Source organism: Nuphar pumila, chromosome 4, assembly GCF_984573655.1.
Source record: "Nuphar pumila chromosome 4, dmNupPumi1.hap1.1, whole genome shotgun sequence".
NCBI classification, from domain to species: domain Eukaryota; kingdom Viridiplantae; phylum Streptophyta; class Magnoliopsida; order Nymphaeales; family Nymphaeaceae; genus Nuphar; species Nuphar pumila.
This window is the reverse complement of record NC_143252.1, coordinates 128,325,867-128,397,955: the sequence shown is the minus strand read 5'-3', so window position 1 is coordinate 128,397,955 and position 72,089 is coordinate 128,325,867. Positions and strand designations below refer to the sequence as shown.

The 72,089-nt window shown below is 36.4% G+C and overlaps 2 protein-coding genes across 2 annotated transcripts; both read left to right on the top strand.

Annotated features, from left to right (window-relative positions):
• The first annotated feature begins 12,272 nt into the window (after positions 1-12,272).
• Positions 12,273-26,762, top strand: LOC149841005 (transmembrane emp24 domain-containing protein p24delta7-like). The gene is made up of 4 exons (XM_090004624.1): positions 12,273-12,758; positions 12,913-13,122; positions 26,158-26,234; positions 26,384-26,762. The coding sequence occupies exons 1-4, from the start codon at positions 12,540-12,542 to the stop codon at positions 26,526-26,528; spliced, it is 651 nt and encodes a 216-aa protein (XP_089860750.1). The 5' UTR covers positions 12,273-12,539; the 3' UTR covers positions 26,529-26,762.
• A 2,733-nt stretch (positions 26,763-29,495) lies between these two features.
• On the top strand, positions 29,496-53,008 carry PME31 (pectin methylesterase 31). The gene is made up of 6 exons (XM_090003535.1): positions 29,496-30,014; positions 31,607-31,711; positions 40,490-40,567; positions 40,707-40,894; positions 52,214-52,387; positions 52,534-53,008. Exons 1-6 carry the CDS (start codon positions 29,775-29,777, stop codon positions 52,694-52,696), a joined length of 948 nt encoding a protein of 315 aa, XP_089859661.1. The 5' UTR covers positions 29,496-29,774; the 3' UTR covers positions 52,697-53,008.
• The last annotated feature ends 19,081 nt before the right edge of the window (positions 53,009-72,089 follow it).

Below are 72,089 nucleotides of genomic sequence, written 5' to 3'. Positions count from 1 at the left end.
ATAATTCAGAATTTTTCACTAGACCATTTGGGAGAACTCAAATTCTTTTGTCCAACCTATATAGAACTAAACCTAGTTTATCCTGCGTAAGTTATGAAAATTCTAAAATCATAACTCTCTGTTCCGGTGTCCCATGGCCAATAAATTTTTCCCGTACCTTTCTTAAAGTGTTAAGAACCATTCTCTAAAATTTTAAAATTTTCTCATACACAATTGAGAGGAATGATTTTTCCTACCAAACCGTACCCTATAAACCAAGCCGAGTTTGTTTTAAACCTATATTGAATTTTTGTGTAAATTTAAAATTTCATATCTCCCTAACTCCATGGCCTTTTACCCTGAGATTTTGAATCAACCTCTGATAAGATGTCTACAATCATATCCCGAAATTGCATGATTTTATATTGTACCATTCAGGAGAACCAAATTTATTGTCAAAGCCTACCTGAACCAACTTGTCTTTAACTAAACCAGCTTATCCCACGTGTCTGACTTCCTTAACCCAAGTCTATTGAACCTAAGCGCATGTCGATAACCAAAAACTTATGACCCTTACCTGACTCAACTTGTGTCCACTAAGTTGGGTGTGAAGGTGCTAAGTTAATGGGTAGACAGAGATTCATGAGTAATTTGATATGTCTACCCAACTAGGAAGAAGTTGTTGAGATTCAAGTAATTTGAAATTTTAGAAAATGGATTTGGGTACACATTGGGTTTCTGTTTACATAAAACTATTTGGGTCAGGTATAAAATTGATCTGGTCCAATTGAATCAGGATTTATATTTTCCATACTCAATAACTGACCCATTTTTAAAATGGGTCTAGATTTTAGACTCTCACTAAATCGATGAGTTTGTTAAGACTAGGTTGGGTCCTATAGGTTCAAAACAACAATTGAGTTTGGGTAACTCGATCTGATCACATTCCTAGGTTAAACGGTTGGGTTGGCTTCAAGAGAGAGAGAGAGAGTTGGAATGGCCTGTTAAATGACTTTAAGATTCCAAGAAACTATTTTACCAGTTGTAGGGGTAAAATGGTAACTTCAAAACATGAGTTAGTATTAACCCAGCAACTCTATGATTGGGCTAATTTGATTGAACAATGAGAAAACTTTGCTGGGCATTTGCAAACTCTGAAAGGTTTGGTATGCAAATGAATCATATCAAAAGGTTTGGGGGTATTTGAAAAATTCCCCGAAAAAAAGGTGAGGGCGTAACATGCCAATGAGTGATTGAAAACATGGAAAAAATAAAATAAGCTGTTACAGTAACAAAACATGGGAATTAAGGTTGGAAGTTCGTATCCTATGATTTGCAGAGCCAAACTTCTTTTTTCATGAAAATGCCTCACATTTGATGTGCAAAAATATACTGGAATGCTGTCCCACTAATGAAAAAAAGAAAGAAAAACAATCAAACTTCATGAGAAAAGATGAGAAATGGTTCCTGCTGCGTAGCACTTTCTTTCTTGCATCATATTGAATCAGGATGACCAAGGATAGGAATTGGAACAAGGACCGCGGAGGAGAAGTTATTGCATCATATTTTGAAGGTTTAAAGGGGAAAGGAGATGCAATTAGAAGGGTTCCAATACCATCAAGAGAGGACCTTTAAGGGTGTGTCTGATACACCAGACAAACCCCGCATGGGCAGAATGCGCAGTGTTTGTTTGGTACTCACCAGGGGTGTGACTGGTGTGTCCCACACTGACGCATTGTAATGTGTCGCATGATGCTGTTTGTGCTGTCTGAAACAGCTGCGTTGCAGCATATCAAACGCGGGACCGTGCCCGGGCAGGGACCGGCCTGTCCCCACCCAGGCTGTCCCGCGAGTCAAACGAACTTGGACTGGTAGGAGAGCAAGGTGAAATAATCTTCTAGTAGCTAGGTAGAAGAATCTCTCTCTCTCTCTCTCTCTCTCTCTGAGCATGACGGCCAAGACTGAATAACCTGGTGACTCATGTAAACTAGAGATTGGAAAACATTGAAAAGATTCTCAAGAAAATATGGAAATGCAAGGTCGTGTTTAAGGAAGAATGCTCAACGAGCTGAGACTGCTAAGAGAACAAGGTATCCAGTATCCACCACCCTCCCTCTCTCTTACTGATAATTTTTTCTTCTTTAAACACAGGTAAAGTTTTAAGCATCCGTTAGCGTGTGCATGAGTTGAATATTATAATGACTGCAACGAGAATGTAACCCACTTGATTCAGCCGCCATAAGGACTCGACAAAACAGCTTTCTTTTGTACAACTTCAGCACTGAATTCAATTTTAATCATGTATTAGAAAAAAATCTTGATTCGAGTCTACCCTTGAGCAGTCTTATATTTGTTAGCTTTGGAAGCTAAGAAAGACAAAACAGCCTTGGTTTCTATAGAACTTCAAACATTAACAGGCACGGCATGACCTTTGACGGGAGTTCTCGTTCTCAAGTCATTTTCATCTCAAGAACCTGTCTGGTGATTGTATCATTGGATGCTGCAAAGAAACAACTTTTGTTTCCGATATACAAGTAAACGACCTGGAATTGATCATGCTACTCCATAACGTTTCCAGCTCAGATTTTTTTGTTGACCACTAATGAGTATTTAGTGTTGGGATAAGCCACGATGTGTGGCAGATACTCATTTTTTTGGTAACTTTTGCTTTTGGCGTTCCTTCCCATAAACATACATGGAGGGAACTGTTATGCTAACCAATCCCCTATTGCAGCTATAAAGAGGGTATCCATGAGCGACCCTCCATAAGCGAGCATCAAAAGAAAAAGAAATTTACTTATTTTTGAGTTTTTCAACTAAAGAGAGATCCTCTGCTCACTGAATGCTAAAAGAGCCTGCGCTCATTACTGCAGTCCGACTGAAGAGCGAAGCTCATCCCGTTCCAGCCACCAGCGCCAACCAACATCCATCATCGGTTTCCTCAATGGCTTCTTCAGGTAACCCTCTACTCTTATTGTATTATGCGCAGCTACAGGATCCCTACAATGGGTTATGGGCCCACACCGCCCATTTTCGCTGCGCATGTGGCTGCAAGGAGTTTTTTGTCGGCACCGGAGTCGGCCATCATCGGATAACCTCCAGGTGTGCGAGGATCGACATCGCCGGACTCATCTCTGTTGGTCACCGAAAAGGGGTTTAAAAACCCATTTTCTTTTCCCTGTATTTCCTCTGCCACAGGATCAGTAATTTTTTTTTCTCGCCGGTCGCTGGCAGGCGACGTGGGTCGCCGACAAGCGATGAGGGTCACCGGTGGGACGACGCAGGTCGCCGGCATTGGTCGGCAGCTCCAGCGACAAACAAAAATAAAAAGGTAAAAACTGTAAGCCTTACCTATCGTCGGGGGGATGCATCGTCGAAGGCACCGGTGACAGTCGTCGGCTAGGCTTCGGATGCAAGTCTTCATCGCTGATGTTTTTTCCGGCCGGGAGGAACCTGGGCGACGTGAGTTGCCGTCAGACCATGCTGATGCCATCTCCATCAGGATCTGTGGGTGGATTTGTTGGAGCCGAGGTTATCGTCGAAGGTGGGCCGCTGGGGATAGGTGACTGTCGCCGACTAGACACCGACGTCGGTCACCGTACAATGACGTGGGTCGTTGTGGGGGTGACGAAGAGGGAGAAACAATTTGATACTTACAAGAAAATCATGGCATAAATCGAATATTTATAAATTTTATAGATTTCTTTTTTGAGAAACCCTTTTTTGTGAAAAACTCGATTTCAAAAAAGGTTTTCTTTTGGGGAAAACGTTCTTTCTCCATTGATATTCAGATCTTAGTCAAACCTATGGTTAGGAAGGTTTGATCATGGCATAAACTCATGTAAATTTATTAAAATCCATGCCAAGAACTTCATTTTGGTAAGAAAAGTATAAATCACCTACCTCTTGTCAAAAAAACAATTTTATATAAGATCCAAGGTTGTTTTTGTGCGATTTGACCGATCAACACCTTCTACCAGCAAGAGAATGACTTTAGGCACCCTTTGGAATCACGTGAAGGATGATATTGAACCAAAGAAAAAAGAAGAAAAGCTCTAAGAAGCATGGGAAAGAGAGAAAAGAAAAAAGAGAATTAATCTTGTTAATCCTCTTCAGGAGGGCCTCTATTTATAGATGAGCTTAGATAAGAGTCTCATCTCTAATATAAGAAGTTAATATTTATTAATTTATTTTGTTAATAAAATAAAATAATAAATTATAAAACCTAATTCAATAAATTTTGAAATTACTTAAGCTATAAAGGAAAAGTAAGGATTTTCTTGACCTGACTTGGGTTCTAGTGACAAGGTAACCTTCCAGGAGGCCTATAGACCCAACGACTCACTAAAATTGAACATTTAAATAGTCGATTTGATAGCCCTCAAAACGTAGATCATCATGGTGGTCTTAGATTTACTCATATGTATATAAATTAGCAAAAAAATCTAGTCAATATCAAAAAATATTAATTTTTAACCTATAATTAGGCATAAACTCCGATCACTGATAAAATGCTCAAATCAATGCCAATTTGGGCATGTAAATAGTCTATTTCAATACCCTCAAAATGAAAAATGTCATGGTCAACTCTGATTTAATAGATGAGCCACATATTGGCTAAATTTTTTGTCGAAACAATAATAATATTTTTTTTAGCGTTCAACTCTATGGGTCAAATCCAATGATATATGATTCAATATATCCTTTAAATTTGAATTCAAATTCTAAAACCCACAATCTAAAAATATGTACATCATTTACTTTCTTATTTAGTCTAGATAATTTAGCTTTTTCAATTATTCTTGAAATATCTTCATAACTTGAGACAAAGGTTTATAATTAATCGAAATCAAGAAAAACAAGAAAATCAATAATACCAAGAAAATCAAGAATTTATGATTATAGTCGAGAATATACCAATAATTCATCATTTATTTATTTTGATTATAAAAAAAAAAATCCCAGGTTTTATAATGCATGAGTCATTTATTATCTTTAATTAGGTTTTTTTTCTTGTATAATGCATGGTATGCCTATCTAATGCGCAATCACTTAGGTTTCAGTTCTTAGTCCTGTGGATACTAATACAGGCTTAAACCTGGATCAGAGTTATGACACAAACAATATTTTCAAATAAAGGTAGCTTTGGCATGGCCGAATACCTTTCACCAATCCTTCGGGTGAGGGACGAGCGTATCGATAGAGCGCTCCTAACACCATCATCCTGATACATCATTTTTTTACTCATGAGTTTCTTTTCTCTATGCTGCAGTCTAATGTAGATGCTTTTTTTATCTTCGTGGTTGAGGAGGAGCAATCTTCCGTACTCAAAATATTTTTTACAAAGCCAAAAGTACCATATGCCCTCTCCTTGCAAACACCAATATTTAATATTACATGTTTAAACTTCTTAAATTAATTACTTTACATGCAACACCATATAGGGATCCACTAGAAGGATTCAACCACTTTAGGACCTATGAATGGACATTTCAAAATATTGAATTCAGTTTATTGCTCATACTTCATTCATTTCAAACTTACATATATATGCACAAATTAAGCAATGAGTTTTCTGTTACACTAAATGTATTTAAATCATTCACATCATTATCGTGTACATGCAAGTCATATAAAAGCGCATGCTTTGTTTATAAAACATTCGCAAAATGGACTCTTTCATCCCATTCACTAGCGAGAGGCCACAAAGGCAAACTAGTTCTTTAGCATATCAATAAATTTATGCCTTATAATTGGCACTCAGTTCTCTACAACAAACTAGTTTTTAACATTCTATGAACAGGGTGATAGTCATTCACAAAAGCACACACGAAATGGCATAGAGTTTGCAAGTAATCGCTAGTCGGGACTTGAACTGGTTTCAAACTTGTGAAAGCCCAATTATGTCTCACTGTTATAGAGGTTACAACATTTTTTTTATAATCATTAGATAGAGACAAAACATTAATAGTTTGCAGAGAATTTTGCCAGCTTTTCGATGCCACAAACCATTTGTAAAAATGTCTCCAAATGAGAGAGATACAAATGATTTAGTGCATGCTTGTACTTTTTTGTTCTGTCTGTCATAGCTTAATGCACAATCGATAAACAAAGCTCAAAATTTCACATAAAGTTGTGAAATTTTGTTAGCTTTTTAATATAATAAACCGTTTATAAAAAATCCTCTGGACTAGGGAGATACAAATGATTTATCAATTGAGTGTCAAGCTAGAAATACGTGTTAACATAAAATATGCATTCGGGTGGGCCAAAATAGGCCATCCAAATTCATACTTTTACATTTTTTTTACATGAACATATTAAATAAATCCTCTAAAATAACATTGATTCAATTTGAACTAATCTACCAAAGACAAATCTCGTTTTTGCAGCTGTTAGGCCAAAAAGCTGATCTGTCTATGAACCATATTTCCTTGCAAACAGTTTTAATAATTTTTATAACAAGACACATAAAAACACATATTTTTTCATTAAGAAAACAAGAAAAAAAGCACGCTAAGAACCAAAATACATGCACATGAATATTAACTATAACGTCTAACTAAAATTTTGCTAGAAAAAAATAAAAGTACATGTATTTTTCAAAAATTGAAATTTTTATTTTTGACAAAGTTCATATCATGCGATACTTGTTTTCTTTCATTTTAGATTTCAGAAATTCATCCATTAGGGGGATAAACCGATTCTTCTAAGAAAAAATCAAAATCAATCCCTCTTTAATTAAGTCCAATAATGCATTCTTACAAAAGTCTTCTTTTTAGCAATAGTTTGAATCATGTTTAAAAACTCAATTTTACTAAAAACGATTTTGAGAGGGGGTTTTCTTCTGAAAACCCTCTCTACCATGTTTTTCGACAAACCCCATGCCCATCCCAAGCATGGTGTAAGGTTTGTTCTTAGGAAAATCAGAAGAACTTGTGCCTACGAGTTTGATTTATGTGTAAATAATAGAACCCCCTACCTCTTTCGTGAAATTGCTTCCTTAGGTTGCGAAAATGACTTTCGTACACGAATCGACCGACCAGTACGTATGGTGGTTGCACCAAAGTAGTTCCCATGCTCCAACCATATACGTAGAAGCCCTCTTAGTTGAGTCGAGAGGGGAGGCACAAGGAGGATGTAGAGAAGAAGAGAGAGGAAACGAGGAGTATAGGAGGCAACAAGAGGGAAAAGGGGAAAAAGATAGCCAAAAATCTCAAAAGAGAAAATAGGTGGCGAATAGGGGGGCGTGAGCCCCTCCTCCCTTTTTATATCCTAAGTGGATTTGGTCAAGGGTTGGGCTAATCTCTGCCCTTGATCAAATCTCAAACCCTTTCCTTTCTTCTTGTTTCTTATTTTCTGTCCTCTCTTTTATATTCTTTTTTTTATATATCAAATAGACTTAGGTTGATATGATTTTATTTAATATGTATAGTATATAATGTATAATATATATAACATATAACAATATGGGTTGGTCGACAGCCCCATGACGTGTCAAACTTTCCATATTATAATTTGTCAAATTTGCTTGCTTGTCAAGTAAGTTTGACTTGTTAAACTAGTTTTTTTCTATTATTATTATTATTATTATTTTCTTTAATTTATTTTATTTTTTTATTTCACCTTCTTTTCTTCTTAATTGTTTTAGCTTTGCTCTAATTTAAAATGGATGCCCCCCCCCCCACACACACACACACTTGGGAGGCCTTTCCTTATGTAAATAGCAAGTGTTGACTTTGTCTTCCTTATTTGTCTTTTGGTAACTTTTAAATACTTTATGAATTTCAAGTTTTACTTTCATTTTATCTTTTTAAACTTAAAAAAAAGTGCCACATATGATGGGACGACCCACCTATGGACTCTTACAATTTTATTAACTTACATTAAATTATATTTTCCATCCTACTTAATTATTTTCTTAATTAATTAAATTAGGTATTTTAGGTTTTAATTCTTTCGAAACTATAATTTAGATTTAAGTAAAATGACTCTAAATAAAATTTAAATTATTTTTAAATGTATGTGAATGCTTTAAAACCACAATTTTGACTAGTTTAGTTATATATTTTCTAACCGTAATTCTAATTTCTCGAAAATGCATTTTGAAAAAGCGAATTTCCACTAGGGTCGGCAAAACCTGTTATCATTTTGAATATATTTTATTTTATTTTTTTTTGTAAAGTAGATTTCAAACTCATGAAACTAAATTCAAATATATTGAAATTACATTGCATACATATCAAATCATCCTAAATTCGTCTGAAATTATATTCAACTTTATTTTGATGAAATTGATTAATTATTTTTATTAAATTCTATCTCTTTTATAAATTTGATTCTGAATGCAAATTTCACTAAAATCGACTCTAATTTTTTATTAGATATTTTTTCTAATTCATCTTAGTCTATTTTGCATTTTTAGATTTTTTTTCTCATAAATTTTTTTATTAATCATTATTTTATTCATTATAAATACTTTGAAGAATCACATGTAGCAAGTGTTGACTTTGTCTTCCTTATTTGTCTTTTGGTAACTTTTAAATACTTTATGAATTTCAAGTTTTACTTTCATTTTATCTTTTTAAACTTAAAAAAAAGTGCCACATATGATGGGACGACCCACCTATGGACTCTTACAATTTTATTAACTTACATTAAATTATATTTTCCATCCTACTTAATTATTTTCTTAATTAATTAAATTAGGTATTTTAGGTTTTAATTCTTTCGAAACTATAATTTAGATTTAAGTAAAATGACTCTAAATAAAATTTAAATTATTTTTAAATGTATGTGAATGCTTTAAAACCACAATTTTGACTAGTTTAGTTATATATTTTCTAACCGTAATTCTAATTTCTCGAAAATGCATTTTGAAAAAGCGAATTTCCACTAGGGTCGGCAAAACCTGTTATCATTTTGAATATATTTTATTTTATTTTTTTTTGTAAAGTAGATTTCAAACTCATGAAACTAAATTCAAATATATTGAAATTACATTGCATACATATCAAATCATCCTAAATTCGTCTGAAATTATATTCAACTTTATTTTGATGAAATTGATTAATTATTTTTATTAAATTCTATCTCTTTTATAAATTAGATTCTGAATGCGAATTTCACTAAAATCAACTCTAATTTTTTATTAGATATTTTTTCTAATTCATCTTAGTCTATTTTGCATTTTTAGATTTTTTTTCTCATAAATTTTTTTATTAATCATTATTTTATTCATTATAAATACTTTGAAGAATCACATGTATTACGTCCAAATTTATTTTAAATTCTAAACTCAATTCTGGTGAATATTCAAATTATTGTATATTTTTAACTTGAATTGACATTCAACTAAATCTTAATTTAGGTTCAACTCATGCCCAAATCTAATTATAATATTCAAAATATATTTATTAAGTTTGAATTATATCCAAATATGATCTGAATTTGGATTCCCAAGTCAAAAAACCTGATTCAGAATAAATTCTCAGTTTGAAATTTATTATGAATCCTAATTAATGCTCGAATTATAATTTAATTCTCATCTTAATTTTAAATAATATTTTATCCTTAAATTCACTGTTATTTCTCTAAAAAGTATTAAAAATTTACAAGTTTTATAAAATCGACTCTTAGATCATGCATTTAATGGCTTTTGTAGCCTCAAAAGTTTTAAAAAAATTATAGACCGTTGATCTTGGTAACTTATAAAAACCTATCTATGCATCAAAATCAAATGATCTAAGATCCAATTCCCATGAAAACAAGCATGTAGAAGACATCTGGATGGTTAGAATTTTGAAAAAACACCAATTTTTTTGAAAAAAGCCTATATGGTACATGGTCAGGCATAGATAGAGTCGGGTAGATTCCCATTTCCCTATATATATATATATAGATAGAGATAGAGAGAGAGAGAGAGAGAGAGAGAGAGAGAGAGAGAGAGAGAGAGAGAGAGAGAGAGAGAGAGAGAGAGAGAGAGGAATGAAAAATTACCTAATACAAACCTCCCAAAACTATCCAATAAAAAATATTTGTCGATTTTTTGGTGTTTTTTGAAATTTTGACCTTACAGTTGTGATCTATGCACTTGTTTTTTATAGGAATTAGTTCTTGAAGCATTTGATTCCTATGCATGGATATTGTTTTTATAAGGTTTGAAAAATCAACCACATACAATTTCATAACTTTTTGAGGCTTCAAATATCATTTTTTTCATCCAAAATGCATGATCCAAGTGTCGTTTTTTAGTAAATCAATCATGCTGAAAACATCTATGAGGTCAGAATTCAAAAAAAAACATCAAAATATGATAAATGTTTCTTATTGGCTGGGTTTGGGAGGTTTGCTATTGGATAGTTTTTCATTTTCCTATATATATATATATATTGTAACTAGAATAAGAGAATTAGAAATATGGGCATTTCCAACACTTTTTGTTTTGCAAACCCAACCATGTGGATGTGCTTGAGATGGTGAATTTGTTAGGAATCAACCATTGGATCATGTATTTTCGATGAAAACATGTGATTTTTGTATGCTTGAATATTTATGAAGATTACAAGCTATTGATTTTAAAACCTTAAAAAACTCACATTTATGCATCAAAATCGGATGATTCATGAGTGGGTTCTTATAAATCTAAGCATGTAGATCACATATGTACCGTTAGATTCAAAAGAAAAGAACACAAAATCCTTGAAAATAGCTGTTCACACATTGGTTCTTATATTTTCATTTCTCATATTCTAGTGATTGTATATATATGGTGGTTCCTTATTTGACGTCTTTTTTTTAGAGTAAAGGGTCCAAATTGGACATGCTATTCCCAAAGGCAAATCTTCAAAGTAAGATTTAATTTCACATTAGGATGGGATTCAGATTTGCCACAACAAATTATCATTGGGTTCAGATCATATTCAAATCATTGTCTTTAGTGAGATCTAACTTGGATTTGCATAAAATCCAACCTATTTGCATTTCTTTGCACTTTAAGCGGTTTGCTTTTATTTATTTTTCACTGGATCCGTTTTAACTACCTATATTTTACATCCATCTTCAATCTTACCTCCTTGGATGTGCTTTTGAATTCACGTTTTACCTTTTTGGATGTGCCTTTTATTTTATTTTTGTTTTTACTCGAAGGAACCACTCGAGGCGCAGAGACCTAGCATCGCTGCCTCAGCGTGCCATAAGGGTAAGCTCTGTCCATGTCAGCATAAAACTCTGAGGGCTTACCCCTCAACCCCCGGGAGTCGAGTCGCCAAGCTTTGGCGTATGAGAGGGGGGGGGGGGGGAGGGGGTGGTGACGCCCATGAGATTTGAACCTAAACTGCCCGTCAAACGGTCTAGGCCCCCATCCCACTAAGCCAAACCCCTTGGGTGCCTTTTAATTTTCATGGACAATTTGGATCTGATTCATTTTCAACCCTTGATGCTAAAAGATAAATGCATTGTCATAAAGTAACCGTTGAGGGGGAGAGAGATTTCGTCATTTTTTCATTAGGTGCTTTAAATGCCCCCAAAGGGGTTTGGTGTAGTTGGATGAGACCTAGGCTACTAGTCAGGGTCGTCTAGGTTCAAATCCCATGAGCATCAACATGGCAATTCAGTGGGGGCAAGGGCTCAAGGGCTAGGTCTTTGATATTGGGGGTGGTTTCTCCTTGTAAATATAAAAAACTTATGAGAAGTAATTATGCATTCACAATACCCAGTAAGCATCTCAGTTTGAATTTTATTTTAGACGCAACCTCAACTCCGTGGTTCTACTGTACTATAATACTAAGGCCACGTCCGATTCAAGTATAATGGGTTTGGAACATTGGGTTACAAAAGGTGGATTACAACTACGGGTATGAATGGGTTGGGTTTGACCCGGATACGACTGGTACCAAACCTTATAGGGTTAGGGTTTGGTGATAAATAAGAAGACCTGATTAGAATCTGGTTGGGGTCGAAGGGTGTGATTAATATATGAGACCGGGTATGGTTTTTAAAATTTCATACCAGACCTGGCCCGACTTTCAATTAAGGTCCTCAATTTTTCAATTTAAAAATATTAAAAAATATTATTTTACTGGGTCTGGTTCATCTAATCCTTACAGAATTTGGGTATGGTTTCTCTTATAGTGAGTCCGATTAGACTGGGGTCCGGACCCGATACCATCATCTCAAATCAGATTTAAGTATGGTTCTACCTGGATTTAAACCAAACCCGACCCGTTGACAACCCTAATTACAAAGAAATAAAAGGACCTCCCTCCCTCTCATGAAGATATCGTGACAAGTTCCACCACCGTCACCATCGTGTTGTTAAGACTTGCATTTCTCCTGGTCAACGCCTCTTCGTTTTCTTTCTGGACATCGTCACCGTCAGCATCCCCTTTCCCCTCGCTATTCGATCGACCTTGTGATCGGTGTCTCCTTCGACAACCACGACGATTTTTTTCATTCCCGTGATTAATTATTTATTTTTGTCGTCTGTCCCTCTGCCTCCTCTGGTCTGTTTTCCCTCCTCTTCGTGATTCCCATCAAAAGCGTCTTCTGGTCGATTGATCATGAGGTCGATGAGGCTATCCTCCTCCTTCTTCGTCGTGTCAGTGATGGTTCTTCTAGGGCTTCCTTCGATCCAATGTCTCCGCTTCGACCTTCCATCGGGGCATACCAAGTGCATAGCGGAGGACATCAAGATCAACGCCATGACTGTCAGTCAGTACAACGTTGTCAAGCATGATGAAGGAACGCCTCTTCCCGACCACCAGAAGCTCACCGTCAGGGTAAAAGTCATCATCATCATCTTCCTATCTCGCCCGTTCTGTCCTTTTTTATTTGGAGCGTGTCGAATGTTGAATACTATTAGCAGTATTACTGTTATTTTTCTTAATCATTATGATCTTACTGCTTCTTCTTCTTCTTCTTCTTCTTGCTTAGGTTACTTCTCCTTCTGGCAATATCGTTCACTTTGCGGACCTTGTGGAATCGGGCAATTTTGCATTTACTTCGGCTGAGACAGGAGATTACATGGCTTGCTTCTGGGTTCAGGATCATAAGCCACCATCAACTGTTACCGTCGAGTTCGAGTGGAAGACGGGCATCACTGCCAGGGATTGGCCTAACGTCGCCAAGAAGGGGCACATCGATGTGAGCAAGCTGCCCACAACTTTTGTTTGTCTGTCTCTATTTATTTTCCGAGTTGTTGGCTTCTTCAATCGTTTTCGCTCATCCCATTATTCTTTATAATCTACCATTCAACCTTCCCTGATTTTGTATTGTTTGAGATCTCTCGGCATATCTTGAGACCACAGGGGGATTAACTCGAGGTCGTCACCATCATAAGAGCATTACATTGTTTCATGCATGCATAGGATCTCTACATCAAAGGGTTTCAAGTGTAGGTTTATTCAACTATACCCAAGTTCCGATTGATATGGTTCTAATTGTTCTTATTCTTCATTACTTAGCGGATGCAAAAACCAAGGTTGTAAAAACCTATATCGGTTGGGCCCAAAATAGGACGCATAGTGTATTGTGTCATCATAAAAAAATCGTATTTTTTCATAAAAATCTATAAAAGTCCAAAAAATAAGAAAATACAAAAAATTGTAAACAATTCATAATGCAAGAAACAATGATATTTATTTACAAAATAAAATCATAGTATCACATATCAAATAATTATGAATTAGATAATGTCAGTCCTAAAATAGACCTATGGAGGGATGTAAACATTTTAGATTTGGGTTGGATGTAGCCAATATTAGATTTGACTAATCGGATGTTGGCTAAACGAATATAGATTCAAATGGGAAAAGCTCATACCAAAATCAAATTTTTACATGTAATCGGATTCAGATAACCATTAAATCAGACTCTGTAGCAAAAAGTCAAAATCATATCCACATCTGATTATAATTAGATATAGTTTGGCTTACCAAATCCAGCTAAATGGAGTCTAATTTGGTCGGATTTCAGATGAAATCTGATCCATTGACATCCCTAGGTCCGGTCATAGGATGTGACTATCAGGCTGTTCATTTCTGACATCGGGTCCTCATGAATTAAATAAACCTAATAAGCTCTAAAAGACCAGGAATATGAATATTACAAAGCATTTTATACAACTCTGTCTAATAACTTAATTTTTATTTAAATCTCCAATATAGGATAACATGCAACTGTGAGATGATTACAATGCCTTCCAAAAGATCAAACTATAAATAAATAACTTCATTGTAGATTAAAATACTTGACTTGTCTATATCCTCATCAAAGTATCTTGTGAGTGCCTCTCTAAATTCTTGTTTCATCTACTAAAATTCTAAATTTGAAGCATTAATAAATGTTGACGTTATCAGTCCTTGATCGATCTGAGAGAGAGAGAGAGAGAGATCATTAACCCTAATCACCTATTTAAATAGGTGATTAGGTGGAACAAGATTACAAGTAGGCATACATAATTATGCTAAATTACGTATGACCACCCCTAGATTTATGAATATTACTTTTAACACTCCCCCTCAAGCTGGAGCATATATATATATATATATCATGCTCAGCTTGCTGCAACATCTTGAGAAACCTGCACTTGCGAGAGGCTTGGTAAAGACGTCTGCAACTTGGTCTTCAGAAGTCACATGATTAGTAGAAATATGCCCCGCCTGCACTAAGTCACGTATATAGTGACAATCAACTTCAATGTGTTTCGTTCTCTCATGAAAATATGGATTGTTAGCTATATAGGTGGCTGCTCGATTATCACACATCATCAACATTGGGGATGAAATCATCACTTGTAGATCTTTTAGAATGGACCTAACCCACATCATTTCAGCAGTTGTTTGAGTCATAGCTCTATATTCTGATTCAGCACTGGAACAAGCTACCACCGTTTGTTTTTTACTTCTCCAAGTAATTAAGTTTCCTCCGCCAAACACACAGAACCCTGTGGTGGACTTTCTATTATCGATGGCCCCTGCATAGTCTGCATCTGAGTATACAATTATATCAAAGTTGGAGCTTTATTTATATAGCAATCCCTTTCCAGGAGAGGATTTAAAATACCTGAGAATCATCATAGCTGCCTGCCAATGCACTCGAGTAGGTTTGTCCATGAATTGGCTGATCTTGCTCACGGATAAGGAGATATCTGGCCTTGTTACAGTGACATATAAAAGTTTACCAACCAAGGATCTAAAACTTCTACTGTCAATAGGTTCTGTTTTTTCATCATACATTTGCAGTTTAGGATCCATTGGTATATTGGTTGGTTTGGCACCTAACATCCCTGTTTTCTGCAGTAGGTTAAGTACATACTTTCTCTGTGATAGAACTAACCCCTCACTGTTTCTGGCCACCTCTATGCCCAAGAAATATTTAAGAGAACCAAGATCTTTTGTGACAAAGTGCTTCTGAAGATGAATCTTTGTGTCTGAGATGTCCTTTGCACTACTCCCTGTAAAAATAATATCATCTACATATACAACTATAACCACAATACCAACGGAGGTTTTCTTGATAAACAATGAGTGATCTGAAGATGACCTGTTGAAGCTAAATGCAGACATAATTTCAAATAACTTCTGAAACCATGCATGAGGACTTTGTTTAAGACTCTATATAGCCTTCCTTAGTTTGCACACCTTGCTACACTCCCCATGAACCTCAAACTCGGGAGGTTGCTGCATGTACACAGTCTCAGACAGATCCCCATATAAGAAGACATTTTTCATATCTAAGTGACATAAACTCCATCCATAATGAACAACTACAGATATGACCAATCAAATAGTCCCAAGACGGGTTACTGGAGAAAAAGTCTCAAAGAAGTCAACTCCATATGTTTGAGTATACCCTTTAGCGACCAACCGAGCCTTGTACCTTTCGATTGAGCCATCCGAGTTATACTTAATGGTATAGACCCACTTACATCCAACGATATCTGCATCAGTGGGAGGAACAACCAAATCCCATGTGTCGCATGAGAGCAAGACATCCATCTCAACCTGCATCGCTTGCTTCCACTTAGGATCTAATAACGCTTGATGATGATTAAGTGGGACAGAAGTGGCAAATAAAGCAGAGATAAAATTCTTCATGTGAACCCCAAGCCATGCCTCAGTACCAAACTTGGAAATAGGATGTAATGTGCATTGTCTTTTACCTTTTCTGAAAGCAATAGGTCTATCATCATCAACATTAGACATCTTAATATTTTCAGGAGAACTTACTTCTGAAAAAATTAGAGATGTAGGTGCTGATTCAGGTGGTGATCCTCGAGTGTACACTAGAGGAGGATCATGATACCGAGCATTCGTGGGAGACTGAGAGATAGACTGAGAAAATGACTCAAAGGGAAAAAGAGTAATGAGAAGAGGCAAGGTATCACCATGTTCAACATGTAGTCTGGATGCAGTGGTAGAAAAAAAAGGAGCAGATTCAAAGAAAGATACATCTGCACTAACATACTCTTGATGGGAGATGTGATCGTAACACCGGTAGCCTTTTTGATTTTTTGGATATCCAAGGAAGACACACTTGATGACTTGTGCAGATAATTTATCACGGTTAGGTCCAAGTTTATGAACAAAGGAAACACATCCAAATACTTTGGGGAAAATTGGGAACAATGGAGCATTAGAATAGAGAGTTTGAAAAGGGATTTGTTCTTCCAAGGATGAAGACAACATACAATTAATGAGATAACAAGCAGTGAGAATAGCATCCCCCTAGTATGAGGGTGGCATATTTGATTGCAACATAAGAGTACGAGCTACATCTAGAAGATGCCTATGTTTTCTCTCAGCAACGCCATTTTGCTGAGATGTATGACACAAGTAGTTTGAGGACGGATGCCACAATTTCGATAAAATTGTAATAATTCATTGGACTTAAACTCGAGAGCATTATTAGTGCAGATAATCTTAACAAGGGAATGAAATTGAGTCTTTATTTCAATGACAAAAGACATAAGAATGGAGGCAACCTCTGACCTTTCTTTTATTAAGAAAACCTATGACAATTTGGAAAAATCATCAACAATAACTAAGTAATAACGACACTGAGATCGACTAGGTACTCTAATAGGTCCCCATACATCAATATGCAAAATCTCAAACATTGCTTGACTTGATGGACTCTGACGAGAAGGAAAGGAGCTTCTGTGATGTTTGCCCAATTGACATGCATCACACTGAAATGCGAGAGCATTATCAGTGCAGATAATCTTAACAAGGGAATGAAATTGAGTCTTTATTTCAATGACAAAAGACATAAGAATGGAGGCAACCTCTGACCTTTCTTTTATTAAGAAAACCTATGACAATTTGGAAAAATCATCAACAATAACTAAGTAATAACGACACTGAGATCGACTAGGTACTCTAATAGGTCCCCATAAATCAATATGCAAAATCTCAAACATTGCTTGACTTGATGGACTCTGACGAGAAGGAAAGGAGCTTCTGTGATGTTTGCCCAATTGACAGGCATCACACTGAAATGAATTAGACGGAGAAATCTGAGGAATAAGTCTACGAAGCTTTGACAAAGGAACATGACCAAGACGGAGATGCCACTGTTAGGTACTGAAAGATGGTTCAAACACAAAATTCATGGATCCAACCGGCTGATGAAGATAATAGACACCACCCTCCTCATGGCCTCCACCAATCCTCTTTCCCATCAGCAAGTCCTGAAAAATACAATACACAGGATCAAATATCACCCAACAATTATTCTTCTTAGCAATATGACTAACATACAGTAGCTTCTGAGAAAATGAAGGAGCATGAAGGACATTTGTCAATTGAAGTGTGGGGGATATGAAAATGTTTCCTTGGCCTACAACAGGAGAAGACCTCCCATCAACAAGTATAACATTGCGAGGTTCAACAATAGGATTTAACTTTGAAAAATTATATGGAGTCCCACACATGTGTCTAGATGCACCTGAGTCAATAATCCATCTACTACCTTGATAACTCACGCTATCACCTGTAGAACATGTAACATCAACAACGAGCATAGAATTACTCAAACTAGGAAGCCGGTGAGACTCCAATTCATCGTAATCTGCACGATTGAGGATAACTGAATCACTGGAGGAGGTAGGTATAGTCTCTGCCTCGAGTTTAGCAACTTGAGTTTTGAAGGTGATGGGATAGGAGGCAACACCTATCTTCAAGATGTCCAAGTTTACCACAATATGTACATTGAAGCCTTCCTCTTCCTCCTATACTGTGACCACTACCTCTTTCTCGAAAATTCAAGAGAGTACCTTATTTTGTTTTCTCTATAGGTTCTTAATGATGCGATGGACTAATAAAGGCATATCTTCGATGCATTATATCATGAAGATGGAGATAGCCAATGAAGGCGTTTGTGGATGATCATCAATGAAGGCATTTTAAGACTTGTATTTGCAAAATTCTCTAATGTTTCATAAAGGTGGAGATTTTCATTAAAGCCACTTGAAGACTTGGATTCTTGCCATTGATTCTATTTTTTTTGTATTCTAAACTTTCGGTATATCACACCGTAAGTTTGAGGGAGGTGTTAAGATGTATATATATATATATATATATTATTTATTTATCATTGAAATAGGTAAATACCCATCAGGGGTAATTTTTATCTTTTTACATATAATAGTTTGTGCCCATTAGGGGCACTTAGTTTTTTTTTTCTTTTTTTTGTCCTTTTTGGATTGAGCTAAGTGCATTAAAGTCCTTAGCTCATAGAGCCGTTGGGGTTGGTCCCAAGGGCTCTTGAGCTCCTTTTTGTATATATAAAGGCGGTAATCCCCCCCTTGTAACTTAATGCTTCTCTTAAGCATTCATGCCCAATAATATGAATATTTTTTATGTTGTTGTGTTCCTCTTTTTTATTTCTTTGATGTCTTGAATGCACTTAGTGCTTGTGTAGTTTCTTTGTGCTCTTGTATTGTCCCTTAGTTGGACTTTGTGTATGTGCATGTGCACTTTGTGTTTATAATCTTGTAAGCCTTTAGAGGCCCTTGTTTGTATTTTTGCATATTTCATTATATTTTCTATATGTACCGCATTTTAAAAGTTGGTTTTATTATTTAAATGAGGTTTGCAAAAGCGATTAAAGATATATTAATTTGTCTTTTTCAAAAATTTCCTTTTCAAATGTCTCTTTTTAAAACCCTCATATGCCTAATTATTGAAGTTGTAAATAGTTGCTTACTGTAACTCATTACATGTTATTATTGTTTTTTTAGAATGAGAATTTTGATAACAGTAGCAAGAATTTAAGGAGATGCTTACAAGGTATTTTGACAAGGAAGTCAAGCATCTGATCCTCATTGGGGTTATTAGTTTGATCTTTTAGAGGACATGATAATCATCTTATAATTGTATTTTCTTGTATTGGAGATTTTAATTAAAGATGAGTATTAGATAGAGTTGTTTGTATACTATGTAAATGTTGATTTTGTTATTTCTTTTGCAAAGTTTTGTTGGATTTATTTAAAACCCATGGACAAATAAATTGTGCAGAAGTGGCACCCTAAGACTAGACCAAATATAGGCTGTTTTGGGGCATGACAGTTTATGTTTTGAGATAGGTCTTTTTTGTCATCCTTTATGTTTCTCACGTTTGACTATACTTGTGCATAGGTTATAGTTACTTTTTGTTGAAGGGGGTATTTTTTACTTTATACTCCACATAAAGTTAATAGAAAAGTGGAGAGGGGGGAAGTACGGGGCCCCTAATCCTCTTTTGACTCTCTCTCATCTCCCTCTATTCTTCTTCTTCTTATTTCTTCTTTCCCCTCTATTTTTTCTTTGATTTCATAACTAAAGAGGGAAATCATCAAGATGTGGCTACGGGCTGAAGAACATGGTATCAGAGCCATGTTAAGGCTCCATACATCAAAGAAATTGACTCATCCAGCTAGATGAAGGCATCAATTGATGCCATCATGCATGAACAGTGAAAGGGCTGTTACAGGTTGGGCCATTATTCATTCAGCAGTTTGGCATTTTAGAAGAATATTGGTGATTTTTCCATGTCTTTTTTGGAGTTCAGCTAATGTGGGTTTTGGATTTTTTATGTAATTCCTGCTACTGCCCCTCTATATGTTTTTGTGAAAGTATCTCCAACAAGATACTAATATCAAGACCTTAATATTCTTGATATTGAACCCACCACGAAAGCACAATAAGAACACTTTAGAACACTTGTGCACAAAAGGCACAACCCACAAATAACTCACAAATGCACAAAGGCATAAAATAATGGAATCAATTTATTGAGAACTTGGGCTTTGACTCAAAGCCATGGAGAAATACAAAGGGGAGAACCCCTATTTATAACATCACTAAAGGGGGCCTTGGAGGGGCTCCACCCATAGTCGTTGGAGCCCCTCCAACGGTCACAAATGTGACCGTTGGAGAGGGCCCAACGACTATGTTGGTGGGCCCCCCAAGGTACCTTTTAGGTACACATCCAAAAAGAAATAAAAAGAACAAAAAGAAAAATAAAAATAAAAGAAAAATAATTACAGTCACATCCGAAAAGTGAATGTGCGCAAAAATAGGGAAAAGACTAAACTACCCTTATGACAAAATAAATAGAAATATATATTTTATATATATATTTGATTAGATACATATACATATATATTAATATATGTATATGTATTACCATATATATATAAAATATATATATTACATTATATGATTAATGTACATAATTTAACACCCCCCCTCAAACTTAGGGCAGGATGACCGAGAGTTTGCTAAGAAGGAAGTGTAAGCGCGGAGCACACAAGGCTTTAGTGAAGAAGTCTGCCAACTGATACTCGGACGTGACATATGGAAGGTCAATGATTCCTTGGAGATACGCCTCCCGAACATAGTGACAGTCCATCTCGATATGTTTAGTCCGTTCATGAAAAGTGTGATTTTTAGCAATATAAATCGCACTTTTGTTGTCACAGCAAAGCTTGGTAGGCCCTTCAATTTTGATTCCCATATCTTCCAGCAACTGATGAATCCAAACAATTTCCATGGTAGTAGTCGCCATGGCACGATATTCAGCTTCAGTTGATGATAGAGATACCTTTTGCTGCTTCTTGCATCTCCATGAGATCAATGAGTCTCCTAAGAAAACACAAAAACCAGTGGTGGAGTGACGGTTATTTGGGTCACCTCCCCAATCAGAGTCAGTATAAGCAATTAATTTTAACTCAGAACAGGAAGACAAAAAAACTTCCTTATTAATAGTGTGCTTTAGGTATCTCACGACACGCAAGATAGCACCCATGTGAACAGAAGTTGGTGCATGCTGAAATTGACTTGCCGTATGCACCGCATGTGAGATATCTGGTCGGGTGATACTTAGATACATCAACGAGCCTACTAGTTGCCTGTAGGGAGTAGCATTTTTGCTCCTACTATAGCAGGAGTTTCACAAACTTTATCATCTGTAATACCTGACCTGTCAATAATCTCAGATGCAAGCTTAGTTTGAGACAAAAAATACCCTCTATGAGAGTATGCAACCTCAATACCCAGAAAATAAGTTAAGAAACCCAAATCAGACATTTCAAACTTATCCTTTAATATGAACTTTATGCTTTTAATCCCTTTAGAATCACTCCCAGTAATAAGCATGTCATCCACATATAGCAACAGAATAACAATCCCTGCATTAGACTTTCTAACAAACAAAGCAGTATCAGTAAAGCATGATGAAAAACCATTATCTAACATCACAGAGTTAAACCTATCATACCAAGCTTTGGGAGCTTGTTTTAAACCATACAGTGCTTTCCGAAGACGAAGCACTTTCCCTTTAGGATACTCCATTCCAGGAGGAGCATCCATATATACTTCTTCGTTTAGATCTCCGTTTAAAAACGCATTCTTAACATCCATCTGATAGATGTTCCATTTGTTTATTGAAGCAACAGTTATAAGACATCGGACGGTGACCATCCGAGCAACGGGGGCAAAAGTCTCCTCATAATCAATCCCATATTTTTGACCATACCCTTTTGCAACTAAGCGGGCCTTATATCTCTCAAGAGACCCATCACACTTAGTTTTGACTTTAAACACCCATCTACACCCTATTGCTTTCTTATCTTTAGGAAGATCTTGAAACTCCCAGGTTTTGGCTTTCTTTAGGGCTTCAAGTTCATTGTTCATAGCAACTATCCATTCTGGGTATTTACGTGCTTCCTCAAAATCCCTAGGTTCTATGTACGAGTGAATGGCGCTTAGACATGCTTTATATTTTGGTGAAAAAGACTCATATGAGATGAACCTAGAAGGAGGTTTTCTTGATCTTTCGGTCCTACGAAGATTTCCTTCACTTGAAGGGGTAGACCCACTATCATATCTTTCGAGGGCACTTCTAAAAGTACTCCTATCTCTATGAGAGTAGGTTATAGGATCTCTATGTGGTTCTTCATTAATGGGTTGATCAGTATGAGTTTCAACATTTAGATTTGTTTCATCATCGCTAGTATCATCATCTTCAGTTAATAAATCAAACAGAAAAGAATAATCTATATTCTCATCATTAGTTTCAAGTTTTTCGAAGCCACTAACATTTTCCAAGAAGCTTACATTTCTGGAAACATAAAGTTTATCACTCTTAACATCATAACAGCGAAAACCTTTATGAGTTTCAGAGTAACCAAGAAAGGCACAAGGAATGGCCTTAGGGGAGAGTTTGTCATTTTTATCAGTAAGGACAAAACATTTACATCCAAAAACCCTTAACCTGCTATAATCAGGTTCTTTTTCGTATAATTTTTCAAACGGGGAAATCTTATTCAAGTTTTTAGATGGAAGTCTATTTATGAGATAGACAGAGGTAAGAGCGGCTTCCGCCCAGAGTTTTTTCGGTATATTTTGAGAAATGAGCAAAGTTCGTGTGGTTTCAATAATATGCCTATGTTTCCGTTCAGCCAACCCATTTTGTTGGGAGGTTTTGGGACAAGATTTTTGATGAAGAATTCCATAGTTTTCAAGATAGCTTTTAAATTCATTGGAAAGGTATTCGCCACCCGAATCGGTTCTAAAAATTTTCAAATTTCCATTGAATTGATTTAAAACCATCATATGAAATGTTTTGAAAGTTGAAAAAACTTCATATTTATGTTTAAGAAAATATATCCAACTAAACCTAGTGAAATCATCCACAAAGATAACATAGTACGAGAAGCCTCCCTTGGATATCACCGGAGCTGGACCCCATACATCGGAGTGAACGATTTCAAAAGGTTTTGTTGTAAACATGGATCTTTGAGGAAAAGGAAGACTTCTCATTTTTCCAAGAATACATTCATTACAAACAAAATTTTCATTACAAAGATGCTTAACAAAAGGCAAATAAGAGATTTTAACAATGTTGGGATGACCCAATCTCTTATGCCATACATGAATATCTTTGTTTTGAGCAACATTACAAAATTGATTCTTGGGAATTTTAAGAAAATCAACATAGTAGAGGTCTCCTCTCCTAGAGCCTTCCCCAATCAATTTCCCGGACTGGCGATCCTGTATCCAACATTTATTAGAAGAGAACTTTATATCGCAACCATAGTCCGAGAGTTGAGAAACGGAAAGTAAATTTAAGTTTAGTTTTGGAATAAGACGAATTTTTGGGATAAAAAAATCTTGTTTTTCAAAATTACCCATTCCTTTAATTTCAAGAGGGGTTCCATCCGCGGTTGAGACAAAAGATGGAAGGCGATTTTCAGAATAATTAGAGAGAAAACAATGACTTAGAGTCATATGAAACGAAGCACCAGAATCAAGTAGCCAAGATGTCTTACCAAGAGAGGAAGAAGATGACATGGCGGCTCCAGAAGTGCCTCCTTTGAGAAGAGGTTGAAGAGCATCCATAATTTGATGAAGCGAAAGAGGTTCATTCGATGTTGAAGGCCGTTCCTCCGATTGGGATGCTAAAGCCGCGGCGAGGAATTTCTTCCATTTAGGACAATTGGGTTTGATATGTCCCGGTTCTTTACAAAAATGACAAGTTAATTTGCTATAATCTCTCTTGCCATATCGATCATTTTGCCCTTGATTTTTGAAATGGGGCGGTTTGTAGGTCTTCAAATTATTACCGGGTCTTGACACGGCATTGACCACTTCATAGTCATTTTGAGAAGGTGTAGCAAGAATGCTTGGGTTATTTTTACTAATCCCCATACGTGTTTCCTCACCACTTAGCTTGGTGATGACATCTTCAATAGATGGGGAGGTAAAAGCCGATAGAAGGGAGGACCGAATTTGCTCAAATTCGGGTCTAAGACCATTTAAGAAGTTGAAGAAACGATCTTCCTCAAGTTGTTTGTGCCTTAACTCAATAGCTTCTCCACTCCATTTTGGTTCGAGCATGGCAAGCTCGTCCCAAATAGATGATAATTCGGCAAAATATTCCCGAATAGATAAATCATTTTGTTGAAGAGTCAAGGCTTTCTTTTGGAGGTAGTATTTGTGAGACAAGTCTCTTGACGTATACATTTTTTCAAGGTATAACCAAGCTTCGGAGGCCCTTTTAAATTTGATGATGTTGGCATTGATCTTGGTTTCAACGGACGAAAAAATCCAAGACAATATTTTGAAGTTCTTCATTTCTCACTCATCATGCCTTTTGGAATATTCTTCTAAGGCCTTTTGTCTATCTTCTCCTTCAAGAATTTTGATTTCCCCTTTCTCTATAATAGAAAGCTTGGGTTCGGGTTCCGATATGGATCCTTGAACATAACCCCAAAGACCTTTCCCTTTGATGTGGGCTTCCATGTTGCCGGCCCAAACATGGTAGTTTGAACCACTAAGTTTAAAACCAAGGGAGAAGTGGGAGTCTTTTTCACCCATTATGGAGAAGAGAAGATGAAAAATAAAGCGTACCTTAACGGATTTTCAACCTTTTCTTGACAAAAGTTGCTTCTAAAATATTGCCCGGAGCAAGTGCTTTACTCAAAAACTTCACTAGCTTGAGGGCACGATTTTCGAGGTGCTTCACACGAGGCGAGATACACGATCTTCTTTCTTCCAACGAGGCTCTGATACCATGTGAAAGTATCTCCAACAAGATACTAATATCAAGACCTTAATATTCTTGATATTGAACCCACCACGAAAGCACAATAAGAACACTTTAGAACACTTGTGCACAAAAGGCACAACCCACAAATAACTCACAAATGCACAAAGGCATGAAATAATGGAATCAATTTATTGAGAACTTGGGCTTTGACTCAAAGCCATGGAGAAATACAAAGGGGAGAACCCCTATTTATAACATCACTAAAGGGGGCCTTGGAGGGGCTCCACCCATAGTCGTTGGAGCCCCTCCAACGGTCACAAATGTGACCGTTGGAGAGGGCCCAACGACTATGTTGGTGGGCCCCCCAAGGTACCATTTAGGTACACAACCAAAAAGAAATAAAAAGAACAAAAAGAAAAATAAAAATAAAAGAAAAATAATTACAGTCACATCCGAAAAGTGAATGTGCGCAAAAATAGGGAAAAGACTAAACTACCCTTATGACAAAATAAATAGAAATATATATTTTATATATATATTTGAGTAGATACATATACATATATATTAATATATGTATATGTATTACCATATATATATAAAATATATATATTACATTATATGATTAATGTACATAATTTAACAGTTTTTTCTTGGTTATCTGAGTTGTTTGGAGGCAGATCTGAAGGTTGGAGTTGTTATATATATAGGTTATTATGTAAAAAAAATTTGCATTTTTATTTTTTCCTTTTTATGGGGTTGTTTGGTCATTTTGATCAAGCTATCTGTTGGGAGCTCCCCAACAGCTAGTGGGGTCTCTCTCTTTCCTGCTCTCTTGTATATGGATGCGACTTTTGACGTCCCGTCAACTTGATGACATTCACAAGACGCCCCTACCAGATGAGCAGAGCCCTTGTGCGCAGTAAAACATCCACTTGATTTCACTATTCTTATAAGATTTTTTTACAGATGTGCTTTTATGAGGTTTTCTGGATAAAAGCCTCAGAGAGTGAAAATTCGGTAAACATGGCAAAGCATTTGTGACAAACTTGCCATTTCAACTTCCCCAGCTAATGATCTTTTGGAGCACTTTTTGTTGATTACAGGGCATAAAATCAATTCTCATCATTCCCATTCTTGTTTCAGGTTATGGAGATGGAGTTAAAAAAATTGGAAGAGACTGTCCAATCAATCCATGAAGAGATGTTCCATCTGCGAATGAGGTATTGATAGTTTTAATTGTTTTCTGTTCCCAGACTCCCTTTTTTTTTGTTGGGAAAATCTGCTTATTTGGTGGTCTTTCCATATCCATGTTCTTATTACCTCAAACTGCTCTCTGTCTTGTGTTTTCTCTGTTTGCTTGGTGTCCTAGGGAGGAGGAAATGCATGAACTTAACAGAAACACAGACTCGAATATGGCCTCATTGAGCTTCCTCTCTCTCATCATATGTTTATCAGTGGCAGGGTTGCAGCTATGGCATCTGAAGACCTTCTTTGAAAGAAAGAAGCTTCTTTAGCTTCATAATATACTTCGGCATTTCTAATTAATGCTGCTGCACAGTAACTTATTGAAGTTTTCTTGCATCCTTTTTCATTTATGTTCATTTTTGTTATTGTTTCTATAAAGAAAAAAAGACAAGCCAGAGTATTGATTGATATTAGTGTAATTTCTTACTAGAAATGTCACCATAGGATGTATCTGACGTTCTGGTTTTTCACATTCATGCTTATGTTAGAGATGGTTTTGCAAATTCTCCATGGCCCTAACTATTATGATTACAAGAACGAGATTGCTGGACTGGTAGAGTTACCATTATGGCAGGGGTCGGTTAAATTTCTGTCGTACTTATCCTTCCGTGGCTATCCGAGGAAGAAGCAGGAAAAAAAAAGGGACTGTTGCGCCGCTAGTCTTGCTATGTTGACCAGAAAAGGCTTTTTTCATCATTGCAGGGATTCGTCGTGTCTATTATGTGGGAGCTCCATCTTCTAGTCATGAGTTTTTTGGTGTTCCAGGATCATTTGATGATTTTGATCATGGCACGAGGATGGCCGTTTCTTGGTTTCATTTTGGGCAAGCAAAATCAAAAGTGTTTGTTTTTTTCATATTCTGGGTGGGTGTGTTTTGGTAAACCTTCTGTTCAATGTTGCGGGTTTGCTCATTGTTTGGGCACCTTCGTCAACTGGTTAATGGTAGTATAGGTTTTTCTCATTTTCAGAATGTAAGCCCCTTCCCCGCTCCAAAGGGGTTTGGCATAGTGGGATGGAGCCTAGGCTGCTAGGCGGACGGTGTAGGTTCAAATTCCCATGAGCATCAAGCCTTGTGCAATCTGAAACGTGGTGACTCCCTGGGGGCAAGGGGTAAGCTCATGGAGTTTTAGGCTGTCAGGACAGGCAGAGTCAGCATGGCTAGGTCTCTGATCTTGGGAGCGGTTTCTCCATGTAAATATAAAAAAAAAAAAGTGAGCCCCTTCCTCTTGATACAGGGTTGTGTATCTCACTAATGGGAATAAAGGCGACACCAATACTGAATAAATAAAAAAAAACTGGAATTTCAACTTGTAATTGAAAAAGTGGTGCAACACATTTTTCTAAGGTCTCACAGCGGCCAATGCATGCAAAAGCATTGGATCTATTAGAGGGTCAACATTATTGGATCTTGAAAAACCCGAATTTGGCCCACCCATGCTATCAAATGATCCAATTAAAGTAAGATGTCAAGAGATAAAGACGTCTAGTAAAGGCAATAGTGAGGATAAAGATGCAAATCCTAAAGACAGGCAAGTTTGAAAATTGTAATTTATTTTCAAACACCTCTAGAGATCTATTCGGCAATGAGTTGAAAGTTAGATCTTTGCATATTTGTAACAATGCCGGTGCTGTATGGCAAAACTGATGCGTTTTCAGAAAAATCTTACAATTTTGAAAATTCACCCGATGTCTGTAACCATAACTTTTCTGTTGTTAAAGAACCTTTTCACCCTTTGCACATGCAAATTTTCTTAAGATATACAAACTTTCCTCTTAAATACTCAAATATGTGAATTTCCTCTTCTGTTTGCAAATTTTCTACCAAAATATGAGAATATTCATGTGGATTTTCTCTCAAAATATGTGAATGTTGTACTGCATTTTGTGATTTTTCTCTTAAATATGCATTTTTGAAGTGGTGCTAAAGGCTTTAAAGGTGCTTTTGAAGTATCGCTAATGGCTCATCGTGCTTTTAAAGTGTTGCTAAAAGGCTTTAGTGATGCTTTTGAAGTATCGCTAAAAGGCCATCATGCTTTTGAAGTGTTGATTTTTTTAATAAACTCCTTATAATAAAAATTGCATAAGGGGCACACGTAGGAGGACATTCATAGTGAGGACATTCACAAATGTGGAAGTAGCAGGATGACATTCATAACTGTGTGGGAGGAATTTCTCATATTTGAGAGAGAAGTTCATATATTTGGAGGAAATTCATGTGCGAAGGGTGAAAAAGGTCCTTTTACTATAAAAAAAGTTGCAGTTTTGGACATTGGGAAAATTTTGAAAATTGGTTTTTTTGAGAAACACAATATTTTTGCCATACAGTATAGTCATTTTTTATTTTTCTAAGGTTTCACAACAGCCAATGCCTGCAAACACATTAGATCTATTAGTGGATCAACATTATTGGATCTTGCAAAACCCAAATTTGGCCCACCCATGCTATCAAATGATCCAATTAAAGCAAAAGATAAAGGCGTCTAGTAAAGCCAATAGTGAGGATGAAGATGCAAATCCTAAAGACAAGAGAGTCTCAAAATTGTAATTTATTTCTGAAAGCCTCATAGATCTATTCGCAATGAGTTGGAAGTTAGATCTCAAAACATTTGTAACAATATATTATGTAACATAATACCCTATTTTCTTCAATTATAAGCCTTGATTTCACTTTAAATATTTATAAAAATGATTGTACTGTCGTTGAAATTTGACACGCCAAATACCTACTAATTTGTTAAAATTCTCCGCCTATCTAAAAATGTTGATTCTTGACTTTTTTTAGACTATTTTACCCTTAGCAAGTACTTTACGTGGACCTTTGACATTTGCACCTAACATGCTGCGAATCTCTGATAGCTCTAATCCTGCACATCAGATTCGTATCCATGAAAATTACGTATCTCCCCTCAGAGGTTAGAAAGATATTTCACATTCGAACATTCACGATTCATCTAGTCCTTGTTTTGAATGTCAATATGAAACCATGAAATTGACTCGGCAAAAGAAGGGTACCAAAACAAATCAGTTTGGCTCATCTCCAAAGTCATCCGCGTCTTCACACCCCCTCATTGGGATTTTATTGATGTAAGTTGTTTTGATTAAAATAGATTTTTTTTTTGTTATTCAAAAATCGAAGTTGGCAAAACACAAATTTTGTGTTTTAAAAAATTAGATTTTTCCATAAAAAATACGATTAAGGGTCGTAGTTTATTAAATCGACCATACTGAATCCATTTATGCATACAAAAATTAAGAGAGGTTAGAAGATGGGGATGACATAAGGTAGGAAAACGCGCAAACCAAATGCGGCAAACCCCACAAAGTTCCAATATATATATATATAGAGAGAGATGTCACCTGTTGTCGGAAATCAGAATCGGATTCTTGGCGCACCATGACATAATCCATGTTTATCGATACTGGAGAGAGAGAGAGAGAGAGAGAGAGAGAGAGAGAGAGAGAGAGAGAGAGAGAGAGAGGTGTTACGTCGTTGCTACTGCTGCTTGTTCCCATCCATGGCCAGGGTGACGAGGGTAGGGAAGAATGGGGGTTGCGAGTTCAGCACGATCCAGGAAGCTATCGACGCAGTCCCACTGCGGAACACGGTGAGAAGGATCATCGAGGTGTGCCCTGGCGTTTACAGGGAGCCCGTGTACGTTGCCAAGACCAAGAGTTTCATCACATTGAGAGGGTCCTGCCCCGAGGATACCATCATCAGCTGGAACAACACCGCCACCAGCATCAACCACCACCAGGTCAACTCAAACAAACCGAACCCCTCCCCCCCCGCCCCAGAAAAAAGGAAAAAATAAAAAATAAAAAATAAAAAAAGAAGAGAAACTAAACAAAACTAACCCCACCGTGATGCTTCTTCTTCTTCCTCACTCATTACTTTGCATTGGCTTGTGATTATGACTAGTTTCTTAGGTGACGATGATGGGGTCTTTGGTACTTCATCCATTTCCCCTAATTTAGCGCAAGCACACAACACACATCCCACTATACACAACACACATAGAGATGTTTGTAAACTTTTTTTTTTCTCCGAGGAAAATGTAATCCTTGTGCTACACCTTTTGTTTATAAATCTGCAACTCCTTTTGAGCTTTTCTTGGTTTTGTTTACAATCATGAGGCTTTCAGATAAAGCCGCCTTTTGATCCTGTTGGAAGCACGGTGTCTGAACATCTAGGCATTATAGTGGAATTTTGGGTGAGGATTTTTCCAGGGTACCCTTTTTGAAATTCTTTCTGATGTAGATTTGTTTTGGCGAGAAAACTGCACAATTAGGAAAAGCTACGTTAAGAAATAAAGAATTATCTACTTTTATTCAGAACTTGAGCACTGTAAGAAAAACAACCACCAGGGAAACAACGTGATTGTGTGTATCTTCACTTGCTCTCCCTGGAAAATAGACACCCTTTTGACCTTTAAAAGTTTTGAAGTCATAACGTACCCAATACCTCCATTGGGAGCCTTACGATGACGATGACGATGTCTTCAGTCTTCTCCTTCCTTTGGAGCATAGCAAGTCAACATAAAGGACTGCTTTCATAAGACTTCACCATACTTTCACTTCTAATTATGACCTTCCAGACATTAAGGACCAATTTACATCAGTAATTGCCCATTGCATTGGATTGTCCATATCTAATAGAGCTGCATATCTAATAGAGCTACTCATTAAAATAAATCTGTACATCAGATTGCATTTGATTCCATCCACAGAAATTTGTAACCTAGTGCTTGTAAACATACATGATAAAGTGCTCCCCTTGGGGCAAATGCTGATCATTGTACATGTGATTAAAATTAATCCCAGAACTGAATAAGCGTACTCAATATTGTCAGCTATAGGAGTTATTTATTATTGACTTTAAACGTAATAAAACTTGTTTTGTATTCCATCTCAATTCCTAAGCTAATCTTCTCATTGAAGGTAGATGTGTAAATGATGCATTTTCTGAATATAATAGAGCAGGTTGGAAAGGACATATAAATGCCTTATTGTCATAGAGCATATATGAGATTCCCTTTGCAACATGGGATGCGTTAGTTGATTTTGTTCATTCATACCTCTTGTCATTGTGACCATGGCTATAGAGGACTCGACAAATCTCTGCAAATGCTTTGCTTAATGTATGTAAAATAGGAAGAACTGCTAAGTTTATTTCAATATATTTGTCCAACAAACCTGTATTCAAGTCTCTTCTTTGGGAAATGAAAATCATTTTCTTCTTTTCACCTAACCACCTATACATTATTGCAAGGAAATCAAATTCCATATTTTTTTATTAGCATATTCAGCTTTGCACTATTTTTATTTATTTTTACTTTTCATATTATAGGATTCTCGTACAATTGGCACTGGGACCTTTGGTTGTGGTACTTTCATAGTTGAAGGAGAGGACTTCATTGCTGAAAATATTACTTTTGAGAATTCAGCACCTCAAGTAAGAAAGTTCTATTTTCTACCTTCTCGTATTCTAATACCTGCTTGTAAGGACCTTCCTCTCTGTTACAAGGGAATTGTCACAAAATTAAATTTCTGTCCATGGCAGACATTAGAACAGTCCAGTGGTGTATACTCTGTTCTTTCTTGGTTTTAACCTTGTTTAGATTTTTAGGGTTGGCATATGTGCAAAAGAAGATAAGCTTCTGATAGGTACCTGTTTTATGTCTTGCTGTTTCTTTCACATGGCTACACAAAATTGTTCTACTTGAGCATATACAAATCACCGATGTTGGTACTTGGTGGGCGTTTTGACTTACAAATATTGGAGTTACCTTTATATAGTAGATCTCTTGATAGACTCTTGAAACGTAAGAAACAATATGTCGGTATATGAAACAACTTAATTTGAAGGTGTGAGTGACTTTTGTGGGCCATTGAAACAACACTGCTTCCGGTTTGTGAAGTTGCCTAGAAGATGATGGTGTTGAAATACTTATTTTTTTAATTTCTTGAACAAGATGGAAAAATCACATACTTGATAGCATCCAATTTCCATGGGCTAGCCTAGTAGTTGAACATTAAAGCATAAGAAATTATCAGGAACCTCAATCATCTTTCATTTCTATGCATACCTTTTTATTCTGATTAAAGGAAGCAGGTTGGATGAAATTTTGATTGAAGAAAGGGCATATAATTTCTTTTACTCAGAGCACAAGCAAGCACACATGTGCACACGCAAACTCATATGGATGCACACATTCATGTGCATGTGCATGCATTCACAATACTATCAAATTTGTGAAGTTCATAAATTTGTTTTAAGCATGTCGGCATTATGTTTTTTCTTTTTCTCTTGTTGGTATTACAGGGAAAATTCTAGAGCCCATATGCATCATTTTGTGTGCATCTTTTTGTTTCTATGGATGGCTTAGAAATATGAAAGAAAGCGCAGAATTGTCAAAAAAATAGTATGAATCTTGATTTCCCCATTTTTCATCTTCCATTCTTGATCCATGGTAGCATAAAGCATGGGGGTTTCATTTAGTTTATGAGATGATTAAAGAATGTCTCGCTATGATGATAGCCACAAACTATTTCTTCATGGATTTGGATATCACATGAATTCAGGTTTGTTAGGAACTGGTTTAAATCTGGTCAGATTACTATAGTGGTGGTTGTTTGGAAGAACAACATTGAGAAGTTAGTTTATGGAAATGAGATGGTCTCTCCTTTGTTGCACTCAAAATGATGTGCCAGAAAGAAAGCAAAAATGTGTTGTGAAAGTGCCCTAACCATGTCACATCTAATGTTCGGACTATCCAGTAGTTTATGGATAGAGATACAACGATATATCTCATCAGTCGCAAATGTGTTAGATGGAAAGTCTTCGTATCAAGCCTTGTTCAAGAAATATCCTTTCCTGAATATTCTTGCCTATGGATGTTTGGCTCATTGGCTGTGTATGCTATGTTCACATTGATAAGTCGCTCCATGATAAGTTTTTGCCCCATGCTGAGATATGCAGATTCATAGGATACAATGATCAGTATACACAATTTTGATGTTACAATCCTCACACCAAGAAAGTGAAGATTTCTCATAATCTTGTGTTTGATGAGTCAGAATTTCATAACCAATTAGACTGCAAGAATGAACCTGTGAAGTTTCATTAATATTCCATAATTTTCTCTTGCTGGTCTCTCATAACATGAACTAGTATTGTTGATACCACTCATGGTCATGGACAAGGTTCCTTTCCTGCAGTTGAAAGCCCCACTCAATTCAATCCTGGTGATGGTCCAATTGGTTCAGATCAAGATGGTCGCAACGGGCTACATTGAGCTGCATAAAGGTGCCTAAACCCATTAAAGTGTGTTAGTCTATGAGATCTTTCAGAACAGGATAAAGATCGATAATCAGGTGACATTGTTAATTAAACCTCTCTAGAGAACCATCAGCAACTTGAAGTTGCTAAGCCCATGTTGGGATTTTCCTCTAGAAGCAAACATCCGGTTGATAGATTTCTGAGCTACGAGTCTTCTTCTACTGATTTTCAGGTACTTATGACAGCAATGGAGCAAGCCAAGGAGCCATAATTTTGTGTGGAAGTTAAACACAATCCACGATGAATCAAGGCCATGATCCAAGAAATTGAAGTGCTACATATGTGTGGTACATGGGAAATAATGGATCCAAATGTGGTAGGATCCAAGTGGGTTTATAAAATAAAGTATGGTCCATTGAACGGTCTGAGGCTAGACTAGTTGCGAAAGGATATACACAAGAGTATGGGTTAGCTTATGATGAAACTTTAGTTCAATAATTAAAATGGGAAAAAATCGAATTATTTTGTCTTTGGTAGTAAATTTCGATTGGGACCTAGAACAATTGGATGTTAAAAATGTCTTTTCACACAAAGATCTAATTGAACAAGTATATTGGTTGCAACCACTTGAATATAATGAAGGAGACCCATTAACTAAGGTTTGTCGACTGCTATCTATGAATTAAAGTAAGCATCTCAATCATGGTTTGATAATTTTCATCGAGTTGTTTGAGCTCATGACTTTGTCAAAATTGAAGTGGATCATTCCCTATTTATCTATCACAAAGATACTTGTGTTACTCTCATTCTACTATACGTGGATTATGGATAACATGATCATAACAGGAAATGATTACTATCAGTGTCATGTTACCGAAGTGATGACGTTGAAAGGTAAATTTCAAATGTAAAAGTTGCATCCCTTGTGATATTTTCTTTGGAATAGAAGTAGATTGCGGTCCCATGGCTTGATACTTTCCCGATAGAAGTATGCCCACGATCTCCTACAAAGATCTAGAATGTTGGAACACAATCCCACTTGGACACTAGTGGCAATAAATAAACATTTAATGAGTGATGAAGGAACTCTTATGGATTTTCAAAAAAGTTATAGAAGTATAACGGTTGCATTGCAATACTTATCCTTCACATGTTGATATATTGTTTTTTTGCTTTGAATCAAGCCTCACATTTATGCATACCCCTACAAGTTCACTTTTAGATGCAATTAAACACATCCTTAGATACATTAAGGGGACTTATAGAGATGGACTAATATACATGAAACTTGGTTTGCCTTCTTTAGGGCCAATTAAGGTTGTGTCTTATTGAGATGTAGTTTGGCAGGTGATTTTGCCACACGACGATCTACAACAGAGTACTGCATATCTTTAGGCTCTCGTCTGGTTTCTTAGAGCAGTAAGAAGTAAAATTGCAAGCTCAAGTAATATAGATCTATGGCCTCTACTGCTGCAGAAATTTGCTAGTTAAAACACTTGCTTACCACCTATATCACAAGGATTCGGCCAACCAGGTGCCGCACCCGCGTCGACGCGACGTGGGTGCGGCACCCGGTGCAGTCAACCCGACCCTGGGTGAGAAAACTCAGAACAAGCATATCAGAAGTTTTGATCAGTTTAATTTATGCATATCAGTCTTTGGATTTAACACCAAAAATATAAATTGGCAGTTCATGAAGTTCATCACAGTTCCAATTAACATGATTCTGAAATATACAGGTACGTGCACATAGATTTTATTCATTAAAAAGAGATATAAAGACAAAGCAAAAATCCATTCTGCCGCATTTCAAAACATTACACATATGCAGGCCAGAATTTATTTCAGAGAGTTTAATATAGATTCCCAAGTTGGAAGATGCTGATCAAATAACCTGCGTATTGTAATACATGCAGAACAGGGATTATGCATTTACACAGGTTAAATTCGTGTCGATGGGTTGTGCGGTAAAACATTGCACTCTTGAAAACAAGACACACACAAAAATCACAGCAAATCCTGCCTGTTTCGCTGTTCTTTCTCCTCTTGCTGCCATGATTTCGTGAAGCCTTTCACCGAACCATGCAAGAGAGAGAGAGAGAGAGAGAGAGAGAGAGAGGAATAACGAGAGGGAGAAGGAGATGGGGTCTTTAAGCGTTGCGTGAGAGGGGGTTGGGGAAGAACATGGGGAAGAGGAGAGTAGTGGGTGAGAGGTGGGGGTCGGTTTTCCCCCCCTCTCCCCATTCAGCGTGAAACAGGGGCTTTCACACCCACCCCAACACTTCCCCCTTTTTATTTAGGGTTCCCTAATGAACCCCTTTTCATGTTTAACGCCCCCAATAATTTTTTTCTTTTCCATTTTGCCACGCCCCTCACGCATGATGGTGTGAGCCCCCCTTTTTTTGCGAGTTTGGATCTCCCACACGGTGACCCACGATCCATTATGTTTTGGGTCCAAACTTGGGCTATCTGGGTCCATCCAAGGATCCAAATCTTTTTAATTTTAAATTACCAGTATTCAAAACTTCGGATATGGACCCAAATAAATTATTATGGATCCAATATAAAAATTTTAATTGGACCCTTATGATTTCGATGTAAAATCTACATTAAGACATCTAAATTTCGATGTCAAAAATCCAAATAGAGCATTTTGGATCCATATTTTTCGGGTAAAGTTTTTGGGATCCAATAATCTAGTAAACTATAATGGATCCAATACAATGCTATGGATTCCATATAAATTTTTTTCCCTTCCCAGATTCAATTTAAAATTCACAGATCTACATAATACGCTTTGGATTCAATATCAAATTTAACTATGATATCGAGGATCCGATATTAAGGATCTGAACTATTAACTGGAATCTACTATTAACTATCCAATTAAGATATTCAGGATCCAATATCGAAGATTCAAATAGGATATCCGAGATCCAATATCGAAGATCCAAGCAGGATATCCAGGATCCAAATAAGAATTAAAAAAAAAACAATGAGAATATCCTCGTACCAAATTTTGACCATGAAATTTAAGTCTAATTAGGCGATAAAATTTTACAAGTGTTATAGTAGATGTTCAGGTGGAAGGGTAAAAAGTAAATAGTAACAGGGGGTGGCCATGAAAAGATGACTTTTGGTGGTGTAAATGTAAATAAATGTCTGATGAGTTGAACTGTAGCTCTGTGGAGACTTTCGAATGCAGTGCCGATTCAAGTTTTAATTATTAATGGAAAAGGAGCATAAGACATATTTTCATTTTTAATACACATCTCATGGAACTTTAAAATGATTGAAAATGATATTATGTTGTCTCATTTGTGTTCATATTGCATAAAAATAATTTGGCAGGTTGCGTTTTGACTTCCTTTTATGTTCAATTTCTGCAGATACACACCTGGACACACATATGCACAAGAATTCTCTTGTTCTCAGCATAACTGCTTTGCTGAAATGATGGTTTACTGGACCTTACGAAATTATATTAGAAATTTTTGTAGAGAGCCAAAGAACCCAAATTCATTAAAACACTGAAATGTCTTAATGAATCACCCATCATCTAGACTATGTTTTAAGCCTCCACAGGACCTTGTTAAGACATGATTTAGTTAGAAAGGGTAGTTGAAGGTGTTGGTCCTGTACACAAACTGATCCCTAAAGCCAAGCATTGTTTGAGCTTGTGCTTGGTGGCTTCAGTCTTGGCTCAAGCTTGAGCCATGTTTGAATATTCATGTTGAAACTCGGTTCTATTGAGATTGTCTTGGTTAATTTCCATCTATAGACTATAAAAATGTGTTTCTAACACAAGAAAGAGAAAACACACTGATCTTTTAGATCAAGAGGCACTTTTGTGTTAAGATGTGTATTGAGTACTTAAAATGTTAAGATTTTCCAAGCATACTATTGGTGAACATTTTGTGGTTAAGAGAAACCAAAAAAACTCTCAACTCAAATCAAATGTATTGGAACCCTAAAAATGAAATCCATAATGTACTTAACCACACAATCAATAAGGAGAAGAATGATCTATTCTCTGATGGCTTAATGATATATATCATAAAAAATATTAACAAAAACCTAAAATAAACAGGGCCAGATAACCATACCTTGAGCTTGAGCAGAGAGCCAAGAGGGAATGAACAACGAGGATGGATGGGGTGGTCGGAGTGAGCAGCGAGGAAGAGTGAGGGAGCGAGTAGGACAAGGGGTTGACGAAGTGAGCAGCTAAGAGAGAAGGGGGTCACTGAATTGAGCAGTGAGGAAGAGGGAGGGAGGCAGGAGGAAGGGAGGCAGGGGGTCGCTAGAGTGAGCAGTGAAGAGGGAGCGGTTGCCAGAGTGAGCAGCGAGGAAGAGGGAGGGAGGGAGCACAACAAGGGGTCGCTGGAGTGAGCAGCGAAAGGAGGCCATGAATGGAAATGGTGGAAAAGTTTTTAGTTATAACCGTGTGCATAAATTGATTATAGAATCCTCTCAAAGAGATATTGTTAGCGTCTTCAACAAGATGAGGTATGGCAGGAACCAACGAGTGATGATGGAAGAGTTGATTTTCATTTTTTTGGACTTATTTGAGGTCAGATGTGTTTGGATCTCTAGGGCATGTTTGATGGCGTGTCAAATCTAAAAAGAATAATGTTTTTAATAAACGTTGAACATGGTAGACACGCAGAACATCGTCCGCTGCATTCATAATTTAAACAATTCACCGTTCTACCCCTGTTACAAAAAGAACAGGGACAGGAGAACAAAAGAAATAAAAAAAAGTCGAGGGAGAGGGGTCCCTTGACGCTTCAATCATTCTCTCTCTCTCTCTCTTGTGCAGGGGTTGGAGGGGCCAGTAGAGGGCCGACGATGAGTTTTTTCTTCTTCGTCTTCTTTTCTTCCCCTTCTTCGTTATTCGTCGAGAAATAAGCTTTCCGACAACTCCTAGAATGCAAAAAATTATATTTAGACACGAAGATATACTTGTGCAAAGCCAAGACATGACATAACCGAGTTTTGGATCCTAGGTGGATCTGAAACCCAACACACGAAAATGAGAAAAGTATGACATAAACTGACCTTTGCATGCTAATTCCAAAATATCTAGGTGTCTTAGTGGAGTAAGTGGGGTCCCATCATGGTCACAATTTTTTGCAAACATTTGGATCTAATGTGTTTTGACAAAGGTCGGGTTGAACTAAATCCATATTTGCTCTAGAAGATATGGAATCCCCGTTCTGCAAGTCAAGCATCTTTTCTTCTCCGATGAAAAGGGATCAACCTTGACAGGAACGTTGGCTCCCCTTTGATTTTGGCTTCAGTGGGCAACACCACGTACCTCGTACATGAATCTTGAGAGAAATATGATCTTAATGGTCTAGAAACGCCGGATTGAGCAGCGAGGAAGAGGGAGGGAGCCAGGCAAGGGGTCGCCGGATTGAGCAATGAAGAGAGAGGGGGTCACTAGAGTGAGCAAGGATCGAGAGACGAGAGAACATGGAGAGACAAGAGAGAAGGGAGAGAGCAGAGAGAGAAAGAGAAAGAGAAAGAGAAAGAGAAAGAGAAAGAGAAAGAGAGGGAGGCCCCCGTCGGGGCCCCCCTCTTAAAATTTTTTCCCAAATGTTGGTCAAATGGGGGCTTTGACCTCACTCTATTACAATGACATAACTGTCGTTGTTATATAATAACCCTATAATGGCAATAACCAAATCTTGCCGTTAAATATATCTATTAAGGTGTTTTAATGAAATATCTAACGACCAAAAAATTGTTGTCGATATATAGTAATCCTATAACAGTGATAGCCAGATCTCACCGTTACTTATGTATAACGGCGAGATCTTCTTTCCGTTAAATATATCCGTTAATGTGAAGCGGGAAACAATACGGGAAGCGGAAGCGAGAAGCGATGCATTTTAAAATATATAGGAAGCGGGAAGCGAGAATTAAAAAAAAAGAAATTTAAGAATTGAATGAGAATCAAAATAAAACACAAATAAAAACTAAAATAAAAGTGACTAATATTAAATTTCATGATTTTTTAGTGTAAGAATTAAATTTTTAACAAAATCTAAAAATGATGACTACCAATTTAGCGAAAGCACATGGAAATGAGTGAGAAGAGTCAGAGAAAACACATAAAAAGCATGAAAAGTTGAGTAAGAGAACATATAATAAGAATAAATGAAGCATGTGTAAAGCATAGGAGAAGCTTGGGGGAATCGAGGTTCTCATCAAGTTTCAGAAGCGAGTAGTATCGTGCTTCCGAAGTGAGTTTCCGGGAAGCGAGCTTCCCACCTATCTAAGAAGCTTTCGGTAACTCTGGTTTTAACGCAATATCTAACAACAAAAAAATCTCGCCGTTATACATAGGCCTTTAACTTTGAGATGTGTGCATAGGCATTCGTGGGGACATAAATATCGCCTTTATTGATGGAGCTATAGCGGCCACATTCATGGATGTACTAGAGTAATAACGGCATTATATTTATGTCCATGCTATTACCTATCAATTAGTGGGGATAAAAATCTCGCCGTTATTGCTTTATCAATAGCGGCGAGATTGTTTGTCGCCATTAAAAAATCGCCTCTATGGACCCTCATCCTTGTAGTGATAGGATAAAGTTTATGACATTGAACTTAGCTTGCCTTTTTCGTTTGGTTGAGAGAATGAAATTACTGATGAATGCAAACAAGCCTCAGTCTATGAATCAAATTATGCAATACATACACAAGCCTGAAGTAAATTGAGAAAATAGTTCCACCACGACTGTGCACACACACCCATTCACATGCACGCTTGCATGGACACAAATTCTATGCGGTACTAGTTGATTAGCATGTCTGTTGGAAGTCCAAATCCTTCTAATTTCTATGCAGTATAGGGATCTGAATTCTTCTGATTTCATGGTAGAGTCAGGCATTATGAGTTAATTCTGTGGTTTAGTTACTTTAGTTATTCAAACTTGGCAGGGTTCTGGCCAAGCTGTTGCAATGAGGACAACAGCTGATCGTTGTGCTTTTTATAGCTGTCGGTTTCTAGGGTGGCAGGTAATTGTCATGAAGGTTTTGTTTGGTAGTACTAGTGTGTTGAGATTCCTTGTCTGAATAATTCTGATTGCAGGTGTTATGTTTCACTTTGATTGGCATCTACTAAGCGCTGTATGTTTCATCATGGGACTTTGCACAGGATACACTGTATCTACATTATGGAAAGCAATATTTAAGAGATTGCTATATTGAAGGAAGTGTTGATTTCATCTTTGGAAATTGTACTGCTCTCTTGGAACACTGTCATATTCACTGCAAGTCGCCTGGATTTATAACTGCCCAGAGTAGGAAATCTTCTCAGGAGCCTACAGGTTACGTTTTTCTAAGGTTTGTTTCTTGGTCTAATGTTCTCTTACCATTTTTTATTTCATGAATCTCTATCCTGTTTCTAACAATCAAATTTCCAAGCTATAATATGTAACAAACATGATAAAAGAAAATGTTCTGCATTTCTTCTAAAAAAGCAACCTATGTCACAGGGACTCGCCCAACTGGGTGCCGCACCTGCGTCGACGCGACGCGGGTGCGACCAACCTGACCCTGGGTGCGTTGACCACACCCAGGGTCATTTATGTCCAACTTTTGGACTTTAACTTTATATATGTCATAGGGACTCTTCAACTGGGTGCCACACCCGTGTCACACCAGATGCGGTCAACCTGACCTTGGGTGCTGTCAACACACCCAGGGTCATTTATGTTCAACTTTTGGACTATATATATAATTTTTTATATTTTTGCTGCACCCCCGCACCCGGGTTTTTTGAAAGTGCCGCACCCCCGCACCCGCACCCATGTGACATAGAAAGCGACAAATACCCATTATTGTACATGATCTCTAAGTTTTGTAGAAATCTAGCAGTACAACAATGATGTTCACACTGTCATCATCATTTCGATTGAACATTTCAGCTCTGTTAGGTCAATCTGCATTCTGATAGGTCACTGCCTCTCACTACTACACCCTATTAGAAAGAAGTAATATTTTCCTTGAGGGCATTATCATCATTTTCACTTCTGTAATTTGTATTTTATGTTGTTGGTATTTATGTAATTGGGCATGCTAGTGCTGGAAGTTTGTAGTTATGTAATTATTTGTATTATTCATGGGAATGGAACCTCGACCGCCTGTCAAGCGGCCTAGGCCCCCTCTCACTATGCCAAACCCCTTTGGGCTTCTCCAGCGCATTTAACTATTTAGCCATAACCTGTTTCCATTCTTTTTTCAAAGTTGCTTTTGCATATGAAATGAGCTTAACATAGGAATGAATTAAGGCAAAAAATGCACGATGCTTAGGAGAGAAAGTGTCATAGAATACAAAGCGAGGAGGAATAAAAATTCTGGAGCTATGACGTACCTGAGGAAGAGTTTGAGAAGATGAAGACTTGTGTTGAAAGCTCAGAATCAGTTGGAAAAGAATCAGAGATGGCCTCTAAGTTTCCGGAATTCGGACTCATCTTGATTTAGTTGATCCAAAATTGGTATTTGTACTATTTCCTTCTAAAATAAGTACTGCATGATCAATTCCCTCTTCTATTGGAAAGGCAATAGAAACTAAAAATCCATACACTTCCTTCCTTATCCTTGAACTGCTCAAAATATGGTGTAAGCTCATAAAAACCCACATTTCTAGATATTTCATTTTTTTGCCAACAAGATCATAACATTTATAGCCTTTTTGACCTTCAACAAATCCCCAAAAAGCAACACTTTACAACATGAGAGGAAACTTTATCTTTGTATCTTTCACACAAAAGAACATAGCAAACACATCCAGAAATCTTCATCAACTTATAGTTAGTCCTAACACCGTACAATATTTGATAAGGAGAAATACCTTTAATAACTCTAGAGGTCATGCGATTAATTTGATATATTGTCATATTAACTGCATCTGCCCAATAAATCTTTTGTATGCTTTTTTGAAAATAAGATGGCTATGGTTGTCTCCAAAATATGTCTATTCTTTCTTTCAACAACTCTATTTTTCTGAGGAGTGTATCATCATAATTTTTTGGTGAAAATATTCTTTTCTCTTTCACATAACATTGAAACACTTTACTAATGTATTTTTTCTCCTGAATCCGATTAAAGAGTTTTAATTATAACAGAAAATTGAATTTCAATCATTGCACAAAATTATTTAAAGATACCAAAATGTTCACTTCTATTTCTCATGAATTCTATCCATGTGAATCTTGTACAAGCATCGATAAAAGTAATAAAGTAAGATGAACCTTCCTTAGGAACCCTACACATTAGAATGCATAAGATCAAATAGCTATGAAATTTTTTAAAGCATTCAAATACTTTAAATTTAAATTTAAGAAAATATATCCATGTATGCCTACTATAATTATCAACAAAAATCACATAATATGATACCCCTCTTTTGGACACAACCGGAGCCAATCCCCATACATCCGAATGTGTTAATTCAAATGGATCTTTTGACACAAAGTGACAAGGAGCAAAAGGTAATGATTTCATTTTTCCAAGAATGCAATCTTTACGAACCAAATCTTTTTCATTACAATTTGCAAGAAATGAATACAAATGAAACTTTGTCATACTAGGATGTCCTAATTTTTTATGCCAATTTTCAATGTCTTTCTTTTTCAAAAAATTACAAAAAGCATGTTTTGATAGGTTTAAGATTGTCCATTAAATATCGATCTCCACTTCTATGCCTTCACCCAATCGGCTTCCTGGACCGGAGATCTTGCATCAAGCAATCACTGGATGAAAAAGAAATCTTACACCCATGATCCACAATTTGTGAAATAAATAGGATTTAGATTTAGTTTTGGTACTATTCTAATATTTGGTACATAAAATCTTTGATGATTTTTTCAAATCCCAAAACTTTCGATTTTTAAAGAAGTTTAATTCGCAGTAGAAACATGAGAATCATTTGAGTTATTATGACACTCAGATAGTATAGACTCATTTAGAGTCATGTAAAAAGATGCACTGGAGTAAAAAATCGGAGTCTTACCGGGATCAATGCACTTAGATACGACCAAACTAGAGAAGAGAGAAGAGGCTTGATTTTTGAGTAGAGGTTGAAGAGCCTCTATGAGTTGCACTAGTGATATCGATCAATTGCTTCTAGAGCCTTCATGCCCAACGAAGGCCACTTCTCTTTTTTTCTTTGGACAAAAAGGCTTGATGTGACCCGACTCGTTACAAAAACGACATTGTCTTCTTCTTGGAGTCATACTCATTTGTACTTCTTCCTAAGTGAGGAGTCTTGTAAGTTGTATGATTTCTGGGTTTTGACATAGCAAAAACGGTGTCTTCATCCTTGGAGGAGTTGGGTTTCTTTAACCTATTTTCTTTCATAGTTAATTCTTCTAATGTTTCAACCATGGAAGGAAGGAACACTTCTTCTATGCACTTAGTTTTCTCAAACTCGTATCTAAGTCCATTTATAAAATGATAAAAATGCTCGGCACTAATTTGTTTTTCATGAAGTTTTATGTTCATAGGACAATGCCGTTTAGGCTCTAAAAGAGTCAACTCATAGTTCTAACCTTATATTGAAGACATACATGAGCAATGTCTTTCAAAGAATACATATCTTGGAGATACTTCTAAGCATCACTAGTAAAATCAAATTTGACTAGGCTAGAACATTTTTTAATATCAACACTATTGATGCTCCATGCTATAATTTTCGAATGACCCATCCTTAACTCCTTCCAATTCTTTTCATATTCGACAACGACTTTGGACATGTCGTCTCCTTCGAGTGGCACTTCTTTACCATTGTCGATCTTAGTAAGCTTGAGTTTGAGCTCTTTCTCGATTCCATCTACCAAACCCCATAAACCTTTGTTTCAAATTTGATGTTTGACAATTGTATTAGAATATGGATCGGATATGGATCCAGTAGAGGATCCATATGGTTCACGTGTATGTTATATTGTAATGTAATATACATTACTAACCAGGGCAGTTTTGTCCTTGTAAAATAATTGTAAAACCTATTTATCTTAATGATGTTTAGTGCAGCCACTAAGAATAACAGTGGCTGCCGATTCCCAACAAGAATTAGAGCTCTCTCTCTCCCCCCCCCCCTTTCTCGATTTTTGCAGGAGTTTTATCATGGTATCAGAGCAGCGACAAATCTGGGCGTAAAAGTGTCTTCATCAGGAACGTGAAAGGGCTTGCTCCATTGGCCACGATCTGCCTTTTGGTCACGCCTACTCCATCTCTTCTTCAGACGAGTTCACACGATCTTCATAAGAGCCAAAGGTCGAGTTCCTTCAGCCGAGTCCTCCTCATCTTCTTCAGTCGAAACCCAAAAGCCAAGTTCTTCTCGCCGAGTTCCTTCATTCAAGTCCTCCTCATCCTATTCAGTCGAGCCCAAAGGCCGAGTTCCTTCAGCTGAGTCCTCCTCATCTTCTTCAGCCGAACCCAAAAACCCAGTCTTTTCTAAACAGGTCGAGTTTCTTGTTTTCTTCTTATCTCATCTCACTTGTTTTGTCATCAAAAGTCTATTTTCTAGCTTTTCCCTCTTGTCTCATCATCTTCTAATATTAGAAAAGTCGAGTTCCCTGGTTTTCCGAACCAGGAATCTGCCTGTCACGCCTGCGTAGAAAAGTCGAGTTCCCTGGTTTTCCCAACCAGGAATCTGCCTGTCACCCCTGCCCCATTCTCGTTCATTTTACCTGTCCATCAGTCGTTTTTGTCTCCCATTCATTTTCTGTCAAATTTTCCATACACTCGCAAAATATATTTCTCTTGTCGTGACATTGTGCCGATTTCTGTCAAATGTGTCAGTTTATGATAAAACAGTCCAGTTTTAGCCACTAGTGTCATTCTGTTAAAAAAAAAATCTGTCAACAAGTCTACAAATGGATACTTCAGCAAATTCGGGTCTTTCTTCTAATTTCCTGGGGCAGCTAGTTTTGAAAAAGCTAACTACAAACAACTATCTGACTTGGAAAAGGCAAATTGCCCCTTTTATTCGAAGTCAAGATCTTTCAGGTCACTTGGATGGCTCCACTTTAATGCCTCCAGAATTTATCACAACCGAAGCCAAAGAGGATGGAGGATTGCCAAATATTATTCTCAACCCTGCATTTGTTTCTTGGATGAAACGCGATCAGGCCCTCGTCGCGTACATCATTTCCATATTGTCACAAGAAGTATTGATTTCCATTCCGGATGATTGCACATCTAAAGTTTTGTGGGAGGCTTTAGCTCAGACCTACTCTCAGATATCAGAGGCTAAAGTGTTGTTTCTTAAACGTGAATTTCAGATGTTAAAAAAGGGGGAATGAGCATTATTGAATTCTTAAATCAAGTCAAAAGCATCACAGATCAATTAGCCATGGTTGGGTATCCAGTGTCAGATAAAGAAAAGGTGCAGCATACATTGAATGCCCTGGGACCAGAGTATCATGTTCTTGTTACTTCTTTATTATGCTTACCTATGTTGCTTAGTTTTGAGGAATTACATGTCAAACTTTTTCAGTACGAGATGACTCTGAAAAGCATGTCTGATGCTTCAGCAGGACAATCATCTACGCATGAGGTTCTTGCCACAGGGATGATAGCTGATCGTGCACGAGGAGGACGTGACAGAGGCAGGGGAACTCCAATCCAGGGTGGACGTGGGTTACTACCTACACCAAATTCCAATGTCAGTTTTTCAAAGAATGTTCCCACATGCTACCAGTGTAACAAACGAGGTCACATCAAAGCCAACTGCTGGTTCAACCCACAAAATCGGAATAGAACGCAAAACAATAGAAATGTTGCTACATCAGGAACTGCAGGTACATTTCGGGTCAGTGATGATGCTAAGGATCTTCTCTTATCTGCGATGGCCAACTTGAATCTGAAACAGAATGATGATGGAATATGGTATGTTGACTCTGGGGCAGCAACTCATGTCACTGGCAATGCAGCTAAGTTCTCTACTTTGACTCCCTATTTTGGTAAATCTAATATTGTAACTGGAGATGGGACTCACCACCCTATTTCAAACATAGGCAACACCCTTATTCCTTTGTCTGATTCATCTATTCCTTTATCTGATGTTGTTCATGCACCAAATATAAAGAAAAATATTGTCTCTGTTTCTAAGCTTGTTGACTCTACCAATTCATCTGTGGAATTTACTCCTACTTCTGTCTTTGTCAAGGATTTTCAAACGAAGGAGATGTTCGCTAAAGGAGAGCGACGTAGAAACATGTATGTCTTCAATGAAGATCCAACCTCTAGTGTCTTGAAGCCCAAGTCTGATCATGTCTCTAAAAGCATCCTAAGTATATCCAAATGTAATAAGCCAGATCTCTGGCATTCTCATTTTGGTCATTGTAGTCAAGTCTTTATTGAAAAGTTAGTGTCCAATGGTTTTCTTTCAGAGTCTTTTTCATCTTCATTAAAGGATAAAATGTGTCTCAGTTGTTAGGTCTGCAAAAGTCATGTACTTCCTTTTCATCAAATAAATAAAAGAGCCTCCATGCCCTTTGAGATAATATGTTCTGATGTTTGGGGCCCAACCCCCAATCCTTCATCTTCTGGAAGTAAATATTCTGTATCTTTTATTGACAGTTTCTCTCGTTTTACCTGAATATTCTTTATGAAACACAAATCAGAGGTTTTTCTTATCTTTCGTCACTTTCATGCCTATGTTAAAACTCAATTCTCCCAAAATATTCAAATTCTCCAATGTGATGGAGGTGGTGAGTATTCCTCAAAAGAATTTTTAGATTTTCTCCAAGATAATGGGATACATCATAGAGTTTCTTGCCCGTACACTCCACAACAAAATGAAATTGCTGAACGTAAACACAAACATATTGTAGAAAGTGCAATGAGTATGATGCATGGTTGTAACTTGCCCATTAGTCTTTGGATAGAAGCTTTTCACACTGCCACTCATGTGATAAATCGTCTTCCAATGCCTATCCTTGGAAATCAGTCTCCCTGTTATGTTCTCTTTGGTGTACATTCTGATTATGATGAGTTACGAGTTTTTGGATGCACATGTTATGTACACATTGACAAATCCATGAGAACTAAATTTCAGAACAAAGCCTCTATATGCCAATTTGTAGGTTATGTAGATGAACATAAGGGTTGCAGGTGCTATGACCCTGCCAATAAGCAGATCAGAATTTCTAGAAACGTTTTTGATGAAAATAGTTTTTTGGAAAATAAAGCAAATCACAATCGTGAACATGGTGACGCAACTGATAATTGGTATGATCCATGGCTCAGTGCTGAACTTATTTCACATGCTGCTGAACATACCACTTTGGCTCCTGAAAGCATACATGATGAGTCGGCTTCAGATAAGATATTGAAAACAGAATGTCTGAGATACAAAGGAAATGTCTATACCAGGAGACCCAGAGCAAACAGATGCACCTGTTGGAGAACACGTGGCATTGTCCAGCAACAAAGAGGCACCAAGAAGATCAGGCAGGATAAGGCACCCTATTGAAAATGGGTGAGTTATGATAACTTCTCTATCGATTTTCAGATCTTTCTATCCAAGATTGAAAAGCACGAGGAAGCACTTGTGTTTTGTCAAGCTGTTCAATCTAACAAATGGATTGAAGCAATGAATGAGGAGATCGAGGCACTTCATGAGTGTCAAACATGGGAGATAGTTGGTCGCCCCCCAGATAAAAATGTTGTCGGCTCAAAATGGGTGTATAAGATTAAGTATAAACCGGACGGTAGCATTGAACGATACAAGGCACGTCTTGTTGCCAAAGGATTCACTCAAGAATACGATCAAGATTATGATGAGACTTTCAGCCTAGTGGTCAAAATGGGAACTATTCGTATTATCCTTGGCCTGGCTAATGAGCATGGGTGGACCCTTAGTCAGTTTGATGTTAAAAATACATTGCTTCATGGGGATTTGAAAGAAGAGGTCTACATGGAGCAACCTCAAGGTTATGCAGAGGGAGACCCAAAAGAATATGTATGCAAATTAACCAGAGCACTATATGATTTAAAGCAAGCCTCCAGGTTATGGTTTGAAAGTTTCTCTTTAGAGATTCAGAACCACGGTTTCATTCGTTCCCAACTAGATCATTCTCTATTCATATACAGGGATGGAACCACTATGGTTTTCTTACTTATATATGTTGATGATATAGTGATCACTGGTAATGCTCCAGACCATATTCAACGAATTAAAGCTTTACTAAGTATGCGATTCAAGATGAAAGATCTTGGAGAATTGAGATATTTTCTTGGCGTAGAGGTGGACAGACATGATGAAAAAATGTCATTGACTCAACACAAATACACTCTTGATCTTTTTGTCAAAGCAGGAATGACAGATTGCAAACCTGTGCCTACACCCAGTGTTGTCAATCAAAAACTCAGTATCTGTGATGGTGAGTTATACCCTGATGCAAGCAAGTATCGCAGTTTAGTGGGCTTGTTACAGTACCTTACCTTTACTAGACCAGACATTGTATATTCTGTAAATCAAGTATCTCAGTTCATGCATGAACCAAAGACTGGTCACATGGATGCCGTCAAACGTATTTTTCGCTATCTAAAAGGCACGATGGGTGATGGACTCACATATGTACAATCTTCATGGGTAACACCGAAACATGACATATTGGCCTATACAGATGCAGACTGGGCAGGGGATCCAGATGAAAGGAGGTCTGTTTCAGGATACTGTGTTTTCATTGGAAGCAACCTTATCTCATGGAGTAGCAGAAAACAGAAAGCTGTGGTAAAATCTAACACAGAGGCAGAATATAGATCTATGGCAGCTACTACAGCAGAAGTGACCTGGATTAGACATCTACTTACAGAGATGGGAGAGAGTATCTCAAGTTCGACTCTCATGTGTGATAATAGAAGTGCTATACAAATTGCGTTCAATCCCGTTCATCACAGTCGGACCAAGCATATTGAGATTGACCAACATTTCATCAGACAAAAGGTAGCAGACAAAGTGATTGAACCGGTTTATGTGTTTTCAGAAGACCAAGTCGCAGATATGTTCACAAAAGGTCTCACAAGTAACTGTTTCTGGTATCTGAAGAATAGGTTGCACATGGTTCACTCCCATGCACAACTTGAGGGAGGGTATTAGAATATGGATCGGATATGGATCCAGTAGAGGATCCATATGGTTCACGTGTATGTTATATTGTAATGTAATATACATTACTAACCCAGGGCAGTTTTGTCCTTGTAAAATAATTATAAAACCTATTTATCTTAATGATGTTTAGTGCAGCCACTAAGAATAACAGTGGATGCCGATTCCCAACAAGAATCAAAGCTCTCTTTCTCTCTTCCCCCCCCCCCCCCCCCCCTTTCTCGATTTCTGTAGGAGTTTTATCAAATTGATGCCCACATCACATAGTTGGAGTCATTTAGTTTCACGGAAATAAAAACAAGTCTCTCGATCATCTTCCATGGTGAGGCCACAAGAGAGAAAGAGAGAAGGGAGAAATAAAAATGATGCTCCAAAGAACTTCAAAAGCTTCACGGTCCCACGATTCATGAGCTCTCATTCCCACGAGCAAAAGAAAGCATTCAAGAGTCGAATCACCAAGGCTCTGATACCATGTAATGAAATGAGAGCAATCTCATAAATCGCAACCCAATAGGGTTTACTCGGAGGAGACAAGAGGATCACTCACACAACCCAAAATGAGTTCAAGCACAAAGGTCCAACAACAATCTTAAAAATATAAATATTATTATCAATAAAATGCACATAAAATGCATTGGTTACAAAGGAGAGAGATCCCCATATTTATACACAAAGGAAGGGAGTGAGAGGCTCCATTCTAGCCGATGGGAGTCCCCAATGACTCTTTGAGTCAAGGACAAAAATGCCCTTGACTCAAATCCTAATTCCAATAAGAAATAAAAATAAATATCTGCCCCTAATGGGCAGATCCTATTACAAGGTCAAAATAACCAAAATACCCTTAAAGGGTATTTCTATTACAATAATACATAATTCAAAACTAAGTCTATATGTAATGTATATGTACATTATATATTATATACATACACATATATATATGATAACACCATATATATATATACAAAATTACAAATATATATCAAGTACAATATCTTAACAAAGAGTTTGCCAAGCACCCGTACCACTGTGAAAAAATATATTTTTTGCCAGATGCAAACATGCTAAATGGATATTTCAGCTTTCGGTGTTTTTTTTTTGTGATTCTGATCCCACTGATGTTTTCGGCATGATCGATTTACTGGGAATTGACACCCTTATAACGTGTTTTCGATGAAAAAAGTGATATTTGGAGCCTTGAAAAATTTACAAAGATTTTGGATTGTTGACTTTTCGAACCTTATAGAAACCCACCTATGTGCCAGACTGGAATCGAACTCTCCAAGAGCTGATTCCTATAAAATCAAGTATGTAGATCACCTTTATATGGTTGGAATTTAAAAATAGGACAAAGAAAACCTGAAAAAAAAATCTTTTAGCATGTTTGCATCTCCCTCTCTCTCTTTTGCTAATATATATATATATATATATATATATATATATATATATATATATATATATATATATATATATATATATATATATATATAGTGATGAAACCTGATAAAAGAAATATGATAAATGGGCTTTTTGGGCTTTTGTTTTACTTTTAAATTTGTTCATACAAATGTGATCTACGGTGATTTTCTAGGGATCAGCTCTTGGAGCATTCGATTCCAACATATGGGTAGGTTTCTATAAGGTTTGAAAAATCAACAGCTCAAAATCTTCATAATTTTTTTGAGGCTCCAAATATCATTTTTTAATCTAAAAAACCTGATTCAGGTGCCGGTTCCTAGTAAATCGACCATGTGTAACACATTTATGGGGTAAGAATTGCAAAAAAAACAACAGAAAGACTGAAAAGCTCATTTAGCATGTTTGCATCACTATATATATATAGATCCTTTCCCCCCCACGAGCCTGCAGTTGGTAGTCAAACTCTGTTCAAATGGAGTTATAAAATATATATATATCATTCTCATGAGAAATACATGTGCCATAAAATGTATCAGAATTAGCATCCATTTTTATATAGATGTACACAACTGTCATATACTTGAGTTCTTGGATTCTCCATCGAATTGGGCATATACTGCATTTGTCCATTGGAATAAGAGAGAAACTGCTACAGGCTGCTTGAAAAGTCTAGCAGAAAAACATATCACATCTAATTTGGATGAAACCTGAAAGTGAGGATAGATTCTTTATATCATAAATTAGGCATTTATAGTTATAGATGAGGTATTTATATATGGTTTCCATCACTGAAAGCTCTATGCTGTAAAAATGGCTCATGAGAACTCTAGTTTTCTGTGAACAAACAAGGAACTGTACCAAACATGGACATGCTTTGTGTGTGTGCACGCGTGTGTTTGTCCTCAGTGCTTCCTCTTCTGATTTCTTCCTGTAATTTTTTAAGTTCTAGGAAACACATTACAAATGAATGTCATATATTTGAGTTCTGAATCTTGGGCACAAACTCTGACAGACCAACAGATCCATGACCCATATGGAAGTTGTTTTTCCTTTCAACATCATGAATCTCTGTAATCTGTTTCTTGATTTTGCTCAAACTAATATTGGGTTTCTTATTAAAAATACAGATGTGTTATCACTGGGAATGGAGAAGTCTCTTATGCATACCTTGGAAGGCCATGGGGACCATTCGCTAGGGTTGTTTTTGCATATACATGGATGGATGGCTGTGTCAAACCTGTAGGGTGGAATAACTGGAATAACACGGAGAATGAAAGAAGTGCATGCTTTTATGAGTACAGGTTTTAATACTTTTTAGTTAACAGGATATTGCACTTTATGGAAATTCTCAGGTTACAGATGAAAATCATTGAACATGAAAATCGCGAAGTATTCCCCCTCTTCCTACAAGCTTTTCAAATATCTGATGTCTTCATACTTTTTGCAGGTGCTTGGGTCCTGGAAGTTGCCTTTCAGAAAGAGTGACATGGTCTAGGGAACTTGTGGATGAGGAATCAGCTCATTTTCTTGCACATAATTTTATAGATCCCGACCCACAAAGGGCGTGGCTGTCAAACAAAGTTACGATGAAAATCCCTTTCTCCGCTTAAATTACTGGAAGCTGGAGTCAAGGTGGATGGCTGGAAAAGGGACATCAAGCATTGTAGTTTCAGTACTGGATCATATTAAGAGGAATCTCACGTGCTTTTTCTCATACTCATATGGTATGCTGGTGTCAAAGTGCTGTCATAAGCTTAGTTTATTTGTGTGGCTGCAGTTAGGCTTTATACATTGATCTGTGTGAATGCCTTAATGCAAGAAATCTATTTGTTACTCGTAGTACGATTGAATTGGTTGCTCTCGGCTGTCATTTATTTCTGAAAATATTTTAATGATAAGTTTAGTGATACAGTGACTTGCAGTACTGTTCTGCCACATTAAAAAGGATATTTGGGGGATTAGCAGAAAATTGTTTTGAGTGATCTAAATCCGACAGGAAAATCTAACTAACTGCAAGTTTATCTAGAGAAAACGAGAAATATAATGAAAATTGCAGGAAATTAACTAGAAATCACTGGAAATTAACTAAAGCAGGAAATATTAGAAATAAAACAATTTTGAATTCCAACTCAACTCTCTCTAATCTTAGATCTCCTTGTTACTTATAAGAGAAGAATCATAATTCAAGTAGACTTAAAACTACTATTTTTTATAAATATCAATTAAGAAGTTTGTTAATCTTAATGGACTAGTAAGTTGGGATATGGATCAAGTATTTAAATTCAATATCCATTACAAGGGATCTAAATCAAAGAAAAAAAATCCAAAAGTATAAAATGGATCTAAATAGACCCTATTGACCTCTTCAAATGCATCATTCTCCTTGGGTTGGAGAAGACTCACTCGATTCTAGTCTCGCCTTAGCTTCTTCCAGTTATGCTCTAACCCTAGTAAATAAAGAACCCTTGTTAGTTTCTGAAAGACATAGATCCATTGACAATGATGAGATCTAATTTGAAGAAGATCCAAACACTTGTAGAAGGTTGATCGAATCATCCGTAATTGGTGCAATATGAAGACAATTAGCTCTTCATGTGAGACATGGACCAAACTATAAAGATCCAACTCAAGATGCACTTGAATCCAGTTAGAGTCAATTGGATCCAACATAATCTTAACTGGATCCAAATATATTATGATAGGTCCAGGGTTAATATGAAAAGTTTTGAATATAGGTTGGTTCAATGAGTTGTTGAGGAAATAAGGTTTGGATAGATCTAGGTTTAAAAGAATCCAATGGGAAAAGTTTGTGGTGAAACTGGGTTTTGCACTGGATCAATTCTCAAAACAAGAGGAAACAATGTGTGGACTTGGGAACTATCTTTTAAATTATTGGAACCACAACCCCCGAACCAGTCCCATATCGGCCAGCTGTGACAGCATGCGGTGAACCAGTTCCATCACGAACTTGTTCACCTCCTTTATCTCATTGGGTGGTCTTCCACCGGAGAGAGAGAGAGAGAGAGAGAGAGAGAGAGAGAGAGAGAGAGAGAGAGAGAGAGAGAGAGAGAGAGAGGGTCTTTGTAATATCGTGTGTTTTTCTACTATGTTAAATTCTGAGATTTTAAAAAAAATTGGCTAAGTGTTGTAGTAAAATCGATAAATTCTCGATTTTAGGTGGCGTCAGTTGAGTCTGGGTTTGGCCCAGGTCTCATTGACAAGACCTAAACGAGCCAATTAAGATGCGGTAAAACTTTTAATTTTTGACATTTAAAATCAAGCAAAATTTGAGTTAAATTCAGGCGAAATTCAAGTACTATATCATTATATGCGTCTCGAAATTTTGAAAACATTGATATTTTGTTTTTTTGAATTTGAGCTATGGTTAGCCCAAAAATTGCATTTTTTAAAAAATGACCCGCCTTAGTGTGACTGGTTCTAGATTGGATTGGATTGGATTGGATCGGATCAGATCAGATTCTTTCAGTTTGACCCAATTTAATATAGACCTGGACCCAGTCCAAGACCTATATTAATTAGAATCTGGTCCAGTTTGAGATCCATATGGATATTGGGTATAGATTTGGATCTTGGATATGGATTCAGATCTAAAATCCAATTCTAACCAATTTAAAGTTTTAAATTCAATATAAAGGTTAAATTAAGTTAAAATCCATGTTAAGAAGACTCCTTGAGGAGTGAGATACCCTTTGAAACTTTTTAAAATTTTATTATCTAATAAATAATCAATAAATAATTAATTAAATCTTAAAAATTAATTAATTCCAAAAATTTATTTTTGGTATGGCAAAGTTCTACATTTTTTGAACTCTACCTAATATGTAGGGATTCTAGAAGAGTCTACATGTAATAAATTTGTTAAAAAATGGAAAATAGGTTAGAGATAGAGTTCTACACTGATAGAACTCTATCTTCAAGTCAAATGGGTGAGAAACTTGAGAAGGGACGTCATCCTCTCTCTAGAAAACCATTTTTTTATATAAAATGGTCTAACTCGCCCCTCTCTCTAGATTTCATTTTCTATATATATATATATATATATATATATAGAGAGAGAGAGAGAGAGAGAGAGAGAGAGGAAAAAGGAAGGAAGAAAGGAAGAAAGGAAGAAAGGAAGAAAGGAAGAAAGGAAGAAAGAAGGAGTGAGGTCTTCCCTTTCGGGCATCTGATGTTTATTTTTAGTCTTTTTCATTTTTAATTGATGGTACAAATTTCTCTAAGTAAAAATCTAATTTGTGTAAGTGTTTGAGGAAGAAGGGAAATCTGATTGCAAAACAACATAGATAATGCCAATTTTATTATATTTATGTATTTATATATATGTAGATCCATTTCCCTGCATGCGCAAATCTGAAAATATATGTGAATATATTTTTAGATTTGTCTATATCCATGGTTTTAATTTTTATTATTATGAAAAGAAAGTATATAATGAAAGAAGTATGTAAATAGATTTCTTTTCAACACCTCAGTTATGTAGATGGATATGAAATCTGTCCTTACCAAGTGCATATATATACATGTGTGCAGATTTATCTCTGTATCAAAATCTAGTTTTTTCTCTTTGTATATCAATCAATTTTTTTTTTCTGAATATGCATAGCAAGAGTACAAAATACAGTTATGAACATGTTCTTAAGTTGGGATTTGCCACATGTACATGTGGACAAATCTGGACAGATCTGTCCAACAATACACGTAGACAGGTCTGGACAGATCTATCCAATAGTATCAGTGGATAGATCTGGATAGTTCTATCCAAACATACATATGGACAGATCTGCCGATCTTCATAGATGTGCATATTTGGTCTAGATCTGTTGATTTTTTTTAAACTGTTATCAGACCGTGCTTAAAATTGCCAGCATGAGTTGAATCACATGGGGTTAAGAAGGCTTATACCTGTGCAAGCTGCCTGGGAAGAATCATAGACTATTTTGGATTTGGGTTTCACGACAGTCTCCTATGCTATGATCAGAACAAATCTTTTCGGTATATGAATATATGTGGTCAAGATTTGAGTTGCTGAAAATATTTTTCTACCTATGCAAACTGCTGATTTGTGTGCTATTGTTAAATTTGATTATCTTTGGGTTGAATGGAAAATCTTCATGGTTGATATTAGGCCCAAAAGTATATGTATATCTATATCTAACGTTTGAGCATGATGAATACATTTATGACCTGGTTGTTATTGAATCAGAAAATTCTGTACAGGTTATGGTTGTCATTAAATTCTATTTATATATAGGTTTGAATATTATTGGATTGGCTTCATGTGAGTTTTGATCAAGGTTGATTCCTAATCAAAGATTATGTTTTGGATTAAATGACTGGTGCTTATATGCAATGATTTGCATATTTCTTGGATATGTATTTCCCGATAAGCTATGTCGCACGCTATGGACAGATCTGGGCTCAGATCTCTCCAGGCCATTGCGGGCCGATTGATTATGTGAATCAGTTTAAAAAAAAACTGAGTTTATGAGATCAAAGCTTGACTTTGCCATTACACTTATATGTGTGAGGCCTATCCAAAAGTTTGTATAATATTGGTTCAGTTGGCTGTTATGGCGCGAAAGAAAATAACTCAAAAATCGGATTAGGCCATTAATGCCAATTTGATCAAGATCAATATATTTTTGCTTGGTACATAAACCGACCCTTGTGTAGGTCAAGAACAGACCATTCATGTTTGTTTTCCAGCAATAAGATGAATGCCATTAGGTTGTTCGAGGGTGTCTTTTGGGCAGACATCGAAACAACCTTAAAATTTTGATTTTTGATCTATGTTAGCATTATGTCAAATAAATTTTCTGTATGCTGTCCTGATTAGGCTGAATATTAATTTGTTCTTATTGCTGCCATATGATCTGTTATCATGATGTTAAATGTATTCTATGAATAAGTTATGTAGGCTGCTGTAGGGGTAAGGTAGTGTTGCACACTTATGTGTAAGACTGTATGCTGTCCACTGCTTTTGGTTGCATGCTTATGCATGAGAAACATGCTGCCAATAGCCTGCTAGTGTTTTTCCATGTATGGGGGTAGCATAGCTTTGGCTCGGTAGTTATGTTCTGTATCCCGAGCATGCTCGAATTGTCAAAAATGTTTATTGTTTACATGTGCTCATGAAATTAAATATTATGTTGGCATAAATATGTATATCATGAGCACATAATTTTTGAACTTATATTAATGTTGCATTAACATGATCATGTGCATGTTTGGATGTTATGCATGAGACGAATCATAAAAGAAAATTGCATGTTGCAAGCAAGTGTTCATATGCATATGCAATTTGTTTTATATGTACATTCTCGTTGTGTATGAATGAATGTGCATCATGGACATGTTTAAATAATTGTGTGGTTATATGTTCACTGAGGATTTTTGCATAAGATGTATTAGTGGTCAGATGTGAACCACTGTAAGCCATGTAGGCCACAAGCATGTGTTGCTCTAAGATTTGTTTGTATGCATTACAAATTCCATTTGAAATTATTGGCTTTCTGAATAAATTACACTGTTAAATATTGTAATGGGCCAACATTCTGTGTGGTGTTTTGCATTTTGATTTGCAAAATGATTCTTTTGTAAAGAATTTGACTTTTGATAAAAAGATAAAAGAGATAAACAATATAATTAATGTTATTTTTTGATGTCCTTTCCACAATGTGGGAATCCTGGATGGCAATTTTGAAAAAATTGTGAGGATACTAAAATTTCATGTGCAATTGTACCCCTGAACCTGATATGGTGGTTTGCCTCCCGACCATGATTTTTGGGAGTTTTCGGCTACTTTGCCCGAGGGTGGTGTTATAGATATAAGTATTGTTATTGATATACAAAAAAAGTGGTATCAGTGGATGTTGATTTTCTTGGTGTCCCGACATTAGATGTTAATTTCTAATATTCAGATGGATGATATTGATTCTTGATATCAGTCAAGGATCAAGTATGAAACTCAGTAATAAAATACAAATTGTCTGTTAAGCTACAACTAGGAACCTATCTTGAACTTCGAGAATTTGTGATGCTCACTTTAGGTATTCACGAGTTTTAATGAAAAGTGAAACTAAATTTGTGTGCATTTAATAAGGACATGCATGCAAAAAAGAACTCTTATAATAACTTAATAAATTGTTCATACATGTGCATTAAAATCATGCATATTTATTGTTCTGCATTAGTTTATGTATTTTTACTTGTTCTGTTTCAGGTGAGATATTGTTATTACATGATAATTGCTTTTAAATGCTTGAATGATAATTAAATTATGAAATTGTTGTAGTTATGTTTCTCTAAAAACTTGCATGAATTTGATTTATGCTTTTTCTTGCCTATTTAGATTTTTAGATGAATTTGTATAAAGAATCTTTGATTCTTACCCAATACTTTTGATATTTTTTTATAGGATCTGAAGCTTAGTGATGAGGACGACAGCTACAGGGAGCCTACGAGACTGCTTGGCTTACTTCTGTTATTTTTAGATAGTGTGGCTATATGATTTTAAATTTTAATTTACTTCTGTTTCTTAGACTTTTATTATTGATTAATGCAATTAGTTTTTTTGATTGGATGGTTCAACGTAGAGATCCCTTGTGGTTTAGAAGTTGTTAAGTCTGTGAGGCCCCGGAGCCTTGGGTTTTGGTTTTTGCAATTGTTAAAAAAAAATCACTTTTCAACAAGGATGAGTTGGGGTCATTAACGTTTGGTATCAGAGCCAAACCACAAAGTCTTGCATTTGAACTATTTTTGTGTACAAAATTATCTTTTGGTATATGAGCTCTGTTAGAATTTGTCAAAAAGTTATGACTCATACTCCAAAGCAGTCTCCATCACTAGTAAGAGATACATGATATTTTATCTTTACTGTTGTTAAATTGTTTAATTTCCATGTTGTGGACTGTAGGGATAGCTGAATTTAACTTCTTATGTATGAACAAAGAAGTTTGGTGTGATTGTGTGATTATGTTTTGTTGCGGGGATCAAATTTAAGGGGGTAGGTTTGATTAAGGTATAAAATTCTGATAATTTTTTATGTTTTAGATGTATACCCATTCCCGAGCTTTGACTTCCAGTGCTCTTGTTGACTGACAAGAGCATGACAATGACGATGACTACACACATCCAAACACAGGTGGTGTAGACGACGACATGCATCCATCCCATCAAGGTTACTCTTAACCCTGACGTTGTCACTTTTGAGAAGTTTTTGAGGTTGGATCTACAAACCTTCTCTAAGAAGGCTGACCCAGAGGCAACTGAGATCTGGGTCGAGGAGATCGAGAGAGCTTTTCACATTCTGCATATGCTTGAGGACAAGCAACCATACTTTGGCATGTACTAGCTGAAGGGTGATGCCAAAAAGTGGTGAGACAACCTGCGATGGGTGAGGTACGTTAGAGTGAATGTCATTCCCTGGGAAACGTTAAGGGATGAGTTCTTGGATGCATACTTCCCTGCTTATGCCCGAGAATGTATGCAACAACAGTTACTTGAGTTGATGCAGAAAAATATGAGTTTGATGGACTACACCACCAAATTTTGAAATTTGGAGCGCTATTGCCCGAACCTGTTCGCTGATGATAAGGCAAGGGCAATAAAGTATGTGTGTGAACTGAAGGACGTTCTTCAGGTTTGTGTGATGATGAGTCATCCTACGACATTCAGTGATGCGATCGAGTCTACATCCATCTTGAACGAGGAGTGAGAGTGGTTCAAGGGTGGATCATAGAAGAGGGGCGGCAACGAGAGCAGTACCAGTGGAAGAGTAAGAAAGAATCCACCTACGGGCAGCAAGGCGTAGGGGGCAAGGTGAAGAGGCAGAGGACACAACATGGGGCCAAGTAGAGTTGACCCCAGCAGAGACAACATCAAGGAAAGTTTCAGTTCATGTGTCAGAGATGCAACAAGAGCCACCCTCAGGGCTCTTGTCCAATCTTTAAGGGGGTCTGCTACCAGTGCCATAAGCCCGGATACATTGCCACTTATCGTCCGAAGAAGCCGGTGGCTCAAGAAAGACAACACCAGCAGCAGTCACAGCAGACGCAGCGGAGGGCAAACAGGAGAGTATACACTATCATAGTTGTTGTGCAGAGCGATCAGTCTGACCTGATTGAAGGTATTTTCATAGTTGTTAACCACTATGTTTGTGTGATGTTCAATTTGGGTGCTACCCATTCTTTTATTTCATCTTTTTTTGCGAGTGTGCTCGACCTTGTTCCGTCTAGCCTAGAGAAAGCTCTCAATGTGATGTCTCCGATGGGTGCATCTACTTGTTGCGGGAAATATCTTTCTATAGTTCGAGTGGTCATCGAGGAGCATGAGTTATCTGCTTACCAGATCATATTGGATATGACTTTCTATGACATCATTATCGGTATGGACTGATTGTCCAGACACAATGCTACCCTTCAATGTCGGGGAAAGAAGGTTTTGTTGGAGCACCCCGACTTGTGTGTGATGATGTTCTAGGCGACTATGCTGGTGAGTAAGGTGTAGATTGTTTCGGCATTGAAAATCTTCAAGTACCACAAGCAGGGTTGCATGGTATTCTTGGCTAGCGTGTCCACGATGGACAATTAGGCGACACCTTTAGAGCAGTTAGACATGGTTCATGAGTTTCCAAACATCTTTATGGAGGACTTGCTGAGTTTGCCACCTCACAGGGAGATCAAGTTCTCAATCAAGCTGGTGCCTGGCACGACACCTGTTTCGCGAGCGCCTTATCATGTGGCACCTGTAGAGATGGTTGAGCTGAATAAGCAACTGCATAAAATTCTTGACAAGGGCTTCATTAGATCGAGTGTATCCCCTTGGGGTGCACCTGTTCTTTTTGTCAAGAAGAAGGATGGGTTCATGCGACTCTGCATAAACTACCACATGCTGAATCAGGTGATGATAAAGAACACACACCTTTTGCCTAAGATTAATGACTTGTTTGACCAGTTATAGAAGACAAATGTATTCTCCAAGATTGATCTTTATTTTGGGTACCATCAGTTGCAGATAAGGGCAGAGGATGTTTCGAAGATTGCGTTCAGGTTCAGATACATGCACTACAAGTTCTTGGTGATGTCTTTTGGACTCACCAATGCCTCTGCATCATTTATGAATTTGATGAATCAGGTCTTCGATTTGTGGCTGGATTCATTTGTCATTGTGCTTGTCAATGACACTTTGATATATTTCGAGAGTGTGGAGGAGCACCGAGAGCATCTGTGAATTATGTTGCCGACATTGAGAGAACATAAGTTGTATGCTAAGTTTTTAAAGTATGAGTTTTGGCTTGACAATGTGATCTCAGAGAAGGGAGTGAAGGTTGATCCAACTAAGGTAGAGGCAATATTGTCTTGAGAGCAACCAAAGACAGTTATAGAGATCATGAGTTTCCTAGGATTGGCTGGCTACTACCTTCGATTCATACATGACTTTTCACGTATAGCTGCTCTGATGACTCGACTTCTGCAGAAGGGGGTGAAATTTGTTTGGTCACCTCGGTGCGAGGAGAACTTTTAGGAGTTGAAGGGGAGGTTGACCTCAGCCTTAGTGTTGTCTTTACCTTTTGAGATGGGTGGGTTCGTAGTATACATTGAAGCTTTAGGGACTGGGCTGGGCTGTGTCTTGATGCAACACGGGAAGATCATCACGTACGCTTCTCAGCAATTAAAGGTGTATGAGAAGAACTATCCCATGCATGACTTGGAGTTAGCAACAGTTGTCTTCGCGCTGAAGATCTGACATCACTATCTATATGAGGAACAATTTAAGGTCCTTTCTGATCACAAGAGCCTCAAGTACATTTTTACGCAGCATGATCTGAATTTGAGGTGACACAGATGGTTAGAGTTCCTAAAGGACTATGAGTTCTCCATCACCTACCACCCTAGTAAGGTGAAGTGTCAGACATGCTCAATAGGAAGATTTATGTCATAACAGTCAGTTTGATCAGGCACAGTTGGGATTTGATCGAAGAGTTTGTCAGATGACAACCATTTGCGAATGATTCCGAACACATCCTTTGTGCTGGGATGCAGGCACAACCTGCGATTATAGACCACGTCTAGGAGCTTTAGTCAGCCGATTCGGAGTTTGAGAGGTTGTGCATGAGTGTCCAGAAGCCTGATGCGCAGTTTTGCTATGAGAAGGATGGGACCATCATGTTTGGAGACAAATGGTGGGTTCAGAAGGCACTGCAGGAGGAGCTGATGAGTGAGGCCTACAGGTCAAGGTATTCTGTTTACCCTAGTTCTACCAAGATGTTCAAGGATCTCCAACGAACTTATTGGTGGAATGAGATAAAGTGGGTTGTTGTAGAGTTCATATCTCAGTGTCTCACCTGCCAGCAGGTGAAGATCGAGCACCAGAGGCCTGATGAACTTCTTCAGCCGCTAGACATTCGAGAGTGGAAGTAGGATGTCATGTCGATAGACTTCATTATGGGGTTGTCGATGACCCGTCATTAGCACGATGCCATCTAGGTGATAGTAGACAGGTTGATGAAGAATGCCTATTTTCTATCAATTAGGATTAGTCAGAGCTTGGAGAGTCTAGTAGATCTTTATGTGGATGAGATTGTTTGACTTCATGGGGTGCCACGTTTGATCATGTCAGGTCGATAACCTCGCTTCATGTCTCATTTCTGGTATCAAGTGCAGAAGGCCCTTGGTATCGCGTTGAAGTTTAGCACGACCTTTCAACCATAGACTGACGGGCAAACAAAGCGCACGATATAAACACCTAAGGATATGCTTAGAGCGTGCATGCTGCATTGGGCAGGAGAGTGGGATAGGCATATGAAGCTTGCAGAGTTCTCGTACAACAACGATTATCATGCTAGTATTGGTAAGATCCTGTGTGAAGCTCTGTATGGAAGACCATGTAGATCTTCGGTGTGCTGAGATGAAGTTAGAGTGAGAGCAATAAAGTCTCCAGAGGCCATCCATGTAAAACCTGAGATTTTCTGGATTATTAAAATGAATAAATGATGGATTATTGATGCGATTATGACTATAATTATGAATTCTTGATTTTCTTGATTTTGATTAATTATGAATCTTTGTCTCATGTTATTTATAATATGTCAAGAATAATTTTAAAAAATAAATTATGAAGATTATATGAGTTTGGTGTGGTTTGGACTTGAACTTCGGTTCTGGATCCAAAATTACCATTTGGATCCAAGATGGATATGGGGTGCACTTTGGTTTGGATCCAATCTAAATATTAATTGGATCTAATGGCTATGGATTGGACCCTCATAGGGGACATCCTATGTGGACCCCCATTTGGATTCAGGAGTTCATATGAATTAGAATATCTTCTAGTTTTAAATTCATACCAATAAATCAAATAAAAACGCTGATAATTAAGATTTTTAATTTTAAACTCATTTTTAAATCAATAAATAAAGGGATTAAGAGGGTGGGACGTCCGACACCTCTAGAAGAGTTCACATGAGCTAGAACATGCTAGAGCTAGTTATTGAATAGTTAAACCTAATTATTTTATTTAAATAAAATTAGAAAAAAATCAAATAAGTAGAAAATTAGAGTCTAGAAGTTAAAAATCTTTCTAGAAAGGACTCCTCTCCCCCTTTACACGATTTTGGAGAGGGAGAGTTCTTTTTCATAAGATTACGACTGTGGAGAAGGGATATAAATACCCCTCTCATACGCCCCTCTCACTTTCTTAGAAAAATCTTTCTTTCTTTCTTTCTCTCTCTCTCTCTCTTTTCCTTTTTGCTTGTTGCTTTCTCTCTTCTCCTAAAACGTCTAGGAGGTCTGTAGTATGGTTGTGCAACCATTGAACCTGCACATATTTCGGTGGTTGTGGTGGTGTAGAGATCATACTACCCAATTTTCTCATTGTTTTCAAGATCTATCGATTTTTTTGGTAAGATTTACGTAACAGATACTTTTTACGTGCATTAAGCTTGCGTATCTGAGTTATTTTTATTTCTATCAGTATATTTACATGTCTTGTTCTTTTATATATGATTTTTATATTGAAGAAATCATTATTGAATTCGAAGAGGATGAATCATGAGTTTTTCGTAAAAATGATTTTGAGAAACATGCATAAATAGGGTTTCTTTATTGTTTCATATTAGATTAAATCATATCTTGATTATTAATGGTGTTATTATTAAGTTAATCCATATTGAATCTGATCAAATCTAAACTAATGAGATTTCAAAGGTTTTATGATCTTAAAAAGAGTTTTTACAAAAATATTTTCTTAGAAATCTAAATCTATGATGACTTATATGTTATTTTCGACTAGTTTCAGAAATAAATTGATATGTCTTCAAATATCAGTCCAAAAAATCTAAATAAAATTACTATGATGATTTATGTATCTTGATCTTGAATTTAGAATCTTGTTTTACCTATTTTGGATTCATATTGAAGAAGAAACATCTGTTTTAATAGAGCTCTAGTGTTTTGGCTTTGGTTACTGGACTGTTTCGACCCATCTCTGATAAAAGATATAAACGCCTAAGAAAAATGACTCCAAATATTTATAAAGATTTTGGGTGAATATTAACATATAATAATGGACCGTGTAAAAAGGGTTTGATAGAAAACGTTCTATATAAATTCGAAGAAATACATTAATCTAATGAAAATCTTGGAGTTTACAGATTCTGGATTGAAACTCTATGAGAACATGGTTCCGTAAACATTTTTTAATTATTTTTGTATTTATTATTCTTTAGATCGGTTTGTTGGGTTGTGTTCTGGATCGGTACAAGCAGCCATGGTAAAAATATCATGATTTTATAGATGTTCTGTATTCTCGATAATTTTTATAAAAATGGATCATGAGGGATTTGAATTTCCCCTGATGACTTATGCTTGTAATGAAGTAGTAACATGTTTGGATCTTATGGTTTTAATATATTTTTGACATATAATGCATATTATTAGTGTTTATAAACCTTATTGAACTATAAATAAAGGACTAAACATCTAGAAATGATCTAAATAGTAACCTATACAAGTTAAAATTGATAGAGATGACAAAATCTTGATTATCTTGTTAATTGATTGTTTTATTCATTTCCAACAGAGAGTACCTTTGTTTATATGATCATGTTCAACATGTTTAGCTTGTTTAATATCTGAATTTACGATTGACTTAATTAAGATTTAACGAGTTATGGTTGAGAGAATCAAAACCTCAATTTCTCAGAAATCGATTTAGGGTTTTGAGTTCTTTCTTAGATTTTGATTCTTCTAAATGTGTATATTGTTGAGATATGATGTTTACAAGCTTTGTACAACACAAACTGAATTAAGTTATGTGTTTTCATCTTGTTAAGCATGATTACAACTGACCATAATTAAAAACATGTAAGCCTTTCCGGTTTGGGCTTATAGGGGCCAAGATTGAGAAAAATAACTTATGTGTTTTTGGTTACGAGCTAGTTGTAGTAAATTATTTAATTTATATGTTATCATGAATATTTTATTTAGGTCTGATATAATTTGAGAACTGAAAAGTCAAGATATAAATTGGGGTCAGGTTGCTTCGCTCAGTGAGGGTTTATGGAAGCTCTTATCGAGAAAGTCAGGTTTATAGCTTTAATTATGTTTTAATGTTTTTCCTAAAATTTTCATAAATTTAGTTTTGAATCATATTGGATCTGATATAAATGTTTATGATAGAGATAAAAGGTGACTTTGATTGCTATGATTATGGTGTAGGAATGTCCTGTTTCTTAGGAAAAGGCTCCTACACGCATTGTAATTGAAATTTGTGAATCTATTCAATTATGACAATTTATTTATGTTATTTTATGATAAATTGATTATGAGCATGATTAAAGTACAAAGCATGTGAAAGATGAATATGAATATGTTGATTTTATTATATATTGGCCATACGTGCATATTCAAAATTTTATGATATTATTGTATGTTTATTCCTAAATATTGAAAATATTGTGATATTGAATGAATAAATTGCTAAATAGCATGTTGATATGATTCCTTATTATGAGAATGCATGTTATGCTTTAAGATGCAGTATTTGTTAAATGTATACAGGATTGATAGAAATCCCACAGGGTTGTATGGGTACTTAGTGTGCTTGATAAATTAAGAATTTATAGTTCCAAAAGAGGGCACACTGAGATGGCAATGAACTAGCTTAAATGATAGATGCATTTACCTATGACCTAATTAATAAGATAACCCTGAGCAGGATTTCAGGTATGCCTTACCGAGGTATGTTGAACTAGAATGATACTTAGTCTACCTTAGAGAGGGTAGGCAGTATGAAACTCTTTGGACCTTTCTTTCTTATTATGCTGTAAGGGAAAATGCCTTAACGGTCCCCCAACCCAGAGAATTTAGGGGGACCAAGATTGCTTCTTGCATCCTAAGCGGGCAAGTCCCTAGTACTTTTGCAAAAGTGAGTGATCATGATCATCATTGTGGCATGAAGCCGCATCCCCAGGTATATTTCTCTTAGAGCACACCGCTACCTCTCATAGTCTAACTCTGCTCTTAGGGGATACGACTCAACAACTACTCGAGAAAACTAAAATACATAGCATAATAAACACTCGGGTAGTTTAAGCTATTTCGTGTTGGTCCTATGCATACCCGATAGGCATTTGATAATCAAATAGAACATAAAATATTTGCTCACTTTACTTTATTGTACTTTTATTTATATTCATATGATTATGAGGATTCATGCATATCAATAGATGTCTCGATTTTCTTTGAAATAATGTTATAGATGTTTAAAATTGTTATATCATACTTATGTATATTTTTCTTTCTTGAATCATGAATGCATGAATATTTTGTGAAATCATGTATCTGCCTTTTTGATAGTTTATGCAGTCCTTTAGTTATTGATGCATATTATGCAAGCTTTATGTATCGTATACTGCATTAGCTGTGTGAACTTTACTAAGACTTTTCAAAGTCTCATGTTTTTAAAATAAAATGTTTTCATGTAATATGTGATATGTGGAGCGAATGCAGGATGTTGGAAGGGGCTATAAGGACTGATGATTTCGATGATCCCAAGGGCTACTTGTCTTATTTTAATTTTAATAATTATTGATTATTTAATTGATTATTTATTTGAATAATTACCTTAATGATTCAATACTTAAATACAACTATTTCATGTTTAATCGATTTCTCTTATTGGTATGAATTAATGATGTTTTAAAATGTAATGTGTCTGGGAGATTTAACAAAAAATCCAGTTTATTAAATTGATTTTCAAAATCAACATTTTTTGTTGTTTTTGCTTATACAAGTAATAACTTAAGGATTTTGTCACATGAATGTTTTATTCTCGAACTTTGTTTTACAGAGTTATTAAACGTCGCTGCATGCACAGACTGACTCTTTAGAGCTTATTTTGGTTAAGGTAATGCTAATGCTGAAAGACTTAGATTAATAATTTCTTTTATGTAATGATTCAATCAAATTTATTGACGGTGGTTTCGTACTGGATCTGGTACTAGAAGGTTAAGACACGCACACGCTTGCGCTCAGGCGGGCTGTCTAGTACTTGGTACAGTTGGGACATGCTCGTTGGTAAGACCATTGCATTATTATATTTTAGAAAAGTAAAAGAGAATCATCAAGATGCTAATTTACAAAAAAAAATGGTATTTTTTAGTTGAAATCTGTCAGGTCGTTATAATCCAGTACTACTCGGACCAGATGCGGTTGATCCAGTAGAGGTTGGTTGCAACACAAAGCAGACAGAAGAGCTACGCCGATCAACGGTGCAGAGAGCTCAATTTTGATGAGGGCAATCACATGTTCGTTCAGATCTCGCCTACGAAGAATGTGTTCTGGTTCAGGAAGAAGGGAAAGTAAAGTCCTCGGTATGTTGGACTATTCGAGATTCTCGAGCGTGTTGGTAAGTCAACGTACTAAGTGGCGCTTCTTTCTCAATTTTCTCACATTCATAATGTCTTTTACATCTCAATGTTGATAAAGTATGTACCTGACCTCTCACATGTGATCCACTACGATGCCAGTGGAGATTGTGGATCGCCAGGAGAGGACACTGCATAGTAGGACGATCCCGTTCGTAAATGTGCATTGGCAACATCATGGATTGGACGAGTGCACCTGGGATCCTGAGACCGATATACATGAAAACTATCCACACATGTCCAGTACATTCTAATTTCGTGAACAAAATTCTTTTAAGGGGGTAGCGATGTAATATCATGTGTTTTTCTACTATGTTAAATTCTGAGATTTCATAAAAACTGACTAAGTGTTATAGTAAATCGATAAATCCTTGATTTCAGGTGACATTAGTTGAGTCAGGTTTTGGCCCAGGTCTCATTGACAAGACCTAAACGAGCTAATTAAGATGTGGTAAAACTTTTTATTTTTGACCTTTAAAATCGAGCAAAATTCGGGTTAAATTCAGGCAAAATTTAGGTAATATATCATTAGATGAATCTCAAAATTCTAAAAACATTGATATTTTGTTTTTCTGAATTCGAGCTACGGTTGACCCAAAAATTATATTTTTTCAAAAATGACCCGCCTTGATGTGATCAGTTCTGGATTGAATCTGATTCGATCCGTTTGACCCAAGTTAATATGGATCTAGACCCAGTCTAAGACCCATATTAATTAGGATAGCTGGTCCAGTTTGAGATCCATATGGATATTGGTTATGGATTTAGATATTGGATCTGGATTCGGATACAAAATCCAATTTCAACCAATTTAAAGTTTTAAATTCAATATAAAGGTTAAATTAAGTTAAAATCCATGTTAAGAAGACTCCTTAAGGGATGAGATACCCTCTGAAACCTTTTAAAATTTTATTATTTAATAAATAGATAATAAATTAAATATTAAAAATTAATTAATTCCAAAAAAATTATTTTTGGTATGACAGAGTTTTACATTTATGGAACTCTACCTAATATGTAGGGATTCTAGAAGAGACCATATATAGTAAAAATAATAAAGAAGCATGTAAATAGATTTCTTTCCAGCATGTCAGTTATGTAGATGAGTATAAAATTTGTCCTTATCGAGTGTATATATATACATGTGCGTAGATTTATTTTATGAAGGACGATTTCCTCTTTGTATCAAAATTTGCTTTTTTCTCTTTGTATCAAAATCTGATTTTTTCTCTTTATATACATATCAATTTTTTTGTATATGCATAGCAAGAATATAAAATAAAGTTATGTACATGTTCTTAAGTTCAGATCTGCCACATATACATATGAACAAATCTGGACAGATATGTCCAACAGTACATGTGGACAAATCTGGATAGATCTGTTCGACAATACATGTGGATAGATCTGTCTGGCAGTACTAGTAGACAGAACTGTCTGAATATACATATGGACAGATCTGCACATATCTGCCAATCTTCACAGATGTGCAGATCTGCTGATTTTTTTAAACTGTTATCAGACCGTGCTTAAAACTGGCAGCATAGGTCGAATCACATGGAGGTTAAGAAGGCTTATACTGAAACCCAACCTACCTCAACAGGGTTTTCGGTTTTAGCTGGTCCGGGAAGAATCACAAACTATTTTGGATTTGGGTTTGACGACAGTCTCCTATGCTATGATCATAACAAATCTTTTCGGCACATGAATATATGTTGTCAAGATTTTAGTTGCTGATAATGTTTTTCTACTTATACAAGTTGCTGATTTATGCGCTATTGTTTAATTTGGTTATCTCTGGGTTGAATAGGAAATCTTTATGGGTGACGTTAGGCCCAAAAGTATATATGTATATCTATATCTGACGTTTCAGCAGGATGAATATATTTATGGCCTAGTTGTTATTGAATCAAAATATTCTGTATAGGCTACGATTGTTATTAAATTTTGTTTACATATTATTGGATTGGCTTCACATGAGTTTTGATTAAGGTTGATTCCTGATCAAAGATTATGTTTGGATTAAATGATTGGTGATTATATGCAATGATTTGCGTATTTCTTGGATATGTATATCCCGATAAGCTATGTCACACGTTGTGAACAAATCTGGCTCAGATCTGTTCATGCCATTGCAGGCTAATTGATTATGCGAATCCGTTTTCAAAAACAAAAAAAGCTGAGTTTGTGAGATCGAAGCTTGACTTGGCCATTACACTTATATGTGTGAGGTCTATTCAGAAGTTTGTATAATACTGGTTCAGTTGGTTATTATGCCGGGAATGTAAATAACCCAAAAATAAGATTAGGCCATTAATGCTGATTTGATCAAGATTAATGTATTTTTGCTCGGTACATAAACCGACCCCTGTGTGGGTGAAGAACAAGCCATTCATGTTTGTTATCCAGCAATGAGATGAATGTCATTAGGTTGTTCGAGGGTGTCCTATGGGCGGGTGTAAACACCCTAAATTTTCCTCTCTCATTTTCAAACACCCCCTTTCAGCAGATGCCAATCCTCTTAAGAGTCTAACTCTAAGTTTGTCCTAGTTTAGGTGTCATTTTGCCATTTTTGTCAGTAAAATTCCCATTTTACCCCTAAGTCACCTTAGACCCTTGTCAGTCAGACCCAGTCAAGTACATTTTAAGTTCAGAATAGTTAGAATGTCTATCATTTTTAGCTCTCCTGAGCTCACAATAAGTAAATCTTATTCATTTCTGACCATTTCAACCGAATCTAGTTCATTTATGGAGAAATGAGCTCATTTCCAGCTCAAATCCATGCCAATTGTTCTCGAGTTAGTCAATTCCAATCTATCATGTTCTCCTGAGTCTAACTTGAGCTCATCAGAAGTTCAAGTGGCTCAGTTCTAGTTCAAATTCGTTTCCCATACTGTTGGAGTCCAATTTAGCCTATTTCAGCACATTTCGTCTGAAATTGAGCTAAGTCTAGTCAGTCTAGCTAGTGTTTGAGGTCCAGATTTAGTTCATCTCAGTATAACTGACCTTCATTCCAGCTCAAACACAATATAGTCTTGTTACCCACCTCACTCCAGTGCTCATTTCTCACTATTTCATTGGGAATTATGTCATTTCTCGATCATCTGCTCTAGGAGTTTAGTTGAGTCAGTGTCATTTTAGTTCATCTAAGTTTAGAAACCCTAGAATCTAGTTCAAACCAGTTAAACTTCATTTTTTAGCGCCATTGATTGCCCTGCAGGGGCAAAATCATTTCTCAGAACATTTTGTCTGAAACATCATTTTATCATTTTTTAAACTGGTACAATTGCTAATCTAAGCTCAGATCAATTCCTTCTCCAAAATTTTAGCTATATTCGAGACCCAATTCACATTTGGATCGGATCCAATATCGAATTTGATATTCAATATCCAATTTCTATCCTTAGACATGAATTTTCAATTCTTTGTCTCTGCCAGGGGTCTAGGACTTCAAATCTGTTATCCAGGGTTCGCATTTCACATGTCATTTCATATCATTTCATGTTGTTTCATATCATTTCATCGTATTTCATGTTATTTTATCACATTGCATATCATTTTCGAGATCCAGCACTCTTGTTTTCAAAATATCAAATCCAGATTCTATTTCAAAACCTTTCTTTCGAAATCAATTTAAAAAACCTGGGTTTTAAATCAGTATTTTCCTTTATTTCAAAAGCATTTTCCTTAGAAAAATGATCTGGATTCGTTTTAAACTTGATTTTTAATTTAACTTTCAATTTTCTTCAAGTGGATCCCACCCTGCAGGGGGCACCAAAACCTAATTTTTCCATCTTTCTCCAGTTTTATTTTATTTCATGTCTCACTTATTTCAAAAATACAATTTTTTTAAAATCTAGGTGTCTTTTTAAAGCTTTTTGAAAATCTTGTTTTTAACCCTTTTATTTTCACCCTTTTAAAATCATTTTTTGAAAAACCAAATGAGGCCCACATTTGGAAGTCTTTAAGTTAGTTTAGTATTAGACAATGTTTTAATCAAGTTCAAGTTAGAAAGGTCAAAACCCAATTCATTTAAACTTTTAGTTAGTTTAGGA

What these genes read in the sequence shown, in the direction of transcription:
- PME31 (XM_090003535.1), top strand. Translation starts at nt 29,775, where the DNA reads ATGGCCAGGGTGACGAGGGTAGGGAAGAATGGGGGTTGCGAGTTCAGC. An exon ending in CCAGCATCAACCACCACCAG is followed by an intron (nt 30,015 to 31,606) that starts GTCAACTCAAAC and finishes TTCATATTATAG; the next exon opens with GATTCTCGTACAATTGGCAC. An exon ending in TTGAGAATTCAGCACCTCAA is followed by an intron (nt 31,712 to 40,489) that starts GTAAGAAAGTTC and finishes CAAACTTGGCAG; the next exon opens with GGTTCTGGCCAAGCTGTTGC.
- LOC149841005 (XM_090004624.1), top strand. Translation starts at nt 12,540, where the DNA reads ATGAGGTCGATGAGGCTATCCTCCTCCTTCTTCGTCGTGTCAGTGATG. An exon ending in CCAAGAAGGGGCACATCGAT is followed by an intron (nt 13,123 to 26,157) that starts GTGAGCAAGCTG and finishes TTCTTGTTTCAG; the next exon opens with GTTATGGAGATGGAGTTAAA. An exon ending in ATGTTCCATCTGCGAATGAG is followed by an intron (nt 26,235 to 26,383) that starts GTATTGATAGTT and finishes TTGGTGTCCTAG; the next exon opens with GGAGGAGGAAATGCATGAAC.